At 37.9% G+C, this 63267-nt stretch overlaps 2 protein-coding genes across 6 annotated transcripts; one reads left to right on the forward strand and one right to left on the reverse strand.

Annotated features, from left to right (window-relative positions):
• Positions 1-16883: 16883 nt before the first annotated feature.
• Positions 16884-17826, reverse strand: LOC105389808 (hyphally regulated cell wall protein 3). The gene is made up of 2 exons (XM_011560995.3): positions 17516-17826; positions 16884-17333 (listed from the first exon to the last, which is right to left on the reverse strand). Exons 1-2 carry the CDS (start codon positions 17732-17734, stop codon positions 17052-17054), a joined length of 501 nt encoding a protein of 166 aa, XP_011559297.2. The 5' UTR covers positions 17735-17826; the 3' UTR covers positions 16884-17051.
• Positions 17827-20496: 2670 nt separating this feature from the next.
• On the forward strand, positions 20497-56401 carry LOC105389812 (transcription factor RFX3). Of its 5 annotated transcripts, none has more exons than XM_048629059.1 (18): positions 20497-20730; positions 23209-23300; positions 25035-25142; positions 25755-25845; positions 26337-26408; positions 29308-29389; positions 29943-30091; positions 30492-30624; positions 31237-31354; positions 37061-37209; positions 39342-39480; positions 40048-40149; positions 41068-41145; positions 41568-41681; positions 42993-43103; positions 43601-43773; positions 53195-53324; positions 54838-56401. In XM_048629059.1, exons 2-18 carry the CDS (start codon positions 23271-23273, stop codon positions 54964-54966), a joined length of 1908 nt encoding a protein of 635 aa, XP_048485016.1. In that variant the 5' UTR covers positions 20497-20730; positions 23209-23270; the 3' UTR covers positions 54967-56401. The 5 variants fall into 5 exon arrangements, with proteins under 5 accessions (XP_048485016.1, XP_048485014.1, XP_048485015.1 ...); XM_048629057.1 differs by lacking the exon at positions 20497-20730 and adding an exon at positions 20755-21614; XM_048629058.1 differs by lacking the exons at positions 20497-20730; positions 26337-26408 and adding an exon at positions 20755-21614.
• Positions 56402-63267: the final 6866 nt, after the last annotated feature.

The raw sequence follows: 63267 nt of genomic DNA on the forward strand, positions 1-63267 counted from the left end.
GACAATTGTCTTCTCAGATAAGCTAGGTAGCAAAATGGGTCACATGTTAAATGACTATCTTAAACAAAAAGTCATTAATATATGTATGCCAGGGGCTTCTTATAACCAAATTGTAGATAGAATTTTGTCAGGACAATACAGTGCAAACACTACATTAGTATTGTTAATTGGAAACAGCTTAGATGTGACAGAAAATGACTTAATAAGATGCTATGACGCCCTTTCTACCATGGAAATCAAGAAAACGATAATCTGTGCTTTTCCCTATTCCGCTTCACGGTCTCATAAGCAGAACACTCAGATACATGAGTTAAATATGTTGATATTTAACATGACATTTGGTCATAGGGAACAGATGATGTATTTCGATACAAATAAATTTATTCACAATTTTATTTTGACCAAGAGTACATTATTTGTACCTAAGTTTTATAAGCGACAGATAGCTAAATTGTTAGCTTACAATATTTATGACCCTGTTATAAGTAGTATAACAGAAGTAGGACCAACTGATACGATAGTTAGTAGTAATACTAATGTAAATTTAAACTGCCATGCACGACAAGAGATGAGCAACTGAGAGTTGTACACCAGAACATTCAGGGGCTTTCTCGCAAACTTCTAATGCTAGAGTTATTTTTAGAACAATACGACATAGACATAATTTGTATTACTGAGCATCACCTTAAAAATGATGACATGAATTTTAATGTAAAAAATTACAATGTTATTAGCTCATTTAATAGGAAATCGTTAGACAAAGGAGGATCATTAATATTTGTAAAGAAAAATTTAAAATGTAAGGATAGGAAAGATATTGTAAAATTATCGGTCGAAAGAATAGCTGAACTAGCTTGTGTTGAGATGGACAAGTATATAATTTTAAGCGTGTACAGGCCCCCCTCTTCTGACTATAAAGTATTTGAGAAAGTGATGGAGGATAGTCTTACCATCTTATCTAAGAGCTCAAAACAAGTGGTCGTGGTGGGAGATTTTAATATTGATTTATTAGTTGAGACTTCTATGAAATGTTGTATAATTAATTTGTTCAAGTCATATAATTTAAGTAATGTCTTCCTGGAACCTACCAGAATTACTCCCACCTCAGCCACTTGTATTGACAATATTTACTGTAATTGTGATTTTACTAATCATTCTGTAATCAATTGTTTACCATCCGACCACAGTGGGCAAATTATTACGTTTCCTTGTACTTTTGAACGTAAGTCAGCCACTTTCAAGTTCAGACCAGTAACATCATACAGAATTGATAAGTTTAAATCTCGATTGAACAGTAAACTTGGCTACTGTAGAAGCTCTGAAAGAAATCCCAATGATGCCTTTAAGGAAATATTTCAAGGTTTGTCTCAAGAATTTGAAAACGTGTTCACTAAGAAAGAAGTAGATGTTAATTGTAAACTAAGTCTTAATGACTGGGCAACATCGGGAATTTATAAGAGCAGACGTAAATTATATGATCTCTATGAACAGCGTACATTTACTCATGACGATAACTTTAGAGATTATGTAAAGAAATATACAAAGATATTCAAAGCCGTTTGCCACCAAGCTAAATCAGATTATATAAATAGAAAGATTAAAAACTCTAATAACAAGATTAAAACCGTATGGAATATCATTAATACTGAAACCGGGAAGAATAAACCACGTGATTTAAATTTTGAACTTAAAATTAATGATAAAATTGTTTCATCTAGTGAAGAAGTGGCTTCCGTCTTTGAAGATTTTTTCCGTAGTATACCGATAGCTACAACTGAGAACCTTGATTCATCTTGCGCTGAAGCTGAACGTTTGCTAAGAGGGAATGCACCGCCTTGCGATCTCGACTTTCAATTTCATGGTATAAATACACAGACCATAATTACCACTTATAAAGAATTAAATTTAAAAATGACAGAAGATTTATGGGGCATGTCCGTTAAAGTTATTAGTCATGTTATTGATATCCTAGCACCCCACTTGGCTAATCTTTTTAACAGATGCATTGAGGTCGGTGTATTCCCCGATTTGATGAAACTTAGTAAACTAATACCGCTTTTTAAATCTGGTGAGAAAAATGATCCCAATAATTTTAGGCCTGTATCAGTTTTGCCAGTACTGAGTAAAATATTTGAAAAAATTATGCTGCATCAAATGCTTTCGCACTTTAGTATTCACGGCCTTCTCCATAACCAACAGTTCGGTTTCACCAAAGGTCGATCTACAACTGACGCTGGTGTCGCGTTGGTCAAACACATATTTAGTGCTTGGGAGGAACGTCTTGATGCTGTGGGTGTATTTTGCGATCTATCCAAAGCATTTGATTGTGTGGATCATGCCACTCTACTTATGAAACTTAAATATTATGGGCTAACTGGCAAAGCTCTTACATTATTGGAATCATACTTGAGCAACAGAACTCAACTAGTTGATATAAATGGAGTGCGTTCGGCTGGCTGTCCTGTCAGTATGGGTGTTCCCCAAGGCTCGATTTTAGGACCATTCTTGTTTCTTGTATATGTTAACGATTTACCGTTTTTGGTAGATAAATTATGTGAGATAGTACTGTTTGCTGATGATACTTCACTTATATTTAAGTTGAAACGACAAGAAGTCAATTTTGACAATGCAAACATTACTCTTTCCATAGTTGCTAATTGGTTCACTGTAAATAATTTAGCTCTTAACTCCAAGAAAACAAAATGTATTAAATTCACTTTGCCTAATGTAAGACAAGTAGAGACATATTTGACATTGAATAACGATAAGCTAGAGTTAGTAAATGAAACGGTATTCCTGGGTATTACAATTGACTTAAAGTTGCAATGGGGACCCCATATTGAGAGGATAGCCGGTAGATTGAGTTCTGCAGCTTATGCGGTTAGAACCATTAGACAGTTAACAGATGTAGATACAGCCAGGCTTGTGTATTTTAGTTATTTTCATAGTGTTATGTCTTACGGAATTCTATTGTGGGGACGAGCGGCTGACATTAATCAAATCTTTGTTCTGCAAAAACGAGCAATTCGAGCCATTTATGTATTAGGGTCTAGAATTTCATTAAGAGATACGTTTAAGGAAATAGGTATACTAACTGTTCCATGCCAATATATCTATGAAAATATTATGTATGTTCGTAAAAACTTAAATTCATTTAGTAAAGTAGGAGCCACTCACGGTATTGAGACCAGAAGCAAAAATAAGTTGCTTTTCCCCACACTCAGACTTTCGAAAACAAACACATCATTCATGGGGAACTGTATACGTTTTTATAATAAATTATCAAATGAAGCAATAAACCTTACTGAGCAAAAATTTAAGAATTATGTTAAAGCTACATTATGTAGTAAAGCTTACTATAGTATAAATGATTATTTAAACGACAAAAACGCGTGGTCTTGTCCACCTCAGCTAAGGCTATTGAAAAAATGAAATGGATATAGGTACTTTAGTAAAATTGTAGGTACTAGATATAAGTAAAAATTGTAATAGATTATAAGGAAAAGTTGAAAAGATGCTCGAGGAGTTTCTTTCGCCATTTCTTTCCTTCTCAATGACGGGGCCTTTGTGAAATGGTGGTAGATGACTATCGACAAATAATTGTAAAATTTTACGTCGATTAAACCATTTGAATTTGAATTTGAATTTGCGGTGCCGCCGCCGCGTGGCGGCGTTGCCGTCGCGATGTGTTTGCGATGTGGTTGCGATGTGGTCGTATTACACAAATACACAGGTGGTCGATGACAACGGCAAAATGTGGCACGTGTGAATTGGATTATTCATTTTCAATACAAAATATACGCCCGACCACACGGCGTCGTTGTGGTGTGGTTGTGGCTGTGGTGTGGTTGTGGTAAGTGTGAATTGACCCACTGTTGAATGTCAGGGGTTTTATAACGTTGCCGTTGGTTAGATTATGTATAAAATATACATGAAGGTGTTGCTAAAGTACACTAAGGAGCAAACAGAAGCTCATTGTTAATCGTAAAAAAATATCTACTCCCCATACTCTTGGAAAGCAAGAATCAAAGTCTTGAATAAAAGTTATACACAATGACGTCTGAATTAGCCTCTTTTTGCTTATATTCAGTTATCACCACGTTTGCTACACTCTGTATAAAAAGTAATCTTTGCAAACTACAGGGTGTTGCAAAAAAGGTATACTAAGCCGAAACCTACATGTGCAGCATAGTATATTTAAGCCCGAAACTGAAATCAGAATTTGAAAATTCGTTAATTTATTTTTTCGCGAATTTCCAAATTCTGACTTCAGTTTCGGGCTTAGATATAACATGCTGCACATGTAGGTTTCGGCTTAGTATACCAATTTTGCAACACCCTGTATAAGAAAGGGCGTTGCAAAAGAAGTGTGGGGTTGCCCGGTGAAATATATCGACGCAGTTAAGAGAAAGAGTCTGGTGGAAATCGATTTTATCCTTCACAGAAATTTTTGATCTTTTCACTTCTTTACGTTCTGTTACCAAATGTAACATTGTAAAGTAGCCAGAAAAGTACAAGCGATCTTTGAAAGAAAATATTTTTATTTATTTTAGATCGATCATTTGGCTTTGATTCATGTGAACGTTATTGTATTTTCGAGGATACACCCGAGTCCATATATTATCTATGTGTTCTATGTATTTCCATCAACATCGAAGTTTAATCTTCGATGGAACCATATCACATGTTCAGTCACCAAATAAGACTAAATACCTATGTAGTCAGGGCAATCAATGAACACCAACATTAAAACAATATTTAGTACATTGTGATACAAGGGTAAATACCGTGGAATAAATATTTAAACTACCCAAAAATAGAGAGCGCTGCAAAGACTGCCAACCTCCAATGATGGAGAGGCACTAAAAGAAGAAGAAGATACAAGTGTGGAAAGTGAGTCATTACAGTCGAATACGCCAATGTTTGTACGAAACGTATCAAATTACACGGTTACATGAGAGCTCTCCAAAATACAGTATTTTGTCAAGATAGAGTAGCCCTTAAGTGAGCAAAAAAAAGTTAAAGTGTACGCGGATGAGTCGGGCCCTCGGCTGATATCGCCACCATGCCTTGTTATGTTAATCAAGGCATGGTGGCGACATTGAAACATTGATCTTTAATGGTGATAGATTAAAAATACACAGACAAGATGGAGTGTCAGTGCCAAAGAAACGTCTCGACAAATAACTTCCCACTTCTACCACAGAGGTTTTGTTTTGAATTAGTTCGGTTAGAAGATTTGTGACTGGTATTTGTGATTGGAAAACCCAAAAACTTCGAATAACTTTTATCCAAATTGAAAATCGTGCATCTCATTGTAAAATTCTACGTTATACGTTTACGTTACAAGACTGCAAAAATTACATCATCACTTTAGCCACTACTATACGTACGATAAAATCTACCACCGCTCAAATCAAACTTACAGCATCCCTCATTTTCCGCTGGTACCAAAATATTATTGACAGCCGGTAAGATAATATTACAGAGGTAGTATACATAACACATTGTATATTACTGCACATACAATTCACAAAGGCACGTCTAAACAATCTTAATACCCAATTAGAGGGGATTAACCGACAACATATCACGGCATAATTCGATTAAGCTTAGCGATGTGTCAGTATTTTGGCTCTATATACGTTTATACTTTGTAAAATATATCCAAAACCCATTGAGTATGAATGGTCTGGAGACGAAATAGGCAGACGTTCCCCTCTGGCGGGGTGGTAGGCCAGAAAGGCCCACCGATTTATAAAAACTAGTTGCAGTCTCAATTTTCACTAGACTCAATCTAGTTGGCAAAGCGTTCGTTTCATAGAAAATGATTTGTTTACATACTAAAATGACAGCCTCAATTCATAGAATATCCGGATTCCGGATTTAAGGGGATCCCTAAAGCTAAAATGCTAAAGTCGGCTTGATATACTTGATTAGATTGGAAAAACTGTGGCTTCTATCACATTGATAAAAATATATTTTGTAGCAGAGGGTATACTGAACATGTTAGTTGCTTATAAATTGGTGCAGGATTATAATAAGTATGTTAAAAAAAATTGCAAACACACCATGTCTTTTGCCATTTTTTGACTTATTATGAAAAAACCCTCGAAATCAGAGGGCCCATTTTCATGGAATCTTATATGTATGTGTAGGTAATTAAATTCTTAACAAAGTTACCTTAAAGAGTTGGATTTAATGGACCAGAAGTCAACTTTTTTTGCAAAAAACTAATAAATTCCGGTTTAAAAATGATGACACCGTGACAGATTTCAGATTTCTTCAGTCGTCGCCCTGGTGGCGGCCTGTTAGGAGCGATACCCACGCCATTTTATTTTTTATCAAATATTTCACAAAAACTGATTAAATCAACAAATTATGACTACAAGTATTATTATACATATGCATTTGCTATGGAAAGTTAATTTTCTAATCATTTTAGATGCAGAAAAGCCGAAAATTCTTAGAAAACATTTCGCCTTTTCGATTTGTTTACATTTTTTACTATAGAGTTACAGATGCATAGATAAAGGTAAACATTGCACATAATGACACTTATTAGATTCTCCGAATAAGAACTATACGGTCAATGCAGTATGCCAAAGCGCGAGCCTGTTTATATTCTGAGGGGTAATTTATTTTATTTTAACGGTTGTGTATGGTAGGTAAGCTACACAATATACAGGGTGTTGAAAAGTAAGTTCATAATTTGTTTTATTTGAAACCAAAAACCGTAGTTAATTAAAAATATATATATTTTAAGATGTGGTAGTCTGTACACTACAGGTTGTTAAAAATAAGTAAGTATTTTTAAAAATTGAAGATCTAAAATTTACATAATTTTTTAAATCTATTTAACAAGCTTTGCAAAAAAGCGGTTAAGTGCGACTGTATCTCGCCATGAAAAAAATGAAATGTTTACTGTAGCTATGAATTTTATGCGTTACAAGTGGAATAAAATACCGCATAATATTATGTACAACTATGTAAGAGCCTAGTTTTTAAAAAAAAACTCATAAGAAAATATTAAATACACAGGTTTTTTAACCCCTGAAGGAAATAGAGGGGTGTTATAAGTTTAAAGTAAGGGCTGAATTTTTTTTTTAAATTAGGGTGATAGGTAATGTATATTTTTAATGATTTTTTCAAATAGATAAATGTTATACCATTTTTAAATTGCCATAAAATTACCTATAGTTATAGTTATAGAAAAGGGCAAGGCTACCAGTGCCCATTCGCCACTGCAACCTAAAAGATCTATAAATTATGACTCCCCATGCCGAGTCTCACTCTACAGGCCCAGGTCTTTTATAAACCTGATATTACCTATACAGGATGTTGCAAAAAGGGTATACTGTGCCGAAAGGGTTTGACTCAGGGGTTATTCTGAACAACTTTTGTTCTCCAAGTTTTGGAAATTCTCGAAAAATAAATTCGGTCTCTATAGTAAAAAGTCACGTGATCGAATAAGTTTCTATGTAAAAGGTTTTGTTACGTGAATTTTCAAAATTGTAGAAAAAAAGTGGATCAGAATGGCACCTAAATCCACTTTTGGCTAAGCTTTATACCCTTTTTTCAATACCTTGTATAAAATATCGTCAGCGTCACCTTAGATCGTAATCATCGTAACTCCTCGTGACCAAATTTTAGAGGAGACAAAAATACTGTTTTATTTGTAGTTCTAGTTAGCATACTACCCACCTAAAGTTTTTTTTAACTAGCCTAAAAATGATTTGTTTAGACAGTCTATCTTCCTGTTCAACCGCAGCCTGAGTGCCAGTGACTCAATGACTGAAAGGAGGCCATTAGTGCTCCTAAATAAATAAAGCAGGCCTGTAGATTATCTTTCAGTGTACCGACACATCTGATTGCTGTAAGAGCCTGATAAGCTCTTCGAACGAGTCATACCTCTGTGGTGGTACGGTTTCGACCTTTCGGACAGTCAGTTTGGCATCCGAAATGCGGATTCGAATAGTGGGTACAATACTTTGCGTTCGTTCACTGTCGGAGCAGGATAAGAACCACGGGCGAGTTGTTGCGCTGGCTGTTTGCTTAAAAATAGTAACCGCGTTCAACTCTATCCCCTAGAGAGCGAACCTTTAGGGCGGCTCTTGTATACCATCACTTGTCTTCTTATCTGCAGAAAATTGACAGAGGTCATACGTGTCTAACAAGTACATTAAGGATGCGAAAAGAGAGGGTTTGTTTTCAGTGAAGAAGTTCAGTTGCGGAGTTCCACAGCGGTAGGTCTTGGACCCCTCTGCTGTGGAACTTGGCATACAACGCGGTCCTGCAAATCAAGCTCGCAAACGGCGTTAGGACAGTGCATTTTTCTAATGTCACACAGGTCGTGAGGTAGGCTGAGAGCCTCCTTCGGGGATGACATCCCAATGATTCATTACGAAAAAATTGCTGCAGCTGTGCTCGCCATGCAGTGCATGGGCTACTTCCGAATCTGGGGGGCTGTTGCAAAGGAGTCCGTTGCCTCTATACGGTACGGGTTCCGTGCGATCTATGATCCTTCCGGGAGCACCTGTCTTGTCAAGTCGAAGAGAATGGCTCGTATTCGACGCAACCTGCAGTACTGGTGGGATTGGTTGGAGGACAGGACAGCAGGAAGCTGCAGCAGCCGTCATGCTGTGATTCGACGCATAGATGCAAAAAAAGTTGAAAGTAACTTCATGTTAATAAAATATTAGATCTTAATTTAACAACATAACATTGCAAAAAAAAATTAACATTGTTGAGTATGTTATTGTAATTTACTAAAGTAGTAATAAAAACAAAGGCTTATTGCATAGTTTTCGTTCACGTTCGCCTACATCGCACGTTGTATATGAGAATAAAGGGTATAATTACTAAGTTTTCTTGTTTAAAAATCACGGTTTGGGGTTTAGAGGAAAACAAATGGTAAAATGCGGAATACAGTTTTTTTTTTTCGAATAAAGAGGAAAACATGTGAATTCAAAAAACGTTTCTATTGACACCAAAGAGTACTTTTCGCCGAGTTACAATGTTTGCGATCTAAAGTGATGATAGAACTAGAACTTATTTTTTCAGTTCACCTGCTGTTGAGTGAAATCGTAATTAGGTAAATGACTCCTTGACATGAAAATAACTTTTTTTTATAATCGTTATAACAAAACCGTTTTTTTTAATACAGCAATATTTGTAGGTGTACTTACAGTGAGCAAAAGAGCGCAGCAAGGTGTAAATTTTTTGGTTTTTAAGAAACAAAAATATTATTTCTATCATACATATCCCAAATACACATAAGTACTTAAAAAAAAAATACACACTCTCGCCTTGTACTAATGTACTCCCTTGCGGGGGTACTTACATGTTATTATTTTTCTGGTGACCTCCCCATATCCCTTTGCCAGCTACGTAACCTTTTGTGACACCCTGTATATGCAGAGTTCTGCAAACTACTGTTCTGCTTTTGAAACACCAAAAAAAAACAGGTCGTCTAACTAAAAGGTCACGTGACCAAAAAAAAATTATATGAAGAAGCGTTTTTTTCATGAATATAAAAAATTACGTAGGATAAAAGTTTTTCAGAGTGACGCCTGAGTAACGCCCTTTCGGCTAACTATACTTTTTTTATTACACGGGGGCAGAGTTTAATACAACACCCTGAACTATTAAACTCTGATAATATTTTCGCGATTTTTTTACATTCTGATTTCATTTCCTGGCTTAGAAATAACATCAATAACATGCTGCACACGTAGGTTTCGGCATAGTATTAAACCCTTTTTGCAACAACCTGTATAAATATCGGCACGGGTACGACTTTATATATATATAATTAATTATTAAATATTAAAAATACTTTCAAATAAAAATAAATATTTTCGTATCACAAAACAATATTACTTACTTAGTATATTTTTAACAAAGTGGCATGTCTTCACTTTTATGTTTTCGAGTACTATGTTAAAATTTCATGTCATTGTCCGTAGAACGCCCCGCATACCTCAACCCCCCCTTACTAGATTTGACAGATTCTGATTTTCTTCCAGCTTTAGTGACAGCCTTAATCACAGATTTGGTCATGGCTCTCAGAGAGAGAGAGAGAGAATGTCAAAAAAATGCAATAGTGATGTACCGGTATGTAGATATGTATTAATCGACAAAAAAGGTCATAGTTGGGAAGCGTCCGTAGTCGAATTGGCTTCAGTAATCGTAACTGATCACTGAGGTTAAGCAACAACTGACACGGTCAGCCATTGGTAGGTACAGCATGAGTTACCGATTTCAAATGGTTCTTTTCTGGACGCTTCCGTGCTTCGGACGGGACGTTAAGCCGTGGGTCCCGGTTGCTGCTTCGGCAGCAGTCGTTAAGCCTAGTCAGAGGCCGCCCGAAGGGGGGGCTTGAAAGCATCTGACCGTCGGGTTGCCCACTTATTCGACAACTTCAGTGCATTGTACTCATTCAAAAACGGCGATATGGCTCGCGACCTATCACGTGAGTATAAATGTACAGCGAAAAGCGGGTGACTCCGTTTATTAATCATTCCTAATTAAATTTAACTATACCTAATTAATTTGAAATTAGTATTTCTAACCCATGTTCTCGAATTCATCGATAACACTTATCGATAATTGTTACATCCATTGGCAAGAAAAATGAAGACACTGTGTTCATTATTAAATGTCACTTCACGTAACCCTTATTGCTGGGAATTAAAACTCATAATGATATGTCCCATGAGACATAATCATGGTAAACGGTAAAATTTCCCCCCGCAAAAATTGGCAGACTTTTTTGTATCAAGAAAGATCGCTATGACGCTTCCCGAGGGTACACCCGAGTCCGCGTTGTTCTATGTCCAAAACCCTTTGAGAGCTATCAAATTCATTTTATCTGTCATTTGTTTAAAAAAAAGCGTCCGTTAATCAAAAGTTATCCAAAGGGCTCTTGCTATATTTAATAAAGTCAATGCAATCAGTATGCTCTTTTGTGTGCGATGCCATGTAAGTAAATGGCCTGAAAGTGGTAGGTACAACAATTTAGCTTTGGCTTGGCATTATCATTGATGCCTATAGTAACTAACTGTATGTAGAACTTGAGAATCGAATGCAGCTCTATGATTGGCCGAGAGGTTGATGAGCAGGACTTAAGTTCATGTTACTCTATATCAATTATTGAACTATGTCGAAACTAGAACCATTATAATATATTTGTACCCTCCATTCTATTTACTATCCACCTTTATCCTCTTCATAAAATTCAATAATTAAATATAGAAGATGTCTGGATCTTCCGCCGCCTTTTGTACCCTAATTAAGTTACATTTTGTTAATTTTATTATTCTGTTTTGGTGTACAAATAAAGTGTATTCTATCTATCTATCTATCTATCTTACCACAGAAACTAGACACACTTCAAACAAATGATTGCGCGGCCAAATATTGTATAGACTTTGTATGCCATGTCTGGCCATGTCTTATTACTTCCGATAAACTTTATAATTCGGTTTATCGGGAGTAAGAAATAACTTAAAATGAAAAATACACAAACACTAAAATAGAGTATAAGTCACAATATTACCTACATGCACAAGAAATACATTTTAAAGTTCCATCGTTAAAATAGATAAAACTCATGTAACACACTTTAGCGTAGATAATTCATACCAGATGGAGATAGGTGTACTCTTTACAGTTAGCGCGAAGGAGACAGACGTATGTTTCAAAATTTTCTTTCAACCCCTAGACTTTCAGCACTGTTCAGTGGAAATTATAGATTTCACAAATCATCCTATGATAAGCTTAAAATTATAACGTTGGTGTCTAATGGAATGGTTTAGGTAAAGGGTACGTAGAAGGAAGTTAAAAATCATAAATGTAACATGTATAAGGCGTATCTACCAAATGCCGACAGCCCGATTTTGATACGAACCCATGTGAATCCTAGCCGCTAGCAGTTTCTTATCTTCAGACAAAATGGCGCAACTTACACTCACAATCTTTACAACCTTAACGCGACTCCTTTTAAACCACCAAATAAAGCCGCCTTACATGGCCGCCACCACCAATCGAACCATTCAATACTGGCACTTATCATCATCGCTTACGCCACACATCGGCTCGGCACTAACCGTCTATTTTCATAGAAATCATCGATTCGGCCGGCGCGCCCCTCCACACTACAGCCTTAATTTGGAGATCACCGAAAAACGTGAAAGATTTTCCCGTAAGGTCGTTGGCACTAGGGTGGGGGCCGCGTCGGCCGATGTGTACCTTTCTGCGGCCGCAGCAGAGCATACTCCTGGCTCGCGATGGAGCGCCGGGAGTAGTCTTCAGCCTGGTGAGCTTGCGCCACTGCATGGGGAAGCTCAGGGCTGCGCCCCGACCTGCCGCGAGCGCATCGCACGACCGCCCCGCGCCACTACCGACCGCGGAATGAGCGCGCGCCGAGGGTTGCCGGCTGGAAACGGAAATTAAGCCTGGATTTTTGGAATAGTTATGTATTTATTTATGTTTCAGGGTGATGAAAAGGTTTTTATATATTGATCTTTTTTTATTGTTACAAACGTATTCGAGGGCAATACAGTCTTTATTCATCATTTCGAAAGAAGCGAACTTGTATTTACTATATAAAAGTCTAGATGTTACAATTTTCATTGATTTTGTGAACGCTTGGTTGAGCTATATACATTTGCATTTTATTCAATTTATATCAGAAACAAACATTTTTAAATCGCAGAAACTAACCTAAATCTCACAATTTTCCCACCGAAACTTTCCCTAAAACGGGGTAATTTTCCCTCCCCGTGTCTCCTGCCCGCATGCGCAGTAGCCCTCCCCCTCCCGCCCCGCGCCGCACCCCCGGCGGCCCGCGATTAATAATTCCGACTACGCTACCAACGCGCCTATCGTGACCTGCGCACAACGACCCGGATCACAGAATACGTTCCACAGAGCAGAAAGAGCAACCATGGGATTCGAACGTTCGTTCCTTGCTCTATGGTAAGTTGGTAGCTCACGCACACATGTACAGGGGTGGGTTCCGCTATTGCGTGAAGCTTCAGTGGTGTGCTGGATATATGGATGTGTATGCAGAACTGTAGTTAAACCAATGAGTCAGTGAGGTAGGTTCACTAGATACGTAGAGTATAATTAGGTAACTTTTCCTCTGTTGAATATGGTAATCCACTAACAAAACGAATAGAAATCGCCTCAACTCTCTATATATGGCCACTCATATCGAATCCTGTATTCATTAATTAACTAACGTATGAACACATTTTTACCGATTGTAATCTATCCCGTGCAGTTAAATGATATTCGGGTGACCACCGGACCGGATGACTTGGACCCGGTCCTATCCGGTCGCGATGGAGATAGCATCGGGTCAGCGGTCAGTGTGCCCAAGGATCCCTGATTTATGTCCGGTTAGCGAACTGTGAAAGAATTGCGTTTATGCCAATCTATGACATCCTATGTGTACGCTGATTTTATTTATTTATTTATTTATTTTTTGATTTACTCCAGTGTATGGAATTCGCCCAAAATACCAGTATCCAATAACATAATAAGAACGTGTTTATGATTTATGTTAATTTATTAGAAACCCACACCTATTTGTATTCCCTTATGTGTCTATTATTTAATTATTTTGTATCAAATTAATTTTTCAGCGTAGGCGCAGTGCTACGCGCTACGAATGCTACGAGCTACGGCGTAGGCATTTCGTAGCGCGTAGGCGGCTACGACAAAATGTTTGCTCTAATTTCACTTGGATTATAATTATTTCAGTCTTGATAAATGTTATGTAAATAGTACTGTATAGGTATTTGCGTCATCTAATACATATAATAGTTATTACGTTCGTGCGTTATAAAGTAAGTGTAAGTTATAATAGTTATAAATTACCGATCTAGCCACATTTCTAAAAATAAACTTTCCTTTACAATAAATACACAAGATTATTGAATATTACTATTCATGGTGAGGAGTTTCACTACACTAAACTTTAAGGCCGCTCCCTTAAAAGGGGGCGGTACGTGATTTAATTTATCAAATCCAAACGAATATTATATTACATACTTACCATTGCCTTGATCACTGATAAATTTGCATCCAGTGTATTTTATATAATCCCTTCAGCTATAAGCTGCGGTTTCAGCCGCAACCCGCATGAGGTTTTGGGCGGCTACAGGCCAGTTTTACTAAATTCGTAACATAGTTTATAACATTATAATATAACCCTTGACTGAAAAAAATTATATTACTACTTTATAATTATATCACGTGCGTGTGTGTAATTATGTGTACATCTGCATGGGTATAATTATTGTAAATCACCCTGTCACTCGTAATCTTTTCACTACGATAAAAAACCATAGACTAACTTTAGTGTAAGTAGAACAACATAAGAAGAAAATCGTTATCACTCAGTTTCACACCTGAGAACGTCAAGTTAAGCAGAACTTGAGTAAGTAGGACTTAAGTTATTACAAGGTAGATTTGCTAAAGTAAGAAACTGGGCCTCTATCGGGTTTTCTTTAAGTTGGTAGGTCGGTTATAAAACCAAAGTATTTCAGTGTTACAAGCTACCTCGAAACAGCCAGCATAAATCCGCGTCATAATAATTCAACAAGCAAAATAAGGCTGTATTACGTCCAAACGGAACATTACTATGAAGAATAACCATATCTGCATAACATTACTCGACAGTTCAGTTAATTTGAGTATGGCGTGGGGTCGTGGCTAGATTACGGCAAATTGGGAAATTTTACTTTCGTCTTTCACAACGTGACGAAAGAGGGCTGGCTCATGTTGGCCTGTAAAAAGGGGAATGGGTTATAAATGTTATAATAATATATAAGAGGGTGGGTCTTATAACTGCGTGTTTTTTAAAATAAAACAATGCAATGCAATAATAGTTAATTGAATGCTGGTGTTAATACGTCTTTAGTCTAAAGTCACCGACATAGCTTACAGAGTTAGTAAGCTTAAGTGGCAGTGGGCTGGTCTCCGAAGAACCGATGACCGATATATATATATAGGGTAAACGTGTTCTGGAGTGGAGGCCGCGACTAGGCAAACGTGGTGTGGGACGCCCTCCGGCTAGACGGGGTGACGACTTGCGAAAGGTGGCTGGATATGATTGAATGCGGAAAGCTAAAGATCGTATCCAGTGGCGTGCTTTGGGAGAGGCCTACGTCCAGCAGTGGACTGATTTATTTATTTATTTATTTATTTACACACATAGGCTGATAATGATGTTAATACATCCCCTAAATAAAACCCCGAAACAAACTATAACAGACATATAATTTATTCCCAAACCCAATAAAAACCTTAGGATAAGTAGCGTGTTATACGTAGTTAGAAGCTATTAAATTTATAAATCGGTACCTAAGTATTGTATGGCATTTTCGGTTCAAATAAACCCAGATCCTTTAATTTACCAGAAACACTTTTTGGCATTAATTAAAATATATAAAAGCTACTTTAGAATGAAGCCAACAAAAGTTGACAACTTTTCGTAAGAAATTCATAACAACCACTTCTTAAGTCACTAATATTTTTTTGGTTAACATCTTGTTTGAGCTTAGTTAAGTTTTCTACAATAGGCAGCCGTAAACATTAAGGGATTATTTAACTGTATTATTTACAAAGAAAAGTAACCAATATTTTAATTTATAAATTATTATATAATATAACTAGCTGTTCCCGCAAGCTTCGCTTCGCCCTAAAAAGTTTTCCCGTGGGAATTCCGGGATAAAAAGTAGCGTATGTTCTTTCTCAGGGTCTAGACCATCTGTATACCAAATTTCATACAAATCCCTTCAGTAGTTTTGGCGTGAAAGAGTAACAGACAGAGAGACAGACACAGTTATATTCGCATTTATAATATAAGTTAGGATTACGAGTAGGATGTACTATACAGGTGGACTTTGATCAGTGATCTTTCCATATAGCTTTCACCATGGAAGCCTTTTGGGTTCCACGAACGGAGCCTCTGTCTGAGTATTTATGTTCAGCCAGTGCAATCTGCTCAAATACGCCAGCGACTGAAAACTAATATTTTCAGCACAAACGCTAGTGAAGTATAATACTAGTATAATATAATAATTATACTGTATACGATAATGCTATAATATAAAAAACTTAGCTATAGTATAACTATACTTTCGTAATACTGATTTGGTAATATTAAAATTTAGACCATAATGTACAACAATAGGTACATTTTACCATAGACTAATTAGTCTATGATTTTACGAACCATTGTGCTATGTGTATGTTGGAACCATCGCATAGCTTTCGATACCTAGTAGGTACTCGTACCTACGTGGCTGAGTAAATTTGTCCGATTCTCGCATATCTTGATTTGTATTTGATTGGTTTTTAATCTAACAAAAAATCTAGTACAAATGGCACCTTCCTACCACAATAACTACCTGTTTCCCGCGAGCTTCGCTTTCCAAAGCTTTTTCTTTTGGGAATTCCCGGATAAAAAATAAGTAGGTAGCGCCTAGATATAGATAGGCGCCGGCTATCCGGAGTTCCTGAGTAGATATTTTAATCCAGGTTGTCAGCTTCCTGCATACCTAATTTCATGAAAATCTGCTCAGTAGTTTTTACGTAAAAGAGTGCTTTGGCAAAATATAAAAAGATACCTAATTAAAATGTATTAACAACCCAAAAATATATAAAACGAGATATTCATTATTTTCTGCATAATGCTAATACAGAATTTATATTAACAGCGCCATCTACTTTAGAAATTTATAACCATGTTGAATGCCAAGTTTCTAAAGGACATACTAAGTTCAGTATAGGGTGGCTAGATGGCGCTAATCACAAATTATTCACTAACACACTACCTTTTTGAAAAATTAAATAATTATGAAACAAAGTATCTTTAAAAAAAGGTATTTAATACTTACATAATTATAATTAAATACAACAAAAACACATTTTATTCAAGCTTAACTACTAGAAATAAATGAATTGTACTGGAATGCCTTATCCTAAGATCCCAACACTGTTTTAGCCAAATGAAGTCCTTAATAATTTAGTCCACACTATTCATGGTCACCATTTGTTGTACCATTAGTGGTGCCATTAGCTGAGCCATTAGGTTCTTTTTGATCCTCAAATTCTTTCCACGGGTCATCCAGCATTGTGTCATCCAGGTAGGGGTCTATATCCTCATCTCTAAGGGGTACGTCTTCAGGTTCTGGCCTAGGAACCTGGTATGGGGAGTTACAACCGGAGTCTTCATAGAACAAATCACCCTCATGGCTGTCCTCTGCCACGGAACTGTTATTGTGAGAGCCATTTAGTGAGCCATTGGAATGTCCATTCTGCAATTTCATAATTATTTATTGGTATGAAAGTAAGTATAGATATGTTGATAAAGGGATAGTAGGTTGGCAACTTGGCAATGGCATGCACTGAAATCACCTGGGGTGTAATCTTAAGTTAATTTTTACTTGAAAACATGAAGTATAGGAGCATAACAAGAGTCTCATCAAAGAATACTTACAACATATCCATTGCTGAAACGGGCATCTTGTGGGAAGGTACGGTTCTGTCGGCCGTATCCTCTCCCGTCGCCGTTATTCCTTGGACTGCCTCGATTATGGTTCATAGGCCCATGATGATAGTTGTTGCGACGATTTCTCCCGCGCCCGCGTCCGCGCCCAGCTCTTAACGGTGTGCTTTGGTTGTAGGGCCTAAAATTGTCATCTGGTTGCCCTGGCATTTTTGTTTATTGCTAATTTTGTTATATTCATTAACAACAAAGCAAAGTAAACAAAAACTTGAAATTCTAGCTGTTCTATTTTACGTATTTTACGATTTTTATGCAATTTTTTACGTTTCTTTCTGTGACAACTAGTGTCAGTGTCAGTGTCATTCGGTAAGCTATATCTGACATTGACAAATAAGTCAGAGAAATATTATACTCTGTGTAATTTAAGCTGGACATACACTGCTGAAGCCGGTTGACAAATACTTCAGCAGTGTGTGTCCGGTATTTAGTGTCCGTCAGTATCGCTGGACTCACTGTTATAATGAAGTCAGATCGTATCATGATTGTATGAATAAGTGATAGTGGGGTTCAAACTACGTGGGTAGGTATTTCCAGTTACCGAAGCAATGGATTCAAATTCAAAAAATTTTTTATTTCAAATATTCAAAATTATTTATTGAATTTTTGAAATAAATACCTAATTTTGAATATTTTTTTTAGATTAGAAGCAATCATAGATTCATCATCATCATCACGACCCATTACGTCCCCACTGCTGGGCCACGGGTCTCCTTCCAATGAAGGAAGGGTTTTAGGCCTAGTCCACCGCGCTGGCCTAGTGCGGGTTGGATCATGGATTATTCATAATTATTTACGACATAATTATTATGTGAGTCTAACAGTAGGTAGACGAGTTCTCGAGTGGAGACCACGAACAGGCAAACGCAGAGTGGGACGCCCTCCTGCCCGCTGGACTGACGACCTTAGGCGGGTGGCGGGTAGTGGTTGGATGAGGAAGGCCGAGGAACGAGTGTTGTGGCGCTCCTTGGGAGAGGCCTATGTCCAGCAGTGGATGATTATTGGCTGATGATGACAGTAGGTTAGTTAGTTATGTTTTTTAACTCCTGATAGAAAAAGAGGGTGTTATAAGTTTAACGTGTCTTTGTATTATGTATGTGAGTCCAAAACAGCTGTTTCGTTTTCATAGTGGACTCTTTCTCATAATAGAGGCAACATTGCCGCCTCTATGGAGGATTTGCGGTAATGTGTACAAAATTTTGGCTTTTTACACTTGTCATTTATAGCAGCAATGTTAATGTGACATTTAAAAATATCAATCAAATACAATATAAATAAATTAATTACCAAGGTGATTATATTAATTTATCAAACACCAAATATAACCATAGTAATGGAACAAGATACTATCGATATCGTAACTTTCAAAAATGTTATCATCAAGGTGGAAGATTCCAATACAGTCTACATTTTGGCAGACGAAGCTCGTAATGAAGAATATCACGGTAGGTAAAACAAGTCCACTTTTTAGGAATTTCTTTTGTATTTACACATTACTGAATGGTAGAAAATTCTTTAGTAGCTAACTATACCTGAGTACCTAGTAGATATATTTTAGAACTTATACTTAATACCTACAAAAATATTGGTACAAAAGTACAAATGGCCGAAATTGCGGTCTCATAGCTTGAAGCGACTTCTTCAAGACAACCTTTTTTCTAGACTATTTTGTATCAATTCTATTCTCGTTATTGTAACAAAAAATTGTGATAAAAAATATCCAACCGTATTCTACTTGTAGGTAGGTAGAGGTAGGTACTAATACTAATATCTAATTAGTATTTAGGTACTATACTAACTGCGCAAGTTAGAATAGAATACCTAGTAACATTAAATTATATTCAAAACTACGGTAACATACAATTTCTAAACTATTTAGATAATTTTATTAAATCACCGTTCAATTTAAATCATTTGACCCTGAAAATATCTTTATCCTACAATAAGTAAGTACCTATCATGTTTACAATAATATTCCAGAGGGCTACGAAATTTCCGCGATCCGCGCATGCGAAAATGGCCTCCCCCTACCTCTCAGAAAGTAGGAAGGTAGGGAACTAGGGAGCTTACCCTTTTATAAATAGGTACAGTATTGGTAGTTAGGCAGGTATAGTCATGTATACACCATCTATCTGATAAATAGCAGTTTTTATATTTTTTCCTTATACTTAACTAATAAGGAGCACCGGAACAGGCATTAAGTAGGTACCTACATATAGTACCTACCTTCCTACAAGTAGTTAAAGTCGTAGGTAGTGGTGAGGTCGATTCTGAAGGCCCAAAATTTTATTTTAGCTACCTATAAATATGTCAGACTATATTGTTTTCAGTTGAAAATGAGATTTACCGTAAGCTTTATAGAGTCGAAATTATGGTTTTGAAATATATCTATTCTAATTTTAGTGAAATTAGAATTGACATAGTTGAGCTGGCGTAATGGATAAGGTCTCGACTCTCATTCGTGAGAATCGTGAGGCCGCGGGTTCGAATCCTTTCACCTTCCACTTAACTAACTACCAACGATTTCTAAAAAAAAATACCTACCTACCTATGGCTGATTTTGCCAGCCCCAGAAAGGAATTAATGTTTATTATCAACATTTATATTATTGGTAGCGATTCTACAGGCTGCTACTATTATTATAAAACTTTATGTGCAGTGAGATTTATGCAGCCGAGCCGCGTTTTTATATAATTTGGGCGACCTTTTGGATTAGACCCAAGAATTAGATTTTATATAATATACAGGATAAAGCATAATCAATAATAATACCTATTATTAAAGTTAAATGACTCACAGGGGAAATCATTCTTGTTATTTTATGTCACCTTGGATTTAAACCAATTTAAACATAATCGATCGATAACTTTTTGACAGCACTGAGTGACGTTTTCTTGCAGCGCCATCTTTGTTACGTCACACTAACTTGACGTTTCATTGTCATAATTTTTTGGCCGACTGTAGCCGTAGCCTAGGAAACGGGTGTAGCTACACAACAACTTTGATAAGTCATTCTTTAAAGTGTTACATAAAATCGGAACCTATTTATACTGTACTAATCGGATTACGAGACTTCTGCTTCTTGTAGTGATGAGGACACTTCGTGCGAAGTTCTTCTGAGTTTGACAGCTCCATATTATGGCTGGCAGGTGGGTTGGTTGATTTCTTTTAACACTGTGTAACCTGAAAACAGGTTCAAAAATACATTATTTAGCCTACGCGACGTCCAATCCGCTTGACAAGAGAACTATCGACGTGCTATATGCGTAGTGATTAGATTTTCGAGTTCCCTCCGGTTTTATACTGGGTGATTTGAAACGCATATCGTTATTATCAAGTTTTATCGTCGCAGGAGGGTTGGAGGGCCGCCGGTGGCTGGCACGGCACGCGGCCGCGTCCGTCGCTTTGTTAATGAAGTCATATTGTGGGAAAACTCTGCAATATCGGACTCAGCAGTTTAGTTTATTACCTGCTGAAAACACAACTCCACTACACAGCTAATGCACATTTGAAACTCAGTACATGTCACTGAAATGTAAAGCAGTAATATTGAAAGTAAAATGTGTATAGCATTAAATCTAACATCATATAAAAAACATTATGTACTAGGCAACAAGTCAGGATTGTTTATCAGTCACCTAACAACAAACAAGCAAAAACAATGACACAAAACATGAAGATAATATAGATAATTCACTGTTTAACTGTGGTAGTATTAGGGACACTATCAGTCAGCCATGCGTGGAGGACAATATGGCAGGTGACACCGCCCGAGCGTGACCCACACCTGCACCCTCCCCCTACACTTACGCTATAATCATTTTTCCCCAGTAATATTCCAAGCCTGCACCAAAAAACAGCTCAACACTAAACACCATAGATACAGCTTTGTTTGATCAATACTGGCCGCATCAGTAGTGAGACTGGCTGACAATGTGTTGTTGTCTGTGAAAAAGTTTCAGTTCCATGTTTAAAATTGAATTGTGTTCCAAAATGACGGAGATGGGATTTGAGAATGTGTTTTACCTTGAGAGTGAGTGTTGTATAGCTGTGTCTGTAGGGCAGTGGAGGTGGGTTGGCTCGGGAGAGGAGTGTTGCCGGGATACCCTCCTCTCTCCACGCTCGCTGCCACCCGGGCCGCTCAGGGCAGATCAATAACATCTCTTTCACCTTGGATTGTGTTATGCAATAATACTGCTGTAAATTTAAAATAGATCTTTTGTTGGTTTGTTCTTTTTTTAGTCAGATGGTGTGTTGTTTGATAACATAATAAATGTTATTTTGTTAGGGCTTCCATGGTTTTGTTAAAACCTAGCTTCCTAGCAACTTAAGAATGTTGTTTACCTATATTTTAATACTGATAGGTTCTTTTTATATGATTCTCTTATTTTAAGGATACTGTACCTTTACTACCTAATTTATTAATACTTATAGCAAAAAATAAAACACCCCTTATCAAAATAATCAAAATAAGTCATTCAAGCTTAAAATTGATTCCTATAAAAAATGCAATTAACTATATTCCTCCTTCAATATCCCTTGGTAACAGAATATCTTAACAGGAGGGAGTTGCCAGGTATCTGTTTAATTAGCAGATTTAGGTAGATAATTGTGATGGGTCCCTCAAAGAGATTACTTTCGAGAGGGGTCACTGGCTGCCTCTAATTGTTAGTATTATGTTTTTAATCCTCAGCTTTTGACTGAAAAATAATAATGTCTAAGTGCCTAACTATTCTATTCTATTTTATTCTCAGTGGGGGTAACAGTACCTGCACCTGGCTCTCTCGAATGGAACCTTTGTGCATATCCCCAAGGTCTAAACTGCCTTCCTAAGCTTGGACCATTTTCCCACCACGCTGGTCCACTGCGGGTTGGTGGGTTCACATATCTAGATGTGCTAAATCTAGATATGCAGGTTTCCTCACGGTGTTTTCCTTCACCGTAAGAGCGATGGTATACATTGTACTTAAATTCAGAAAAGAACTCATTGGTACATGTCAGCGCCGGGATTCGAACCCGCATCTCTGGCGTGAGAAGCGGGCGCTTACCCGACTGAGCTACCACCGCTCTAAGTGCCTAACAATTTATAATGTTTTTTGTTACAACATTTTTGGAGTAACATAGGCAGGTACATAGGGGGATAGTCTACTAATCTTATCATTATCTGTACAAATAAGCCCTTTGAACAGTTCAACTGGAATCATTTACACATATTTCAAAACACTTTCTACCCAATTAAATAAATGAGGTGTTAAAAATATTTCTATAATTCTAATAACTAAAGGAGATTCGTATTGGTACTCGTATCTAGCACAGAGTAGACACGTTTGATCTTTCAGTCACAGATTACTAAATAGTTTGTTGATTGATTAAGCGTAATTTTAATATTTCCATCTGACTGATGCAGGATTTATTGCCCTAATCTAATCAAGGTAATCCCTTGTCTAGTTATAAGACCTAATTCAGTATTGCTGATTTTGGGTGCTTCTTGAAACCTTCCAAAACAACCCTTAGCCCTCTAGTAACAATACCTAATTCTGTATTGCAGATTTTACATGCTTCTTAAACTAGAAACTTAAAAAACAACTTCTTCCCCTCTAGTAATAAGACATATTTCTGTATTGCAGACTTTGAGTGCGTGGGCGACGAAGTGCTGGTGGAGTCGTCGCCGCCCGCGTCGCCGGCGCACATGGCGGCGCGGCTCGCGCACACCGCACAGGTAATGTGTACCTTATTGTCTGAGGCATAAGGCTGTATTGCAGAGTGCTGGTGGAGTCGTCGCCGCCCGCGTCGCCGGCGCACATGGCGGCGCGGCTCGCGCACACCGCACAGGTAATGTGTACCTTATTGTCTGAGGCATAAGGCTGTATTGCAGAGTGCTGGTGGAGTCGTCGCCGCCCGCGTCGCCGGCGCACATGGCGGCGCGGCTCGCGCACACCGCACAGGTAATGTGTACCTTATTGTCTGAGGCATAAGGCTGTATTGCAGAGTGCTGGTGGAGTCGTCGCCGCCCGCGTCGCCGGCGCACATGGCGGCGCCGCTCGCGCACACCGCACAGGTAATGTGTACCTTATTGTCTGAGGCATAAGGCTGTATTGCAGAGAGTGCGTGTGACTCGCGCACGCCGCACAGGTAATATGTTCAATAAGTTGAATATAATAGAATAGTTTTATTTCTTTCTACAATTCAGTAACAGAGTAGTGACCAGAGCCTCACTTGTAACTTAAAGGAAACCTGTGCCAGTGACTCCAGTGAAGCTATTGTTAGAGATATAAGGGACTACCCGTGTGAATTAACTGTACACCTGGCCAATAAGAACCAAGGGTCACGCCGGGTACGCCAAAGCTAGTTAATATGACATATGTTTTTTGTCATTGTTACTCAGGTGAACAGTTAATTTGTACGTGTACATCAATACATGTTGATACTAAAGTCACAATTTTTTATTTTAGCGATGTTGAACTGTAACAAATAATATAAGGTTTTGACAGCTCTAAAATAAAAATTTGCGTCTACAGAATCGACATCATTGATAGAAGAAGTTCTTCATTCAAATGTCTTCGTGAGTGGTTTTGAAGGATGCAATTTTTTGATTGCTGCAAAGTGCATATTTAGTTTTTTTTAACGGAACAAAAATCTCTTTTTACACAAATATCTTCCGCGGCCGGGAATCGAACCCTGAACCTTCCCCACTGTAGTCAGTGAACCTACCTACCAACCGCTAACGAGCAATAGTAAAACAGCTGTCAGGCCCGCACATGGTAATTTAAAGTTCAGGGTCCAACGACCACTAACTCTTTACTGTTACATTTCCGCGTATCATAAATAAATAAATATATAGTTAACATGAGGGTGATAGCAGCTGTTGTCGAGAAAGAGATAGCAAACCATTTGAGCGTGACAATAACCGATTAATAACCAACGATCACAATAATTTTAATTTTCTGTCAAAACCGTAAATAAAAACTAGACTCGCCTTTTCGAATCGACTCTCCCGATAAATTACATTTAGGTGGTGTAGATACCTATTTAGTTAAACGTGGGGAAGTTTATTCTATTCTAATATAGAAGGAAGAGGTTCTATTACCTACATGCTTTCTCGAGTCCTACATTTCTACAAGCCTAGCTCCCGTGTAGCTTCCAACAGTTTTTAAGTCATCTGTAGACCCAATAATATTCACTATTCGTAGTTGCTACTATTCTGATGCAACCCAGTTCTCTCCTACCGCTGTAAAAACCAGAACATACCCAATCGTAAATGACATTTATACCTTTAACAAGAGACAAAAAAATCCGTCGCACTCGGTCTAGAAGCTGCGTGTTGTGAGAGAGAGCCACATAAAACTTTTGTCACTTGTCAAAGGGATCATGTCACTTGTCAAAGGGTGACGTGCGCATCTTGCGCCTCGTGCTACGCCTTCTGATAAGGTACTTATATTTATTTTTGTCACAGAGTGCGACGGGCAGCGCGTCTTCTCCCGGGGAGGCGGTCCGGGACGCCCAGCTCATCGTGATCCCGGAGATCAGCAACACCATACAGCTTCAGCATGCCATGCAACAGGTCTGGATATACTGGTCACTTATCATTAAGACTGGGTATTAACTGGCTGGCTTAATCCACAGTTCGTCAGTTGGATATAACCTAATAAGTACTGGTCACTTATTGTTATTAAGCCTGTTGGTCTTAACTGGCTGAATTTATCCACAGTTCTTCAGGTAACCTAACCAACGTTCAAAACCCTCGACATTCAACACTAAAAGTCGCATAACTTTTGAATTGCTATGCCGATTTTGATAAAATAAGGCTAAGAACACTCGGGGTAACATTACCAATCACCCTAAAAAAACAAAATGGAAATCGGTTCGGCCTTTGGGGAGCTACGCTACCACAGACAGATATACACACGAATACAAAGATCCACAGACACGTTAAACTTATAACACTCCTCATTTTCCGTTTGAGGTTAAAAACAGATACATTGGACCCACGGTCCACCGATGATTATTGACGGTGAGCTTCGTGCGTCATCTTTGTCACGCTATTTTATTCATTCACCCTACACTATCATGTTTTCTTTCACACAAACCAGCCACACAGAATTGACGATTTTTATCGATTAATTATCAAACCTCTGACCGGTTTATTTGATTCTATGGCTATATCTTTCCCCAGGTGTCGAGCACAGTGGTGGAAGTGAACGGGGACTCAGGGTCGGGACACTCTAGTCCGAGCAATGAGCAACACACGTACATAGCCGTCGCGAGTAAGTTGTTTGACATGTTTCACACTCGTGACACTGAGATACCGACAGAGTTTCTGTTTCTTGTCGAAGTTGAACTTACAAACTTTATCTTGCACTAGTTATTTTTAAAGCTAATTACCTACATTATTTTTATTATGTATTTTTTACTTAGTTTGCTTAGGTATCCCAGTTTCCGAAAGGCCACAAGTAGATACTTACAGAAAGGAATGTATACTTATTATTGATAACATAAGAAAGTAAATCATGTTAAGTATACCTAATGATTAATATTTAATAAGTATACTCGAGGTGCCCCTGAAGGCTCAGAAACATTCAATCGATGATGGTTAAATTTTAAAGGCCTCTCAGAATCTGAGAATGAGTGTTACTTGTATTTAGTAGGTATAGATATTGAAGAGTACACAGTGTATTAGATTATTTATTTGATTTTACACAGCTTGTTTTATAATTTGCACAGTTTTATTTTGTATTTTTTTATTATTTTGGCACAGTGCAAGGTTCTTGGGACCAATACGGGCCTGGAATGATGCCGGTCAAGGCAGAAATCCACAGTGATCATGAAAGTTAGTTGATTGTTCCCTACTTTTTAATTTATCATCATAATAATATGACTAACGTAAGCTGTATCATCTTTGACTAACTTTCATTATTAATCAATCGTCTGCACATGCTTTGGCGTTGTTATGTTGGTGTGGTATGCTTTGGTAATGGTTAATCGATATTATATGAATTTATCACTCATTGCATGGTCTATAAGTTATAATTCAAACCTGGATGGCTTAAGGCAGATGAATACCTACTTCACATAATAATATTAAAATCACCAACATATTCTTATGCTTTGAATGTTTTCACAAAAATGGTTTACAATACTTTTTCATGAGTTTGGATTAAACGGAGAAACAAACAGTGAAGGTAATAAAATAACGTATAAAGCATTTAACAAAAACAGATACCAAACAAGTGTTAAAACTCCATACCTACAAATAAATGTTTCCAAATGTTTTTTGTTACTTTTATACGGTTTCTGTTGCTCCAATACTTAATCTCAGCCAAAACATTTTCCTAAATACCTACTCGCAATAAAACGGCAAACACTTGGAAGGAATCCCTCCCTTTCACTTTTGATCTGAGCAAATCTGAAGCTGATTATCTCCACCTGTCTAACATGAAACTTTATTATTAAATACCTACCATATAACTGCACCTGTAAATTACACCTTAAATACATCAAATTAAAGTCCAAAAATGCTCAGCAAAAAATCTACAGGACACTCACAGCACGCCAAACAAAAATGACCTTAAATAGCAGAAAAGAAAGTCGCAAATAAAATTAGGGTAAACTATTATAATGTGCCTATTCTAATTGAAGGGGTAGTCAGTGCAGATTATTCACCTGAGTAGTCGTGAATAGGTGTGCATGTTGTGAAGGGGTGCATTATGAAATATAACAATGGGTTCACCTGTACTGGCTACCTTTGATGTGACACCGTCCACGCGCTTATCCGCTATTTCTCGATATTAAACGCTTTGTATTTTCCTTTTCGTTGGTAGGTTGTACTTATTTATGTTTGTTGTGATGTTTCCTAGTCTGGTTCAAGAGAGATTTATAAATGTGAGTGTGTTTGTAGTTGTGTGGAGAGGATTAGGAAACGGATGAAAAGATTTTGCGCTTGAAAAGAGTATTTTTTGTTTCATATAAGTAGGTAAATATAAAAAAAATTGTGTTAAAAAATATATAACTTTATAATATGAAAAAAAACTTAGTATTTTTTGTATGTTATCTATTAAATAAAAAATAAATCCAAATTCAAATCAAAATCGTATATCAAAGTACAGCAACAAAAAAAAAGTAATAAGATACCTGATTAAAAGCTCCAAACCCAATATCAATTACAATATTCATCCGATGAAACCTGGACAAAGGGGAAAGTTTGCAATTATATTGCCAACACAATAAGTAACAGGTGGGGTAGGAAGGTGAGATGAGACGTGAGACAGATGCTTGCGTCAGACAGAGATAGAAGAGTGAGGGAGGAGACAGGAATGTGGAAGCGGGACAGAGATTCTCCGAAGGCCACTGTTGAGTTGCCCGGGTGATTCCATCCGATATGGAGGTGCCCAGATACCGTTCCTACTACCCCTGTAAGTAGTTGCCTAGTAATGGCAATCTGATATGTTTAATCAGGGTTTTGGTTCAGTCCGTGCAATGGTTTTCATTTTCATCGTTCTCAGTCCGAGTGTGGTTTTTGGAACAGCTGGTTATGTTGTGTGTGTGGTTGGTTTCCTTTGTTTTGTGGTTTTAGTTGAGGGTTTAATTAGTTGCAAATAGATAGAAAATTTATAAATATTTTTATTTTAATGCAGTTATTTTATCATTAGGTACAAATTACACAATATTTTTCAACAATCACTTTTATCTTGTATCCAAAAAACATAAGTGTTTTTTTTAAGTTCTAAATATTCTAATCTTATTTGTACAAAAATAAATTTTAATTTTGAATTAATATTAGTTAAATTTTCTTATTTTTATAAAATTGGTAGTAGTGTGTGATTTAAAAAAAAACTTTGATTTATTTAATATTTATAAAAAAATATTCTCATTAAATAAAGATTTTAAGAGTGGGCTAAACAAGATAGCAAGCAAATCAAGAAATATCCGCATAGATTGCGTGAATGATAATACATAAATATGACTTGGAGTTCTTTGTGCGAAAAATGCTAGGAAGATGGTATTTAAAGAGTGTTATACTATACACAAATACACATACATGAGTGTTACCTACTCGTTAATGGGAATTCATCTTATTGGAAGCATTATTTTTTGTTTTAATGTTGACGGTTTTTGTTCTTAGCTTGTTTACGACACGACGTTCTTGTTTAGACGGTAGTAAAATTCACTTAAATATGATTAACTCTTTAACTACTTATAGTTTTCTTAATTATTAGTAATAATTTTCTTGTGGGAATTCAAGTGTTTCAGACTATTTATCCTTAAATTCGATTTTTATGCCGCAATAGTAAATCTACCTTACTGTATGTTTGTCTAGTAGTGATTGTCTTCTCGCGTTAAAATTCCTCATTGGATGTTTGGTTTGTTACTCTTGCCCGGGACCAATTTTCATTAAAATTTGGCATTTACTATACCTTGTTTCACGGGGAAAGACAGAACCTTTATTACATTAGATTTAGGCCCTGTTCCACAATGTCTGGTTAGTGGCTACTTGTGAGATAAAATACAAGCTGTCACTCTCTGTTATTATATTTTTGACAGTGACAGCATGTATTTTATCTCACAAGTAGCCACTAACCAGACATTGTGGAACAGGGCCTAAGGGTAGTTTATGTTTGTATCAGATGTCTTTCCCCGTGAAATGGAATATAAGCTGACACCTAGGGCTAACACGTGCTACTAAACCTATTTAATAAAATAACAGTAATAATCGTGGTGGCTTTGTACAGGCGAAGGCGGCAACAGCGTGAATTACCATGTACACTATGTGGAGCCGCAGGAATTGTACGGACAGGGGGAGGAGCCCACCATGTGAGTATTAAGCACCTTAATAAATACATTCACACACCAAATGGCCCCAAATTATACATTTAGTTTAAATTTTAACAAAATATTTGTGGTTTTTAGTTGGTAATATTCTAATGCGCTGTTAAATGCACTTTAAATATTGCAAATTTTATTTTTCCGTTAATGAGTAATTTGGTGCTATTATCACTGGAAAATTTTCATCTCTCGTGAATATAAATCCCACAATTTTGTGCGGAAGTAATGTTTGTTTGAGTCGTGGCTCTGCACCGCAATGAATTTGCCTGGTTATTTTTACAATGAAAATGCGATTTTGTTAAATCACAAGGGAGAATCTTTGCGGTGCAGTTCCACAGTAAACAAGAAGTCAATGTAACTCGCTAAGTCGCATATTATCTAAAATCTAACTATTTCCCTTAAAATTCAAAAGTCAACTAAAAATATTGTAATGAAACGCAAATATTTATTTGCCAAGTGTAAAATTAGAGGATGACCTTTTTTCTACCACCCAAAATTTCAATTTAAAAAACTAATTCTATCTCCCCCATCTCTAACCCAGGGAGACTCTCCGCACCTACCCCGTCTACGACGCGGAGGGCGTCCCACCGGCGGAGCCGTGGCGCGGGACGCCCTGCGCCGCCGCGCCCGCGCCGCGCATGCCGCCCGCCACCATACAGTGGCTGCACCAGCACTATGAGGTGGCTGATGGTGAGAGTGTAGTTTAGATGTTAATCATGTCACTAGGTTCCGCTTCCCACAGACAGCGTCACAGTCAACGCAACCCAAGCGTTTTTACCCGACTGCCGAAGGAGCAGGGTAATGTTAATTACAATTACATTCCGTATGCGACGTTCATCATGAATTGTCACGTTGCGTCGCGTGTACACGCGTCTCAAATAGAATTCCGTGTATTTTAATCACCGGCGTATTTAGAGTGACGACGCTATCCCTCCCAGCTCGTTGTCTTGTCACTTGTCTTAAAGCCACAATCTCGTGCGCTAGACGTCCTGTAACGTAACCAGTATGCGGCGTAGAAGTCCTACTTGCATATAGTCTCCTATACCCCCGCCATTATTATAATAACCTAAAACAAATAATATATTTCCAGGCGTGTCTCTACCCCGGTCCACTCTCTACTCGCACTACCTCCGCCACTGCTCGGCTCACCGGCTAGAGCCCGTGAACGCGGCGTCGTTCGGGAAGCTGATACGATCCGTGTTCGTGGGCCTGCGCACCCGCAGGTAACCATTACACTGTTGATGTCACGCCTATCTCCCAGAGGGGTAGGCAGAGACTATGAACCTACGTGCCGCGATCCTGACTTCTTTAATTTCCTCTACATTCGTAAGTCGGTTTTGGAAACTCTTAATCTGGCTTTTCTTGAGTATGTCCCCTATCCACACAACCTAGAGCTATTTTACACTTGTAAATAATAAAAAATTTGTTAGGAAGTGACGAATTCTGCTCTAAAAGTGACTAACTGCCGGTTTCTATATCTCTATCTATCCGTAACTGGTAGTTACTTTCATACGATTTTGACATAATCAAAAGTAACAATCTGTCAAAATCGTATGAAAGTAACTACCAGTTATGGATAGAGATAGAATGATAGAAACTGGCAGTAAAACAGTAAAAATCACAGTTCAGATGCAGTTTGAATGCAGTAATCACAACTGCAATGGAGCAGCCTAGTCCGTAAGCCGTACAATTTCTGTCGTGTGAATATGGCCCATCGCGTTTGGTTTGCAGTTCTATTGCACATGTTTCCAAATGTGCTCCTTAATCATCCTACCTCATTCTGCCCTTGCCACTTGTCTAAGGTCGTCCTTAACAATCCCCTTTTCCTCTCTCAGATTGGGTACCCGTGGTAACTCCAAGTACCACTACTACGGCATAAGGGCGAAACCCAACGCGCCCGACGCCATGCCGCCCGACGCGGACGAACGCAACGACGACGCGCCGCCCGCTGAGGTGAGGTTTTATCAGTGATCTACCTACATGTATCTAAATTTCTTACTACATGTAGAGTCAGTATAATTACATATTATGAGGTCAGATAATATAAATGAGCTACACATATAAATATAATAGTGCATTGCTGTCAGTCATCACGACCCATCACATTCCCGCTGCTGGGGCACGGGTCTCCTTCCAATGAATGAAGGGTTTTATTCTTAAAACACATTTTTCTGGTAGAACTAAGCAACGTTGTTGTCACCTCACCTATGTAAACTAACCATCATCACCCAATAATCATTCTCAGTTCGACATAAATCGAGAGAGCTCAAACTATTAGCTCCATTTTCGCCATAGTCGGTTAGATCGTAACCAGGGATTGGTTCATCAATTATTTTTATGATAATGATAATGATAATTTTATTTCCAAAAAAGTTGTTACAGATTTGTCACTTAAATCTCTAATTAAACCTAAACATAAATTATGATATTAAATCAGTGACAAGTAAATTAGCATCTGCCGCTAAACTAGGTATAACCTGTGTTTCAGCATGCAGCGCCCATTACCCGTTAGAAAAAATTATACATGGAAATAGGTACTTAGTCTAAAATTTATAAATAATAGAGTATGGATAGGTACTTCAGTAAAAAAGTAATCACATTAGGTATGATACAAAAGAAATACAATACAGATTAAGCTATTTTTGTTAGTAACTACATTGAGATTAAAGATATACTTACTAAGATAAACATTGGAGGTACAATGTATTGAAAATCACAATATGGAATTGATGACAGTTAGGTACACGAAAAATTAAGTACGGTGCATCTATTACTGCAACACAACTAGAAGATCCTCAGTATCATTATAAGTAAGGGAAAGTAACAATTTAGTGACTTCTTTTTTAAAAGAACAATGGTTTAGGTGATGTATGAATTTAATTTTGTTAACTTTATTATACATATAAATGGACCGAGAAAAGAAAAAAATCTGCGTATATAAGTAGTGCGGAAGCGCTCAGTCTTACATATATTGTGTTTGCGACGTCTATTTTTTATTGTAGGATTAAATATAACTGCATTATGCTGCTTCCTTAAGATACTAAGAAGAAAGAGTTGACGTACAGTTAATACCTCGCAAAAGTTATATAAGAGTGTTGTGGGATAAAGAAACGGACGAAATGTACATACCTTTAAGATAGCGCGCTGGGCAACTTCAGCTGTTTTTAGATACGACTTGGGTGCACCTCCCCAGGCTGATATGCAATAACTTATAATTGACTGGCAGAGAGCTAGGTATACTTGTTTTAAAGTGATAGGTTCAAGAATGTGTCGCAAGGTCTTAAACACATAAATCAGTTTCCTGATTCTGCCAGACAAAAGATCGATATGGGGTTTGAAGCTCAGGTTGCTATCTATGAGGACTCCTAAGTATTTAATCGTAGGTACACGTTGAAGTGGTAGACACATACAGTTCCTAAGGTTAGGTGTTGCACAATGATGAAAGTGTAAAGATAAGTCCTCCTTTGGTTGGCCAGAGCTGCGTATGGAAAAAGTTACATATTTTGTCTTGTCTACATTGAGCGATAGTAGATTCTGGCTCAACCAGTCCCTGACAATATTGCACCCATGTTGGGCAGCTTCAAAAGTCAGTTCCCAGGAGTCAGCAGCGAAAACTAAAGCAGTATCATCTGCATAGGAGATTGCTTTGCCTTGAGGTATATTCAGCTGTAAGAGGTCATTTATATACACTAGGAATAGAGTATGACCCAAAATACTACCCTGTGGGACTCCATAATGTACAGGCAGTGTTGAACTAGTATGTTCCCCAATGGAGACACATTGAAATCTATTTGATAAATAATCCCTAAAGAGATCAAGTTGGACGCCTCGCACTCCCAGCCTTTCCAACTTACGTAGAAGAAGTGGGACAGAAACCGTGTCAAAGGCTTTAGCAAGATCTAGAAAAATTTATACACATTTCTTACTTTTATCCAAATTTGTGGCGATAGAATTAGTTAGGTTCATAACAGCGTCTTCAGTAGATTTATTTCGGCGGAAGCCAAATTGGTTTGGGGACAGCAAATTGTTATTTTCAAGGAAGAGCACTAGCCTATTATTAATTATTTTTTCTAAGATTTTTGATAAGGAGGGTAGGATAGATATTGGCCTATAGTTACTGACACGATTTCTGTCGCCACTCTTGTGAATTGGGTGCACGTTAGAAATTTTAAGGGCAGTAGGGAAAATTCCCATTTGGAGACACTGATTGAAAATGAAGGTAAGCAGAGGAACAAGGTAGTCTTTATGATCCTTAAGGATTTTATTAGAGATTTTGTCTATTCCAGTAGCACACACAGATTTTAAATCTCTTATAATCTGTGTAGATTTTCCTCCAGGAGTGCAAAAAAAAAAAAAAATATTAATAATATATAGGTATATATATATAAAAGATAAAATATATATATTATAAGCTTCCACATTGAGTAGTGAGTAGTTAAAAGATGGAGACAAAAAACAACCAAACTCTCACAATATATTGATCTCTCAAAAAGGCACGGACATAAAGTCTGTGGAGTGATAATAAAATCTTTAAAAAAAAAAAAAAAAAAAAAATCTCTTATAATATGATCTACCTCAAGTTCGTCCGTTTCAGCCATAAAGAAGGATTTACTATTTAAAGGAATATGATTACAAGTGTCACTTTTATTATTTTGAGGGATACTTTGCGCAAGTGATTTCCCTACGTTAACAAAGTATTCATTAACTTTATTAACTTCTGTCTGAGGAGAAGAATCAGATGAGAGGAGTTCGTTGGAGTGTTTATAAATCTTAGATGTACTGGTAATGCTCTTGATCGCATGCCAGAGTTTCTTCGAGTCATTGCCAGCATTTGATATCTGTTCTTTATCAAATTTTCTTTTTAATCTTTTTATTAAACCGTTGCAAAAATTTCTATATCGCTTGTAAGTTATTTTAAGAATTTCATTATTAGGAAAGCGGTTTGATTTTTTATGTAAATTTTCTCTATGACGAATACAACGAAGTAAGCCTGGAGTTATCCAGGGCTTAATGATTCGTTGACGTCGTGGTAGCATTTTAGTTTCACTATTATTTTTTATAGCAGTAGAGATAGTATTTATCAAAAAAGTTAGTGAGATATTTGGATCTTTTTGTTTATAAATTATATTAGTATCTATGTTACATATTTCTTTCCGAATGCCCTCATAATTAATTTTAGTCTGCATAAAAGTTTTAGAATTATTCTCCATTTTAAGGCTCCAATATACTATTACACATTTATGATCTGTTAAAGTTGATTGAGGAACAAGAGTTATAGAGGGTTTTTTAGTTTTTAAGAGTACATGATCTAAGCATGTGCCGCTTAGATCGCGCGTAATAAATGTGTGCGCAGGAAGAAAGCCGTGATAAGCAGTGAGATTAAGGTATTTTTCGGAAGATGTATCAAGTTTTGATCGCTACATTTATATCTCCAGTAACCATGACATTTTTAACAGATGATAGCTTATGTAAGATATTATCTAGGGATTCATAAAAGCGATCTGTGTTTTTGTAAGATGGTGAGCGATATATGCAAACAATTGATGTATCATTATTGGGCAAGTTAATTACTAGACAGTTCCCATCATGGAAAACTGGCTCATATGCTGATACACTTAGGGTATCCTTAGTGTACACCACCACGCCATCATTTTGAAGATGATTTTGTTGGGTAGTAAACGATGTGTATCCCGGGAGGGTTGGTACAATTGGAGCTTTAGAAAGCCAGCATTCTGTGAGAACTAAAATATCACAATTAATTTTCAATCTACTCAAAAGAACCTCAAAACCAGAGAAATTTGCGTTTATGCTGCGTATGTTTTGGGCTATAATTGAAAGATAATCCGATGAGGGTGGAATATTGAGGTGGCAAGAGTCTACATCACAAGCTAGAGCCTTAGAAACTAAAATACTATCAACACTTTCAATAAGATTAATAATATTAGAGTCGGTCATTTTTATTTACGTTGCATTTAATATTCCAGATAGTTTACAAGAGTGATAGATCAAGGTATTTGTATGAGTTGTCTCCACAGTAGTCAGTTGTCATGGCAAGAGCATAAAAGCGATTTATGTTGCAATAAAGTACCAACAAAACATAATATCTTCCATTGTGTTCATTAAATAAGTTAAATTGTGCTATGCATTCTTTACAATATTGAAGTATACTGGACCCTACAGACACAAAGTACAAATAATAGTAAGATATACAATACAAAAATAGGATAGAGTAAGTTAAAGCTAGTCATTCTTTTTTACGTAATCCTTCAAGATCAGCTTCATTTGAAACGCGTAATAGGGGAGAATTTTCATCTCGTCTGAGATATACAGATCCATGAGAGGTCCAGCAGAAGGCGTAAGCATAGTTTTTCTGTAGCTCTCTTGCCAAGTAGAATAATTTTTGTGTTTTGAATGTCAATGATTCAGACAAGTAGACCGGTTTTTTTGGGCCCTGCATCTGGAGATGACCTGTATTGAGTTTTTCACCCTTTGGCTTATTTTTATTGAAAATCTTGGCAGCTCTCAGAATCTTTTCTTTCTTCAATACGGTACACAACTCCGTGACAATGGTTTGTGAGGAATCTTTCGTTTTAATCCTGTAAATGTCTTTTATTTCATGATCCTGAATTTCTACATTTAAAGTCTTCCCAAGAGTCTTCACAATGGTGCACAAGTCGTCCTTGGATTCACTAGATAATTTTGGGACGTTCCTTATCTCGATACTAGCTGATTTCGACTTGCGCTCCAAAAATTCAATCTTGTCTTCGAGCTGGATTATCTTAATTGCATCATATTTTTTATCTGCTTCTAGCTTAGTGATACGCGCCAGGAACTCGTCATACTTGTACGTCATAAGCTCAATGCTCTTTACAAGTTCAGTATTTTCTTCCTTCAGGTCCTTAATAGAGGCCTGGAGGTCCTGGAAGCGGTGGTCCTGTTCTTTAGAGAATGCAGTGAACATGTCCTTCATCATTGTAGCGATGTCACTGTCTTCCTCTCCCTCAAACTTCCTCTTCTTTCGGTCCATCGTTTTATTGTTACGAAGAGCAGATATATCCGACTCAGACTCGCAATGGCGAAGCGAGGCTGTAGAGACAGCTGCAGAGGTTGGTGGGGTATTCAAGTGAGATGAGGTTGGTGATCTATTGATAGGCATGTTTCTCCTTTTGAGATCACTGATAGTGCTATGAACAGTTTTTTAAGCAATACGGTACAGCTTCAACTAGTTGCTAAGTTCAACTTATGCAGGCGCTTTGATTGCAAGCGTCGTGCGGTAGGTGTGATAAAAATGTTTGTTGTTGGCTGTTGGTAAATTTACCAAACACTAGCCACAATAAAGTTCACTTTAAAAGCACTTATCACGCGCAAACTTACATTTAGTGCACTGATTTAGTTAATGTTACGCGTACTTTGTAAGTAGTTACGGTAATATTTAGGTATATAAAACTGATTAAAAGCAAGTTTTTAGAATTTAAATGAAGGAGCTAAACAAAACACGTCTACTTCGATTAGACTTCGCGCCGCGGATTATACGTCATTTCCATATTAAATTCTTGACATATGTATCAAAAGTCAGCCAATAATCCCTGGTTATGCACTATGGCGAAATTGTCACTATATTTACCAAACCAACTCTTATTTTTTTCACCTCTCCAACAGGAGCCGCAAGAGCGTCCGCCCACGGACGTGTCGGATCTGGGCGCGCGCGAGTGCCTGGGCGCCGCGCCCACGCCGCCGCCGCTCATCGTCACCACTCTACCGGAGGATATGCCGCCCGCCGCGCCCGCCGCCCTCACTAACCATCACAGGTTAGTGGAGTAGACTAGGGTTTAACAACGTGGTGAAACGATTGATTAGTTGCTGAATGGATGAGTGCGCCGGATGTCTGTAGGAAACAAGTGATACATCGACGAGGTTCCTTTCGTAATAAAGAAGCTATCGATACATCTGGACTATATAGTGACACGTCCAACGCTATTGGAAAGACAGCTTCTTCTACTGGAAAGACAGCTTCTACTGGAAAGACAGCTTCTTCTACTGGAAAGACAGCTTCTTCTACTGGAAAGATAGCTTCCTTTATTAGAAAGATAGCTTCTATTGAATAGCTACCTACATCTTGGCACAAGTCCGCCCGCCCACGGACGTATCTCTGGGCGCGCGCGAGTGCCTGGGCGCCGCGCCCACGCCGCCGCCGCTCGTCGTGACCACACTACCTGAGGACATGCCGCCCGCCGCGCCCTCAGCACTCACTAACCATCACAGGTTAGTACTAGATACTACCTAGATCTATTCGGTATACTATAGACTATATAGGAGGAGGCTTCGGGCACCTCAATACAAATATAGAAGCCATCAATATGGCTACACTGGACTATAAAGCGACAATTATCAACGCTAGTGGAAAGATAGCTTCTTCTACTGGAAAGATAGCTTTCTATAGTACAGACTAGGAGAAGGCTTCTTGCACCCCAATATCAATAAAGAAGAGATCGATACCGTTGGACTATTATAGAAACACGTATCCATTCTACTGGAAAGATAGCTTCTTCTACTAGAAAGATAGCTTCTTCTACTGGAATGATAGCTTCTACTGGAAAGATAGCTTCTACTGGAATGATAGCTTCTTCTACTGGAATGATAGCTTCTTATACTGGAAAGACAGCTTCTTCTACTGGGAAGATAGCTTCCTCTATTAGAAAGATAGCTTCTTCTACTGAATAGCTATCTACATCTTGGTCCAAGAGCGGCCGCCCACGGACGTGTCGGATCTGGGCGCGCGCGAGTGCCTGGGCGCCGCGCCCACGCCGCCGCCGCTCGTCGTCACCACTCTACCGGAGGACATGCCGCCCGCCGCGTCCTCAGCACTCACTAACCATCACAGGTTCGTACAAACTGTGTTAGAGTAGGGTTTGTTACCGTGATGAAAGGATTGGTCAGTCAGATTAACGGTGTAGCTATTTAGCTACACCGGATGTCTGTAAGAAACAGGCTAATATCAATAAAAAAGCTATCGGTACCCGCTGGACTATATAGCGACACGTATCCACGCTACTGTAAATACAGCTTCTTCTATTAGAAAGATAGCTTCTTCCACTGAATAGCTACCTACATCTTGGTCCAAGAGCGTCCGCCCACGGACATATCTCGGGGCGCGCGCGAGTGCCTGGGCGCCGCGCCCGCCGCCCTCACTAACCATCACAGGTTAGTGCAAGATACTACTTCTAGCTGTTCTAGGATCGAGCTATGGATTAGTGTCTATCGGTGACTTCCCAGGGTGCGCCAGACGTAGGTATATAAGAAACTGATGATACATGACTCGAGGAAGCTTCTTTTGTGCAACCCAATATCTAATCTTGGATTATGTAGCGATAGACACCTTCCAGGTTACTAGAAACTATAGCTACGAGTACATATGTATCTACTAGCGGGCGAGTGGACTTTTACATAAGTACCCTATTTATGAAAGGATATTTTATTTATTTATTTATTTATTCTTCATTGCACAATATACAAAAGTAATTATGTACAATTAGGTGGACTTAATGCTAAAAGCCTTATTTCTATATTCCTTCCATAGCATCCGTAGTCGAGCTAGCTTCAGTGATGGTAACTAATCACTTAGCTTATGTAACACATGGCACGGTCAACCATCAAGTGGTTCTTTTTTGGATGCTTCCGTGCTTCGGACGGCACGTTAAGCCGTGGGTCCCGGTTGCTGTTTCAGCAGCAGTCGTAAAGCCTAGTCAGAGGCCTTCGGGCAGCTTGAAAACATTTCCCACTTACCCGACAACTCTCTCAGCACAAGCTTGCTTGTGTTCACGTCCACCAACCCGCACTTGGCCAGCGTGGTGGACTAGGCCTAAAACCCTTCTTTCATTGGTCGTTATGATGATGATGATTCCTTCCATATCTACAATCTAAACCCACCCTTACCCCCCAGGACATACGGCGTGGAGTTCCTGGCCGCGGTGTCGGCACTGGACACGGGCGCGGCGGAGCGGGCGCGCCGCGCGTTTTGGAAGCGCCTGCCCGCGCCGCTCAGCAAGCCCACGCTCCACGCCCTGATGGCTCTGCCCGAGGTATGATCTTCTTCTTCTTCTTCAGGTGCCATCTACTATCGTAGGTCGGCTATCATTATGGCCACTTGGGCCCGGGAAGTCGCAGCTCGGAATAGCTCTATGGTGGACATATTGAACCATTCGGCGAGGTTCTGTAGCCAGTGCGTTCTTCTACGGCCAGGTCTTCTTTTGCCCTGTATTTTCCCTTGCAATATGAGTTGCAGGAGGGCATAGGTATGATAATAATAATAATATGTGGGGACATCTCACACACGGCCATCCGACTTCAAGCTAGGCAGAACCTGCGATACGGGTATCGGACAGCTGATATATCTACACAATAGGTATGTGGATTGATGTTTATATATATATACATGTATATTATAGCAAGCCCACAATCCACGCTCTGCTGGCTCTACCCGAGGTATGTGGATTGATGTTTATGGCTGACTAGCTGATCCCGCGAGCTTCGCTTCGCCTCAAAAAGTTTCCCCTGTGAAAAGTATTTAATTTTATCTTGCAGTTCCCGGGAAATCGTAAGGCTTGCGAGTAAAACTATATCTAATATAATAATTTGTTGTCCCACAGGTGATACAATGGCTGCACAAGGCAGACTTGGCTCTACACCAGAGGGCAGTAGAGCTGTTGTTACCTGATGTGTTAAGACCCATCCCAGCGCCGCAAACACAGGTACGATGCCTAACCTAAATACCTATTTATATGTATGGTACGTCAACTAAGTTATAAAATAAAACATCACGTGTGTACAAATATTCAACAACATCCCGAGTGAACTTAAGCCATTGAATAAGTCATTATTTAAGAAAAAATTGTACAATTGGTTGTGTGAGAAAAATTTCTATGACATAAGTGATTTTTTCAGTAGGGACCAGTAATTTATAATTTTAATATCATATTTCAATTTATTTATTTACCATTTGACACTTATATTGACATATTTATGTAAATTAAATGACACAATTTATAATTTTTTTTGTATGTAAATAATAACTTATGTCTAATTGGTTTTAATTGTAAATATTTGAGTAAATTGTATTATATTAGTGTAATGTAAAATTTGCATGCAAAAGTTACTTTGCAAAACATGTGAAACCAAGCTTGTGTAACATCTTTATAACCATGTTTTTTCGCAAATAAAGATTTATCTTATCTTATCTTATCTCACGAGAAATGAAATACTTACAAGCAAAAATGTTTGATTTCGTAATTAATCTATTTATTTTGGCTGTAGTTTATTTGTTTAATAGTGTTTTGATTAAAAAGACACTGTTTACCTTTTGTGCCAAATAAGAATGAATACAGTATACATATATACACCGATAGGGGCCGTTCTACTTTAGTTCTAAAGTTCTGACGATTAACCCCTTTATAAGCTTAGGTACTGTACGCTTTTTGCAACATCCTGTAAATCGTTCTCGAAGAAGATAAAAACGCGACGATACAATCACCGCCAATCGCAATATCTTAGTTTGATACATATTAGGAATGTATGTAGAGATTTTTTAAATCCATTAATTGAACTTTATTTAACAAAAAACAAATAAATACCTACGTTTATGGATTATTAAAATATTTTTTTTTTTACAGGCGATCCGAAACTTCGCGAAAAGCGTAGAATCGGCGTTAGCAGCCGGGTCGGCTGGTGCCCCGCCCGCCGCCGCTAAGGTAATACTAATATTATTATTAATACTAACGCTAAAGTTTGTGAGTATGCGTGTATGCGTGTGTGTCAAAACGACTCACCCGATTTTAATGACAATTGGTATGGAGTTGGCTGACACCCTGGATTAACACATATGCTACATTTTAACCCGGAATTCCTACGGGAAAACTTTTTAAGGCGAAGCGAAGCTCGCGGGAACAGCTAGTTATTTATAAATACGTAGTTATTAATTTTTTCTTCCAATAGTTTCAACCGTGTTCTGTCTGTGAATTGCATGTAAACTGCACTGAATACTAAATGAATATAACTATCTGTGTGTTGTTTTATTATTTTATTAGCGTATAAGTACCTAAATTGTTTTTCTGTGTATGTGGTGTATTTGTGTAGCTCAAAATGAATGTATTTTCTTTCTTTCTAATTAAAGGCGCAAGCGAAGGCGGCGGCGGCGCTGTCGGCCGCGCTGCGCCGCTACACGTCGCTCAACCACCTGGCGCAGGCGGCGCGCGCCGTGCTCACCAACCACACGCAGATACACCAGGTACGGACAGACAGATACACCGTTTCATGAGAGACTGTTGGGTGAAAGAATCGTGAAAATCGAAGCAGATTTGAGGGAGTTGTGTGCCCGGAAAGAATGGGCTGCTATGTGTGAGTGAAAGAATTGAGAAAATCGAAGCATTTTTGAGGAAGTTACGTAGCCATTAGATTTTGTCATCAACCACACGCAGATACACCAGGTACAGACAGACAGATACACCGTTTCATGACGGCCAGTTGGGTGAAAGAATGGTGAAAATCGAAGCATTTTTGAGCCGCGCTGCGTCGCTACACGTCGCTCAACCACCTGGCGCAGGCGGCGCGCGCCGTGCTCACCAACCACACGCAGATACAACAGGTACGGACAGACAGATACACCGTTTCATGACAGACTGTTGGGTGAAAGAATCGCGAAAATCGAAGCATATTTGAGGAAGTTGTGTGGCCGGAAAGAAAGGGATGGTGTGTGTGGGTGAAATAATTGATAAAGTCGTAGCATTTTTGAGGAAGTTATGTAGCCATTAGATTGTCATCAACCACACGCAGATACACCAGGTACAGACAGACAGATACACCGTTTCATGACAGACAGCTGGGTGAAAGAATCGCGAAAATCGAAGCAGATTTGAGGAAGTTGTGAGGCCGGAAAGAAAGGGCTGCTATGTGTGGGTGAAAAATCGAAGCATTTTTTAAACGAAGTTACGTAGCCATTAGATTATCATCAACCTCACGCAGATACACCAGGTATAGACAGACAGATACACCGTTTAATGACAGACAATTGGGTGAAAGAATCGCGAAAATCGAAGCAAATTTGAGAGGGCTGCCATGTGTCGCTGAAAGAATTGAGAAAATCGAAGCATTTTTTAAACGAAGTTACGTAACCATTAGATTATTATCAAGCACCCACAGATACAACAAATATAGACAGACAGATACACCGTTTAATGACAGACAGTTGCGTGAATGAATCGCGAAATCGAAGCATATTTGAGGTAGTTATGTAGTATAAGGAAAGCTCTATAGAGTGTAGAGTATTGTTATTATCAGTTAATAATCCTCCATATCTAGACAAAAACATCGCCCAAGGAGCGTCACAACCGGCCTTCCTAATTCAGAGACTATCGACTACCTATCTCTTGATAATCTTAACAACTTTCCTCAAGAAACCTTCTGAAATGCTCATTTCTTTTGAACCTAGTCCTAAATTCCCCAGTGGGTATCATGAGGTATCAAACTTTGTCCCTGTATGTAACCTTCCTGTAATGTCTTTAAAAACATAATAACTAATGTGTTGTCTATCTGCACCCAGATGCTAGCCGACCTAAACCGAGTGGACTTCAAGGTGGTTCGCGAGCAAGCCGCCTGGGCTTGTTCCTGCACGTCGCCCGCCACCGCCTACCGACTGGAGGCCGACTTTAAGGTACTGTTGTTGTCTGTCTGTATGGAAGGAGCTGTTTGTAGGCTTTGTAGGAGGTGTAAATAAGGAGCGACGAATTAATATACTGAGGTAATATCTTATCTCCGACCGGCGTATTCTGGGTAGTAAGCGAGTTCCCTACGCTGACCGATTAATCCATTCACCAGATTTATGTTAATTATTTTATTTATTGGAGAACAAAGAGAGGCAAACACATAATAAGATTTCTATGAATTAAGTAATATTATCTAGGTGAATTTACCTCCTAGAACATTCTAACTAAGAAATCTATTACAAACATTTAGAGAAAATTCCGTCAAAGAACTGTCCTATAAATGTGTTTGGCATTTCAAACTACATTACTGTAAAGTTTTATCTAAATCCATTTACAATTTCTGAATGAAAGTGTCAGAAACAACCTCACATATATATACTTACACCACATACTCATAATATTTCTAATTTACAAACATTCTAACACAATATTTCCCCACCCACAGGCAACGCTAGGCCGCGGGGCAACCCTGGAACAATGGGCGGTGTGGCTCGAAAACTGTGTTCGCACAGCCCTGGCGCCGCATTCAGGCCGGGCCGACTATAGCTCTCGAGCGAGGCGTTTGTTGCTGGACTGGTCCTTCTACTCGTCGCTCGTCATACGCGAGCTCACGCTGAGGTGACTACTATACATACTGCATCACTAACTATACATACTGCATCACTAACTATACATACTGCATCACTAACTATACATACTGCATCACCAACTATACATAGATACACTAGAACAGACTATAGCTCGCGCGCGCGGCGTTTGTTGCTGGACTGGTCCTTCTACTCGTCGCTCGTCATACGCGAGCTCACGCTGAGGTGACTAATATACATACTGCATCACTAACTATACATACTGCATCACTAACTATACATAGATACACTAGAACAGACTATAGCTCGCGCGCGCGGCGTTTGTTGCTGGACTGGTCCTTCTACTCGTCGCTCGTCATACGCGAGCTCACGCTGAGGTGATAGATAGATAGATAGATAAAGCGTTTATTTGATCCACTTTCTTACATACACAACAAATCACAATTACAGATATACACATTTGTACTTATAACTAGGTAAATAGTAGCTATGATAAAGACAGGTTTGTACTTGGCAGGTTGTGTGTTGAAGCGGACCAAAAGGGTGAAGTAACTCAGCGTGGATGTTTACTCCAGGAGCAAACCGCTGATTTTCAGTTACCTCCCATTTAATTGTTCCAAGGGTGCCGAATTACATAAATTGTGAGCAAAAAAAACTACTTAAAATATATTGTTTTGAAGAAAAATTACCTATTTTAGTTTGATAATGTTGTAAAGGTGTGCAGCTAACCAGCAAGAGACACAGGGTCGTACTCAGTGGATGACAGAGCACCCACCATAGTATTAATATTGCATGAATGTATTTATTGTTAGACGATCTGCGCCGGATGTAACAAAAATATAGAAAATATGTAATGAATAAATAGTTATTGTAGATAACTAAATTTGTTATCAAGTCTTTTGCTTAATAAGAAGAAACAATTTTATTTTATTTTTAAAATTATTTTTATTTTTTAAGAGCCTTATAGGTGGTGGAATATTATTCCAGCATTTTGTTGCTTGATAACGGAAACTTCCTTCAAACGCGGCGCTAACATGTTTAGGGACAGACAAAATTGGGCGGAAAGATCTAGTACCATACCTGTCATGAAAAGGGGAGAAACAAAGTTTAGAAAACAAGTATTCAGGTTTTTGAAACTTTAACACGTCGAAAACTAGGCTACAAGTATGCAGGTACCTTCGGGCCTCCATGTTTAGCATGGATGCTTTATTTAGAAAAGGAGTAATGTGTCCTCGAGGTGGTACGTCAAAACAGAAACGACAGCAGGCGTTTTGCACCCGCTGTATTAGACGCCGAGTTCGCTCAAGAAGACAAGGGCCGTAAACAGTATCTCCATAATTCAGCCTAGAGAGGATTAGAGTCTCACACAGCGTAATGCGTACTTTTTCTGTTAGTAAGGAGCGGATTTTATATAGAACTTTAAGACGGAAAAAACAGTTTTTGACAATATTCTGAATGTGATTTTCAAATTTTAAACCACTATCAAGGAGCAAACCCAGACACTTTGCCTCGTGAACGCGTTCAATACTCTGGCCTTTCATGTTTATAGTTAAAGCATTAGTATTAATAATGTTTCTGACCTGCATAGTGGAGCCCAAAACCATATATTTCGATTTAGATGGGTTCAGCACCAACGCATTATCTTTAGACCAGTTATCTATGTTATCAAGATCACCATTGATTCCCTCCAGTACTTTTTGCAAATTATCCGGTGCGACTGATGCATAGAGTTGAACATCATCAGCGTAACAGTGGTACTTACAATATTTAATTTCAGCGGTTAGATCCGTGCTATAAATTATAAACAAAAGGGGACCAAGGATTGAGCCTTGCGGTACCCCACGACTAACGGGTAAAGGATTTGATGTGATGCTAGTGCCATTATTCAGCATTAGTTTGACAGACTGGGTTCTATTCGACAGATAACTGTTGAACCAATCAATGGCATGACCACTTATACCATAGTAAGTTAATTTAGCTAGAAGCAGATCAATATCCAGGCAATCAAACGCACGTGAGAAGTCCAGCAACGATAGAATCGTCGCATTACCTATGTCCTGTTCAGCCAGAATATTATCTGTAACATCAAGCAATGCAGTAATTGTACCACGATTCTTGCGGAATCCAGACTGTAAGGATGGAAGTATATTGTTTTCCTCAATAAATTTTATAAGTTGGGTGTAGACGGCTTTCTCTACTAGTTTTGATAAAAAAGGTAGAATACTAATTGGCCTTAGATCCTTAAGTGAAGTGGGTTGGTCGACCTTAGGCAGTGGGTTAATTAGTGCTGATTTCCAGCACTTCGGAACAGACTGTTCAGTAATAGACCTATTAACGATAGCAGTAATAGCTGTTAAAGTATGTGGAAGTGTAAGCAAAATCATATCCCGGTTAATACCATCTATGCCTGTAGCATTGGATGTTATAGCAACAATATATCTGGCAATCTCAGTTTCAGAGACTGGGTTAAGCTCGAACACAGCAGTACCAAAACGGTGAGTAGTAAAAAAGTCAAGGTTGGAAACAGGAACATCGTTAGTACCAGGAATATCTAAAAAATGCTCATTAATTTTGTTTGGATCATTAAAAGAATCTGGTAAGCTGTCACTTTTAGAAGGATCGACTAAGACCTTATTCTTCAAATTTTTCCAAAGCTTTTTCGGTTCATTAATTTGGGTATTAATAAATTGATCAAAATAGGCGCGTTTTTCATTGGCTATACTAGTAACGACAAGTTTTTTTAAATCTTTATAGTGCTTTTTATGTTCATCGGATTTAGTTAGTCTAAATTTCTCATGTGCTTTGTTACGTAAGTCAATCATTAGCTTGCAAGAGTCAGTCACCCACGGGAGAGACTGACCCTCTCGAACCCTAATGGATCTAACAGGTGCATGTTTATCAAAGAGTGATGTTATTAAGATGTTAAATTGATTTACTGCCAAATCCACTGTAGAGCAACTAATTAAAGCTTCGAAGTCTAATGCAAAAAGATCTCTGTTAAAGTTTTCTAAGTTTATATGATTTATAGGTCTAAAAGTTAAGAATTTAACTGGGGGTTTAATTTTTTTTATGGCTAGAGTTACATTTATCATGGCGTGTCCCAACGACCCGGTGATATTGGTGACAGTGACATCACTAACTTTTATATTAGTACAAACAAGGTCTATAAGAGTCTCATTACCCACAGAGTAATGTGTAGGCTGAGTAACTACTTGTTTTAAATGTAGGTAATCAATAAATTGGTTAATTTTTTTAGCTTCATTAGTACTCATATCCATCATATTAACATTAAAATCACCTAGTAGGACCACTTGATCATGATTAGAAAAAGAAGTTACTGATTCTGTTAAGGCATCAATAAATACATCTAGATTTATCCACGACGGTCTATAAGCCGTACCTATAGCTATACGGTATCCTTTAACTCGCGTTGAAATCCAGTATTGTTCTACATTAACTGAAGGGTGATTTAGGTAACGCACATTAATATTATTCTTAATATAAAAACCAACACCGCCCCCGCGAGAGCGCCCCATGTGTGCGGGGCGGGGTGCATGGCGTAGCCTGTAGCCCGGCACTGAGGGCGCGCACGCCCCCTGTCCCTGGCCCAGCCACGTCTCATTTATAGCAACTATATCTGCCTGAAAACGATCCATTGCGAAAATAAAGTCATCATGTCCTGTATTTAAAGAACCTGCATTAAATAGACCTAATTTTAAGAATTTGTTATTATTCATGGAAAAGAGATCAGGGTGGCATACCTACCCACTTACTAAAGTGTATGCATAATAAACCAGTGCAAATGACAAATAAATAAAACAGATTTGTTTTCAAGCTGAAAATGCCCAGTATATACTATGAAAAGGACAAAACCATCATCACAGCACCTGTGCCACACATATGTGGCTGAAAAAGAATCAGTCTCCTGTTCCACTTCAACACTCAACCTGTCTGAATTTAAATTGAGCAAGCAACATCCTAACTGGTACATAGTACACCTCCAGTATGTATATAACACAAAGACAACCACAAAACAATAGTTACATAGTTTCAACTCATTGCTAAGGTATATCAGAAAATATTGAGGATTAATTAGTCTATGATTATAGGCACCCACAAGTACACAGAGGAATATCACATAATAAAAATAATTATGTAGGTACAATACACAGATGTAAAACAGCCCAATGCTCCTGCATGGAAATAGTGTAGGCATGTTAATTAATTCAAGAACAGCATCACATACGTAGATAGTAGGTACATATCTAGATACAAAAAGGTTCAACAATGCAAGACCAAATATAATATTAATATTTATGTATATTGATATAAGTAGATGAAATAGCACTAAGCAAACAAAACCTGTAGGTATTATAGTTTATGTTATATAAATACTAGTCTCAGTAACAAACACACAGTCATTACCACACAGACAGACAGAACTAAAAAAAACATTATGCAGGCATGAATATAGGTACAGTAATACATATTTATGAGCTATCACAATAATATAATGCAAGATACTAGTGTACTTTGAAAACATTAATGTAACAAATAATATTAATTTCCAGCAAATGAATAAGTAGCACTGATTGATTGATGTGAACAATGCCACATATATTTAATACAGAATCATAAAAAAGCAACAGTTGTTTCATTATTCATATTTCCAGTAGACTACTATATAGCATAGCATTAGACATGTAAGATACAAGAAGATATTAGCTGTCGACAATGCTACAGATGTTTAATACAGAAACATAGACAGCAAGGGTTGTTTCATTAATACTATTTTCAAACATCAGACTAGTTACATAACAATAATACCAGTTAGATAACAGTTTAAAGTGTTTTGATATTAACATGAGGTACAACCAAAAGTTAGGAACATTATAATGATAGGATTCTACATGTAAAAACTGGAATGCCACTAAAATATGTAGAATGCACAGGTTAGAAAGGACAAAACTGCAGTTTGAAAGCAGTGTCGGTATGTTATTCAATTCAAAATCAGCTTGATATAAAATAACAGCGCCTATGATCAAGTATGAACACACAAATTCCAATGCAGAATGGACACTAAGTAGGTAAATGACACATTGAAGAAAAAACAAATATATTAGATAGCTCAGGTAGAAGATTTAGGCAAATTGACACCAAAAACACGCTCTAGATCAGCTTCAGAACAGATCAGGAAGGCTAGACTATTTTCAAACATCAGACTAGTTACATAACAATAATAACAGTTAGATAACATTTTAAAGTGTTTTGATATTAACATAAGGTACAACCAAAAGTTAAAAGGAACATTATAATGATAGGATTCTACATGTAAAAACTGGAATGCCACTAAACTATGTAGAATGCACAGGTTAGAAAGGACAAAACTGCAGTTTGAAAGCAGTGTCGGTATGTTATTCAATTCAAAATCAGCTTGATATAAAATAACAGAGCCTATGATCAAGTATGAACACACAAATTCCAATGCAGAATGGACACTAAGTAGGTAAATGACACATTGAATAAAAACAAATATATTAAATAGCTCAGGTAGAAGATTTAGGCAAATTAACACCAAAAATATGCTCTAGATCAGCTTCAGAACGGATCAGGAAGGCTGGGGAGACATCAGTTTGCCTTGCATATATTCTGCCATCCCTCGTCCAAGCATGCTTCCAATTTTTTTGCTGTCGACTCACTCTGACCTTTCCAAATAGAATTCTGTTGAATTTTGTGAGACGCTCGTTCAGGTAAAATGGCTTGGGGTCATGAGCTGCCAAGCCAAGGTCTGTTGTGGTTGCCCCTCGCCGCACCCTAGCACACTTGATTAGCTCATCACGGGTAGCACGCCGAGCCAAACGGATTACCAGGGGGCGGGGCCGCGATGTGGGTCCACTGCTGCTTATGCTGACAATGCGCCTTGGTCCCATGCGCATGGCAGACACAATGTCCCTTTCCTCAAGAATAGTTCCCAGCTTTTTCGCAACAGCCATCACTATATGAAGTGGGGACTCACCATCAAGCTCCGGGATCCCAGAGATCTCAATATCTGTAAGCAGAGCTGATTGTTCCCGCTCATTGAGGTCCGAGCGAAGTTCTGCAATAGATTCCTGCAGCTGTGCAATCGTTCCATCTTGTTCCGAGCCAGGCCCAGCAGCAGCATTGTGGTTTGCATTGGCTGCGGAGAGATCAGATCGTAATTGTTGGTTCTCTAGCTCCACAGTAAGGAGACGTTTGTTGAGGGAAATTATGTCATCGCAGGCCTGCTGCAGGCGGGTGGAGAGGGTGTCACTTATGTTAGTTAGATTAGATTCAAACTTACTTATCATGGCCTCAAGTTTGCCTTCCAGAATGCACTTCAGACTATCTATTTTGGTGCCAAGTTTGTATTCCAGCTTCTTGTCCATCAGTTCAGCAAACTTATCGTACGTGATACTGTCGGAATCTCCAGAGCCTGTGCGATGAGTTGCAGCATTTTCAGTAGCTGGCTCTATTTCCTCACATGACATATCCATATCGGGCGCACCTGCACTGGGTGACTACTATACATACTGCATCACTAACTATACATACTGCATCACTAACTATACATAGATACACTAGAACAGACTATAGCTCGCGCGCGCGGCGTTTGTTGCTGGACTGGTCCTTCTACTCGTCGCTCGTCATACGCGAGCTCACGCTGAGGTGACTACTATACATACTGCATCACTAACTATACATACTGCATCACTAACTATACATAGATACACTAGAACAGACTATAGCTCGCGCGCGCGGCGTTTGTTGCTGGACTGGTCCTTCTACTCGTCGCTCGTCATACGCGAGCTCACGCTGAGGTGACTACTATACATACTGCATCACTAACTATACATACTGCATCACTAACTATACATAGATACACTAGAACAGACTATAGCTCGCGCGCGCGGCGTTTGTTGCTGGACTGGTCCTTCTACTCGTCGCTCGTCATACGCGAGCTCACGCTGAGGTGACTACTATACATACTGCATCACTAACTATACATACTGCATCACTAACTATACATAGATACACTAGAACAGACTATAGCTCGCGCGCGCGGCGTTTGTTGCTGGACTGGTCCTTCTACTCGTCGCTCGTCATACGCGAGCTCACGCTGAGGTGACTAATATACATACTGCATCACTAACTATACATACTGCATCACTAACTATACATAGATACACTAGAACAGACTATAGCTCGCGCGCGCGGCGTTTGTTGCTGGACTGGTCCTTCTACTCGTCGCTCGTCATACGCGAGCTCACGCTGAGGTGACTACTATACATACTGCATCACTAACTATACATACTGCATCACTAACTATACATAGATACACTAGAACAGACTATAGCTCGCGCGCGCGGCGTTTGTTGCTGGACTGGTCCTTCTACTCGTCGCTCGTCATACGCGAGCTCACGCTGAGGTGACTACTATACATACTGCATCACTAACTATACATACTGCATCACTAACTATACATAGATACACTAGAACAGACTATAGCTCGCGCGCGCGGCGTTTGTTGCTGGACTGGTCCTTCTACTCGTCGCTCGTCATACGCGAGCTCACGCTGAGGTGACTACTATACATACTGCATCACTAACTATACATACTGCATCACTAACTATACATAGATACACTAGAACAGACTATAGCTCGCGCGCGCGGCGTTTGTTGCTGGACTGGTCCTTCTACTCGTCGCTCGTCATACGCGAGCTCACGCTGAGGTGACTACTATACATACTGCATCACTAACTATACATACTGCATCACTAACTATACATAGATACACTAGAACAGACTATAGCTCGCGCGCGCGGCGTTTGTTGCTGGACTGGTCCTTCTACTCGTCGCTCGTCATACGCGAGCTCACGCTGAGGTGACTAATATACATACTGCATCACTAACTATACATACTGCATCACTAACTATACATAGATACACTAGAACAGACTATAGCTCGCGCGCGCGGCGTTTGTTGCTGGACTGGTCCTTCTACTCGTCGCTCGTCATACGCGAGCTCACGCTGAGGTGACTACTATACATACTGCATCACTAACTATACATACTGCATCACTAACTATACATACTGCATCACTAACTATACATAGATACACTAGAACAGACTATAGCTCGCGCGCGCGGCGTTTGTTGCTGGACTGGTCCTTCTACTCGTCGCTCGTCATACGCGAGCTCACGCTGAGGTGAGGATTATAAACATATACCCCCTTCCCTTATTCATAAAAAAACCGGCCAAGTGCGAGTCGGGCTCGCGCACAAAGGGTTCCGTAGTAAGCACAATAACTTAACCAAAATTACAGTTAAATCAACCTATCTCAAAAACTATAAGAGATACTTTGATCAAACCAAAAATCGTTGAAAGAGTTAATTAGCATGCATCACCTCTATTTTTTTTAGAATTTTATACCCCGTAGTTATAAAAATAGAGGGGGGGGGACATACTTTTTACGACTTTGAGAGCTGATATCTCAAAAACCGTTCACTTTAAGAAAAATGTTTTTTAGAAAACTTTATATCATTTTAAAAGACCTTTCCATTGATACCCCACACGGGTATGTACATCGAAAAAAAAAATTTCATCCCTCAGTTACATGTATGGGGGGCCCCACCCCCAATTCTTTTTTTTACTATTTAGTGTCATATTTTTGTAGCGGTTCATACAACACATATTCCCATCAAATTTCATCACTGTAGTACTTATAGTTTCCGAGTAAATCGGCTGTGACAGACGGACAGACGGACAGACGGACATGACGAAACTATAAGGGTTCCGTTTTTGCCATTTTGGCTACGGAACCCTAAAAAGTAAGTGGACGCTTTAGCTATTGAACTGTTTCGTCCCTCTGGGTCCACTAACTTTTTTATGAATAAGGGGGATAGTTTGTAAATCAAACTATCAAATCCAACTTTTTATTCGTTGTGATCAAACTGAACAACAAACCCTCTCCAAAAACTTAACTCCTGTTTTTATTTGTTTTCTAGAATTTACAAGAATCGTAGGATAAAAGTTGTTCAGAATGACTCCCTGACTCACCCCTTTTTGGCTTACTATACATACCACTTTTGCAACACCCGACAACTTGTCCACCTCAGCTAAGGCTGTTGGGAAAATTAAATGGATATACTTAAGTAAAATTTTACTAGATATAAGCAAAAAGTTGAAAACATGCTCGAGGAGTTTCTTTCGCCATTTATTTTCTCCTTAACAGGGCCTTTGTGAAATGGTGGTAGATTATAATTATGACAATGGACAAATAATTGTTAAATTTTACGTCCAATAAAGTGATATTCTATTCTATTCTCTATCGCTCCCCCACAGGTAAGGTCAGGTTCGGAATGACTTAGGTCGGCGGCGTCATTTCACTTTTGCAACGCCCTGTATAAACGTCTCCATTACTCCCCCACAGGTCGGCAGCTTCATTCGGCTCGTTCCACCTCATACGTCTTCTCTACGACGAGTACGTGGCGTACCTGATCGAGCGGCGCGTCGCGGCCCACGAGCAGCGCGCGCCCATCGCCGTCATGCACCACGCACTGGTATGTTACTTTACTAGAGCTAACTAGCGTTTAAGTGTTTGGACTACCTGAAGGGCTAGCACGGGCCGCAATTAAGACGTGACAAAAGTTTTGCACCGCGCTCACTCACATTCAAGAGCGAGCGTAAAGGACAACTTTTGATGGTAATGCTAATTCCAAATTAAAATATCACGTCGGGATCATTGCACAATCTTCAATATTGCGCAATATAATTGATCGTCTAGGGTGCGCCTTACTAAGGCTAATCTAGCAACGACAATCTTCTGTCTAAAAGCGGACAGAAAGTTTCAGCGTTTTTCCGAAACGAAACTGATTTCTAGAACCCACCTGTTACAGAGCCATCTGTCGATCTTGCTAATTGAGAAGGTTGTGTGTTCCGTCATGCACCACACACTGGTGAGATTATGTGAAACTAGTATTAATGCTGTTACTAAGGCTAAAAGCACGTTTTTATAGAAAGTTACAAGAAAATTAATCTACCTCCTATCTTAATACTTTAGTTTAAGATGGATGTGTGTTCATATCACGTCGGGGTCACCAATTTTGCCTATGACCTTAAGGCTGTTACTAGGCTAACTAGCAACGACAAGCTTCTGTCTAAAAGCGGTCAGAAAGATCCAGCGTTTTTCCGAAACGAAACGAATATCTAAAACCTACCTGTTACAGAGCCATCTGTCGATCTTGCTAATTGAGAAGGTTGTGTGTTCCGTCATGCACCAAACACTGGTGAGATTATCTTCTAAAGGCTGTTTATGTGTTTTTATAGACATTTCCTGAATCCTCTGTCGATCTATGTAGCTAATTCAGAAGGTTGAGTTCATATCACGTCGGGGTCACCAATTTTGCCTATGACCTTAAGGCTGTTACTAGGCTAACTAGCAACGGCAATAACTTGCATGCCTTTTAGAATTTTGTTTTTAGTATTTAATTGTTAGTAAATTCATAGCAAAATTGTTAATGTGATAAAACTAGAACCTGTATATGCGTACAAAATAAGTATCTATAGGAAGAGCGGAGTCTCCTGGCACAGGTGTTTGTAATACTTAAAAGGAGGCTTCAGCAACTAGCATTTAAGCATATTATTGGTTAACGTAAATAAACAATTTTGAATTGAATTTGAAATTGAACTGTGTAAAAGCGGACAGAAAGTTTCAGCGTTTTTCCGAAACGAAACGTATTTCTAGAACCTACCTCCTGATACGTTAGTATAAGATGGTGTGTTAATATCATGTCGGGGTCACCAATAGTATTTGCCTCTCTAACAAGACGCTGGTAAGAACAGCCCGCCCATAGCCGCCATGCAGCAGACACTGTTGAGATCATCTTGTTAAAACGTTTCGGTTACAAACACTAGAGATATACTACGGTTTGACACCGTGGTGATAGGTTTCGCCTCTCAGATTGCCGTCTGTCATTGGCTGCCCTGGGTGGCCTCCTAACCCTTTCGGCCTTACTTTTACCTTTTTTGACACCTGTATAAATATTAACCCTATCTCCCTCTCTTTTCCCCCAGGACCCGGCAGACGAAGAAGATGAGACGGAAGACTCGCGCCCTGACGATGAAGAGGATCCGGACTGGGAGTGGGACGACGAACAAGACGACTCGGACGCCGTCGTGTGCAAGAAACACAAGATACAGTAGCCTGTGGGTGCGAGGGAGACGGGAGATTGATACTAGATGCTGTAGTCTGTGAGTGTGAGAGAGACGGGAGATAAACACAAGATACAGAAGCCTGTAGGTGTGAAGGCGACGGGAGATTAACACTAGATGCAGTAGGCGATAAGTGCGAAAGAGATGTGGGTGGTGGCGTTGTGTGAAAGAGATGGGAGATGAGGCGTTAGAGGAAGATTGAAGAGCTAAAGATGCCTCGTCAACTGCAATTTTACTTTCTGTTTCTCTTAAAGTGTCGGTGTCAAACATGGGCTGATATTTATGTTACATACACTAAAGTTTATTATTTTATCTCAGACATGTGCAAATTGTAAAGTTGAATAAAATGAATTCAACTTGACGTTTGCACTTGTTAGTTTCATATCTGAGATAAAAGACAAGTGGTGAAAAAAAGTGTTAGTCAGATGAGCGTCGCCATTTTTATTGTAGTAAAATTACCACAAAATACGTAACGTCGGTTTAAATATTTAATTGATGGTTGGGGATTGCAAACAAAAAAGGTAAACAAGGTTTTGCAACAGTGGTCTAATAAGCCGAAAGAGGTCACACTGGTAGCTTTTGTTACTCCCTTTCAGCTTAGTATACCTCTAATAGAACACCCTGTATTTGCGTTTTACAAGTTGGCGGCCTTAGTACTCATTTTGGCCACGTGATTAATTATCCTGCTGGCGCTGTATTCGTTTGTTACGTATGCATGTAAACACGCTTTTGAGTTTATATAGGTAGGACGGTGCATTCGGTTAAGAACTGAACCTTTAAATTAAAACAACTTTTTAAGACCATAGCCGAATGATCATTTCTTAACTGAATGCTATGTAATCTGCCGTGTGTGTATAAATTAGTTAGTTCAATTTGCATAACATACAGTAGGTATACCCTGCATCGCATTTAATTGATAAATTATGTATTTTTTCCAATCTCTACAGGGCCGAAAGCTTAGAGAAAACCTCCCATTAATAATTGTATTATATTTGTATTGTGTATTTATATCTGAACGCAACATTCAAAACATAATTAAGTATATCTTAAGTGTATCTGAAAAATATTACCATTGCAAATTAGCAAATTGCGTATGATCCATTAGATGCGGGGCACCCTGTATATTGTGTTAATATTTATAAGATAATCGGTTTAATAATTGTTAATTTAATTTTGTAAATAGTAAATGTATTTTTGTTTAAGCATACGTGTATACAGCTGTTGTATAAGTGGTTTAGTAACACCCTGTATACAGTATGCAACGCAGTCATGTTTAGTGTTGTACCAAAGACAGGATTATAGAGCTCTATTTTATTATATATTGTGGATCACTTACATTTTATTTTATTAATAGCACAGGTTTTGCGTTCTATAATTTATTGTAAGTATGTTGTAATTTGCAATGATTATAAAATCATTATACTAGTATGTACTTATATAGAAATTTATTGTGTTGTACTATAATGTATTTATTACGTTATTATTAGGTACTGTATTGCAGCTATAGATTTACACATAATTATGTTACAGTATAGCCGTTTCGTTACCTACTTATAAATCGGAAGGGTGGAAAAGTATACAACATAGAAATTATCTCTGTTCCACTGAGCCATCTCGTATATTTTATTTGCAGGGTATTGTGATCCGAAAGGACCAACAACTTATCATTCTGATCATTTCTTTCAAACACCTGTATATACTTCTCTGCACACAGTGACGCTTCATTCCGTAGTTTGCTGCCGTAAATATAACTTCTATAGGTTATTAGCTCATTAACCGCCTGTTTCACAATGTCTGCATAAAGGTTATATGTGAGATAAAGTTAAAGTGGCAACATGACTTTTATACAGACATTATGCACCAGGCTCTAACTATATCTAGATCTAGATAAGAGCACTATAATGTACAGAACACATGAGTGTCTTATACTACTGTGTAAAGCCGCAAACGACTGCTAACATTATTGCTAGTACATATACAATTGTTTGATTAAAAATCGATATAGATAGCCGTATTAATCAAAAAATATATACTTTAAATATATTTAGATTTCAGAGTGAATAGAGCATATCTATCAGTTGATACTGCCTTCGATGTTGCCTTAAACTGCAATCGATTGCGGCTTTACTCATTTAAATGTTTTCTGGTTGTGTTAAATGGCAAATAAAACGTTAACGATGTTGTGACGATACGTATCTACACTATATTAATATATTCCATAATAGTAATTAGTAGATTTAATGGTTATCCTTGATGTTTACTTACTAAAATTTTACAGTGAGCGAACTATTCCGAAAAAAACATATATTTGAAATGGTTTTGTAGTGTTTCTAACTTGAAAGCAACTCAACGTAGTAATTGCTGATATTTAGATGAAATTTTAAAGAAAATATTAGATGGGCCATTATTTTATTTTGGGTACAATTTGGCATACGTTTACAGATATTTTTTTCAAAAATAAACTTATTATATATTAACCGTTAAAGTTTTATTTATGTTAATTAATATTTATATTTTTCATTACATACATTTGCAGCGATGTTTTCTTGCTGTTTCTTAAAGATATTGGCGTTTAATCGAGGAACGATGTGAAAAAAATACTACTGCGTTACTTTCATACGAAATAATTTTTTTATTGTTAGGAACATATATTTTGGTTCGTAAACATATAACAGATAAAAAGAAAGAAAAAAACATTAATCAAACAGTTTAAATTACAAAATATTCTCAGTCTTGTTATTCATTTTATTATAAAGTTTCCCACTGCGTTACCAATCAATACATTTAAATGCAATTCTTTTCGAAAAAAGGACTAAATAATCATTATTTTTTTATTACATTTTTAAAAATAGCTCCAAATAAGGTTACTTATTAAAATAATATTTAGTTTAAGTTTCTTTTTAATATAGAATAGCTAATATTAATATTTGACGACCGAATGGCGTAGTGGTTAGTGACCCTGACTACTGAGCCGAAGGTCCCGGGTTCGATTCCCGGCTGGGGCAGATATTTGTTTAAAGACAGATATTTGTACTCGGGTCTTGGGTGTTGATATTTATATTTAGTATCTATCTATCTATGTATTTGTGTAAATATATCAGCTGTCCGACACCCATAACACAGGTTCTGCCTAGATAGATAGATAGATAGAATATTCTTTATTTGTACACACACACATAAAAGAAACTTATATAACTTAAATACTATTAACTATGTACAAAAATGGCGGTCTTATCGCTTAAAGCGATTTTTTCAAGACAACCTTAGGGTGGAAGGATATTTTGATTAAAGAGGGGTCAAGTGTACCTAGCTTGGGGTCGGATGTCCCAACATATTTATTTATTTATATTTATTTATTATTTAATATGTTTGTGAATACTCTCAGGAAACGGGGGACAAATAGATAACGCAGTGGTTAATTGGTAACACAGCGGTATCTCAGTCACAGTCTTTATACTTTCTTCAATTAAAACTAATCATAATGTGAAAAAAACAATCAAACTAAAATAAACAGAACTCTTAGTTAAATAACAAATATTAAAATCGCTGAAAATATAACTACTTAATACTTATAAATATTTCTCTTTTTTTGCGTATAAAGCCGTTGTTATTCAGCCGCTGTTAACGCCATTGAGTCAGAAATGTTATACTGTAACAATATAACTGCCTCTGTGGTCTAGTGGTAGAAGCTTCGCTTCATGACCCAGAGGTCCCGGGTTCGATTCCCGGGTGGGATCATCAATTTGTGTTTCTAAATTGTGGTTCTAAGTTTGGTTAGGACACAGAAGGCTGATCACCTGATGTCCGAAACAGTGAAACGATCCATGCTGTCGGATGGGCATGTAAAGCAGTCGGTCCTGCGCCTAGCTCTCTCCAGTCGTGTCGGTCAATCCGTCCCATTGGGTTATGAGAGTGATGGAACAGAGAGTGCTCCTGTGTACTGCGCACACACTTGGGCACTATAATCTACTCCTGCGTAGATGGCTGATCTCAAATGAGATTGGCCGCCGTGGTCGAAATTCGGCTAGGAGGAGGACATAATGTGCTCAAATGTTATATTTATACCATAAATTGAGTAACAGATATGTGTAAACTATAAGAAAAACCCCTGAGTTACTATAGCTACAACTGCGTTACTTAAAAAGTAACGAAGTGTAGCGGTAACGCAGTTGTAAAACAATAACCTATTTGGAATTAGTACTTAAATGAATACACATACATAGGATATCAAAATGCCCTCATAATTGTTACTTATTATTACATATATTGCATGAAACAAAATAATAAATATCTAGAAAACTCACCGTATGTCGCCGGTAACTCAGTGGCGTCACAATAAATACACGCGCTTCTCTCCAGGACTCTCGTCCGAAAGACTTGGTCATTTTATCCGTCCCGCTCTCCTTCCTGCACTCCGATACAAATACACAGCCATTCAAACGATCTTAGGTGTAAGAAAGTTAAAAAAAGTTTATTTATGATTGAATTTCCTATGGTAACCTAGTGTAGGTGTATTTTTGCTTAGGCTTGGGGACTCAGCCAAGAATATTAATTGACCCATAATATGTTGTTGTAAAATCATTCTTATTACCGTGAAGTGAAGTTTAACTAATGACATATTCGTTATAATATTCAAAAACATTGTTTTCATTATAATTTTTTACACACGTTGTGCTTGTTTCATATGACTCGCTTCGAGGGACAGACAATTTTTATATGAAAAACAATTGCGTTACCAAAAACAACAACAGAGTTACTGTAATTTATAAATAAATAAAGTATTTTTCTTAAATTTATAATATTTTATGTGACCGGTGTCTTATTTGATTGCTGCAGACGGTAGCTTTATTCCTGAACTTCATTATTTAATATTTTAAAAATCTTTCTTTGTAGGGGACCGACAATTGTACCCAAAATAAAATAATGGCCCAGATATGTATAGACAGATAGAAACGGACAATAGTACCAATGTGCTTTCTCTACCATTGTGAGGTTGTAAATTATTAAAATATCTTAATTAAACCTTACAACCACCTAAAAAATCTAGACCTATTCTTAATTTTATTGGACGGTTAAAGGTTAACATCAATGTGTATACATAGAACATACACACTATCCATATACAAGTAAAGGCCTTAATAATGGAATTTAGTGAATGCCTTCAGATAGTATGTCGAACTTATTTTCCTGAAAATATTATAAAATTGCACACAAAGCGAATCTATAAGTTGCTACTGCTACCAATATTACTAAAAATACCATACAATTGAAATTTAATATATTGTTAAGATACCTACACAAATAACATTAAGAATAGTATTACTTTTTGTTGTAATGTAGGGTTGGTACAGTCATACACTGAATTATAATCAAGAACTCGTGAAACTACTAGTTTACTTATATAAGGCGTTACTTTCACTCATAAAAACATAATGAAATACAATACATAACTCCTTAAATATAAGCCCACTGTAGTTCTAAAAAAAACACTTTTAAATGTAATTTTAGTCGTAAATTAACCTTTCCTATGCCGAGCAGCCGCGCACACATGTAACTGCCGTCTGCCGGCGCTTTTTGACAGTAGAGAGCGCCCGCGCGGGAATCACATTTATATGAATATTTGGGTATTATTGTTTGGTACTCAATAATGTATCGATTGTAATTTATTGTCAGATAGCTAATGAACGTGTTACAATGAATTTTATTGGTTATAATAGTTTTATTTGATTTCTATAGGTCATTGATTACAGACTTTTACTTGAAATTGCACCCATCACAGAAAAATACCTCTATTTCAATATAGTTTTAGTTTCAATCCAGGTTTTTTTATACTTATTACTTGAAGAGATTATATAGCTATCAACTGATATCAATAAAGTATAAACTCTAGAGGAAATAGACTCATAATTTATATTTTTAAAACTGACTATAATTTGCTTTATTTCAAAAGACTCCATTTTCTGTACATGTGCATGTGTGCGTGACAAAAGCTTGCTCCAGTACGCCGTGTGCCAGAGCTGTCCCAAATCAAGGGTGTTCACTTTTTGATGAAATAAAACAAGAATGATAATATTTTTATAATGTTTCGTATTTTAGCATTCTAAATTATAAAAACTTAAACGTAAGTTACTTACTGAATCATATTTACTTATTTGTTGACCTACTTTCAACAAATATGATACTATAAATATATACATATATAAATACACATATTTATTTATATAAATAGGACAGGTGCTCACCCTCTCAGACTCATCTACACATCGATATCATTCTAAAGAGCCTAAACTTCACGTTCACTAGAGCGATGATCCTAAAAAATAAAACATGCTGTATAACAAACCAACGCACTTCGTGTACATACACGAGCGGCAGCCATTTTGTTTGCGTATGTGTGTGTGTGAATTTTGGATGCGCCTTGATAAATATTGATTTTCTCTAATATTTTGGCTATTTATTGAATAAACCGATATAAATACGTATTATCATTAAAATTATCTGTATAAATGAAATAAAATATTTATTGATGTTTTTACATAACAGTCTAGAAATCAGTTTACAAAGTTACGCACCCTTCAGGCAATAATCCGGTACAATTTTAGATCGATAAAAACTCGATTTTTTGTATTTTTTTATACTATTGATTTATCACTATACCTTCAAAATTGAATAAATAACAAGAAAACATAGTATTTACCTACCTTTTGACGTTTTTTCCATACGAAATCACTATTTTATTACCAACAGTCACGAGTACAAGGACTGTTCAAGGTACCAAAATTTGAATTTCGCGCTACTAGTAAACAAGTGAAGTTTTTGACTCAATAAATTTTGTCGATGGTTGTTTCATTCATATAGAATAAATTACAGGTGATTTCATACTCTATTTCATGGTAATTAATAACTAAAATCACAAAAATCGCGATGAAGTGCTCTTGGGACAGATCTGTCACTAGGCAGACAAGGGGGGTTGGGACAGATCTGGCACACGGCATTCTAGAGGTTAAACAAAAATAATAAATATTTCGAACCATAGAATGGATGTATTTATGGAACCATGTGTTAATAATGATAGTGTAATTAGGTTTAGTAGCTAAATGAATGTGGAATCTACAAAATTTTGAATTGCCAACGACAGAATTGTATAACTTCTACCGATTTTCTAAAGACATATCCGTCTGTTTATAACAGAATATCTACCTTCACGTAAAAGCTTGCGCAGAGGATGGATATTAGTCTGCCGATAATACCTAGATCTCTTATACAGGTTGATTCTTTCGTAGGTGCATATCCAGAAGTATGTTACAGAGCTCTTCATTATAACAAAAGTTTTTCAGAATGAACAGCTCTGTAACATACTTCCGGATATGCAGTTACGAAAGAATCACCCTGTATATTGTATGGAATAAATATGAAGGGCTAAAAGTATCCTGTAATTTATCGACTGACAAAAGTCCGTCGACTGCGAGGCTTTTATTAACACAAATATATTACGGGGACTTTATGGCCACATCAAATTTGCCTGATAAGAAAGAGCTTAATAAAATTTTGTACCAACGTAGATAAGATAGCCTTGTTTCCTGTGAGAATTCTTTACAACGAAATTCTGAACTGCATTTTTGGTGTTGGAAGTAATTTTAAACATGGGTTTCTCTCTTCCACAAATTAACTTTCCAGTAAGACATGTATCGAAAAACGTTGAATTTAAAATCACTTTCTGCAACTGGGCGAATACAAATATAGCTCATCATAATACATACCTACTTGTATCGATCTTTTCATGTAAATGTTTGGTTTTCGTTACTAAAATGCAGTTTATACTTATAGGAATTGACACACTATTTGTAATTAGTACCATATTTGTTGTAAATGATTCGATTTCTGAAGTCATAAAACGTAATAAGTATATGTTTTGTAAGTGTTGAGCGGAATGAGGCCTGTCGGAAAATAAACTAGTCATTAAATGTGTTTACACTGGACTTTTATTTAAAATATCAACAAGGTTTTTTAATAGATCAATACAATATCGGTTATGTAGGTCCCCTTCAGGAAATCAAGGTGTTGAACTAACAAAATAGGGTTTTAAATATGTTGTGTAAAAATTGAAATAAAACACGGTAATTCTCACAATAAATATTATTTCAACATCATTACCACATACAATTAATAAGTAACGAATTGCCATTCAAATAATATTTAACGGGAGTTTTAACTATTACTAAAATATATGAATTGCACAGTGTGTCACCGCTAGCATCTCATTACGGTTGGTGAGTTAACCGGTTCCTCAGT

The sequence above is a fragment of the Plutella xylostella genome, chromosome 22 (assembly GCF_932276165.1).
Source record: "Plutella xylostella chromosome 22, ilPluXylo3.1, whole genome shotgun sequence".
NCBI lineage: Eukaryota > Metazoa > Arthropoda > Insecta > Lepidoptera > Plutellidae > Plutella > Plutella xylostella.

Excerpts from the sequence above, each read along its gene's own strand:
- LOC105389808 (XM_011560995.3), bottom strand. The coding sequence starts at position 17,734 with ATGCCAGGGCAACCAGATGACAATTTTAGGCCCTACAACCAAAGCACA. Across the intron at positions 17,334-17,515 it reads GTTTCAGCAATGGATATGTT|AATGGACATTCCAATGGCTC; the intron begins GTAAGTATTCTT and ends ATGAAATTGCAG.
- LOC105389812 (XM_048629057.1), top strand. The coding sequence starts at position 21,548 with ATGTTTAAAATTGAATTGTGTTCCAAAATGACGGAGATGGGATTTGAG. Across the intron at positions 30,092-30,491 it reads GCACTATGAGGTGGCTGATG|GCGTGTCTCTACCCCGGTCC; the intron begins GTGAGAGTGTAG and ends ATATATTTCCAG. Across the intron at positions 41,146-41,567 it reads CCCCGCCCGCCGCCGCTAAG|GCGCAAGCGAAGGCGGCGGC; the intron begins GTAATACTAATA and ends TTCTAATTAAAG.